Source organism: Triticum aestivum, chromosome 3A (assembly GCF_018294505.1).
Source record: "Triticum aestivum cultivar Chinese Spring chromosome 3A, IWGSC CS RefSeq v2.1, whole genome shotgun sequence".
Taxonomy (NCBI): Eukaryota; Viridiplantae; Streptophyta; class Magnoliopsida; order Poales; family Poaceae; genus Triticum; species Triticum aestivum.
The window spans coordinates 715,805,358-715,877,446 of NC_057800.1; the positions used below are offsets into that span (position 1 = coordinate 715,805,358).

Consider the following 72,089-nt stretch of genomic DNA (forward strand, 5'->3'; position numbering starts at 1 on the left):
AGAGCAAAGAGGCGGTCCGAGGGGCACCCGAGGTGGGCACAACCCACCAGGGCGCGCCTGGGCCTCCTGGTGCGCCTTGGTGGGTTGTCCCCTCCTCGGGACTCCTCCCAGGTGCAACCAGGGCCCAATATCTTCCATCATGACCCAAGGACTTAGTGTGAGGACTTAGTCGTGAGGCCAATGCCTTTATGTGGTAGCTTGAGCGGGGTTGAACGGGACAAGAGATGTGAGGTTTTACCCAGGTTGGCCCCTCATGGTGGAGGTAAAAGCCTACATCCTGCTTCATTGATATTGATCATGGTGATGCTCACGATTACAAGGGTGCTCTATCTCGAGAGCTATAGACTTGTTTCTCTAACCCTAACTTATGAAAACTTGTGGAACTTGTCCCTTTTGGGGAGCCTTGCCCCTCCTTATATTAGTTGAAGGGGTCGGCCTACATGTAGAGTCCTAGTAGGATTAGGATTAGTCTCTTTTCTATTACAAGACAGATAGCAATCCAGGTCTTATTCAAATTATTTAACTCGGCCTACTGGGCCACCTCTCATGATGGGCCACGGCCTACCTCCATGAGGATACCCGTGTCCTATATCCACGACAGTAGCCCCCGAGATTTCGGGTGACTCGAAGAGTCGGGCGGAAGGTCTTGATTTTGTTGATGCTTTTGTCTTCCTTGAACGCAGAGCTTTTTTCAGGTCGTTGACTTAATGGATGCCGAAGTGTGGATGAAGAGATTGTCGGGTCATGAAGCATCGACATTGATGTTGCCGGGTTGTCCTCCCAGGCTGGATTCTGTCTCCAAGCCGGGTCTTTCCGAATTTTTTTCCAACCCCAATAGCATGTATATCATCTGTAGCCCCTAAGCGCCGGGTTTCACAAATTCTGGCTTGTTAGCCCCCGAGGCTCGAGGCGACTCAAATAGTCGTCTTGAGGCTCTTTTTTCCTGAAATAAAAGACATGAATGCATTACATCGTTCGTGATATATAAAACAAAATTAAATAATAATTTCGATGACTTTACCAACTTGTGTTCAAGTTGTTAATCGTTCGACTCGACTAAGTAGGCTTTCGCGTGGACTTTTTTCATGGAATATGATATGTTTAAGGTCGAAAAAGTCCATGATAGGCATCAGAGTCGATTGACAATACCATACCCACTACTTGGTCGGTTACTAGTTGCATCTGAGTTAGTAAAGAACGAACGTAAAATTATTTCGCTGATATGTAGGGCACCCATGTTTGAACTATGCATCGTGGCAAACAGTCCTCTTTGGTAACCTTACAACTCAACTTTATGAGAAGAAACGATAGCCCCCGAGATTAACTCAAAGGTGACGGATATATTTAATTGACTGAAGAAAAAAATGAAATTTAAATATAAAAGTGACTTAGCTTGTTTTTATGATGTGGCATAAGCCAGCGGACCATTGGGGTCGACGAGGTAGTGGAAATGGCAGGCCGGTGAAGGCAACTCGACGGAGACGAAGCCAAAGTGGCCTAGACGGTGTGGCGATTCACGACAGAGGGGTGCCAACAAAGCGAGGTGAGCACGCCGGAGGCGATTCAGGGACAGTCAGAAAATTTCTAGCGTTCCCTTCTCCAGAGGTCAGATCCGTAGATGAGCAGCACCGCAAAAGCTTGTTCCCTTTTCGGTCTCATACAAATTTGTGGCTTTTGTTCCTTACATGATGGTTGCATCCGAACCGTTGGTTGCCATGAGTAACATTGCCTTTTTTGGAGGTTTGCCCCGTGCACGTACTAGTAGCACTTTGTAAAATAATACTACAATTATCTTCTGACTTCGGATAATGTGAGAGGTCGATTTGGAGAACTCACGGGGCTGTAGCCTCACGACTAAGTCCTCACACTAGGACATCTGCCTCACAACCCGAGGTGGGCACAACCCACAAGGGCGCGCCCTGGTGGGTTGTCCCCTCGCTGGGACTCCCACCAGGTGCAACCATGCAACCAGGGCCGAATATCTCCGTAAAGTTTTGTGGCATTTGGACTCCGTTTGATATTGATTTTCTGTGATGTAAAAAACATGGAAAAAACAGCGACTGGCACTTGGCACTATGTCAATAGGTTAGTACCAAAAAATGATATAAAATGATTATAAAGCATCCAAGATTGATAATAAAACAGCATGGAACAATCAAAAATTATAGATACGTTGGAGACGTATCAGCAGACCCAAGCTTAACTCCTACTCGTCCTCGAGTAGGTAAGTGATAAAAACAGATTTTTTTATGTGGAGTGTTGTTCATCATGTCATATCATATTCTTTTCTTTATAGAATGGACATTTGGACTTTTATGTGATTCAAAGCAATAGTCTAGTTTTGACATAATAATTTAGATACTCAAGCATATCAACAAGCAACCATGTCTTTCAAAATATCAACGCTAAAATAAGTTATCCCTAGCCATCATGCTCAACCATTGATCCATTCATAAAACACACTCAAATATTAGCTACACCCAATACTTAAGCATGATCATATTGCCTCCTAGTTGGTGCTTTTGTAAGATAAGATGGAGACTCCGAATAAAAATTGCATAAAGTAAAGAAAGGCCCTTCGCAGAGGGAAGTAGGGATTTGTAGAGGTGCCAGAGCTCAAAGCGCAAAATTTAGATGCATAGATATATCATAGGCGGTTCCCAAACAGAAAATAAAGTTTATTCCTTTTTCCACCATAACTTTCACTTTCCATGCCTAACCGTATCCATGGGTGCCCTCCATACCAACACTTTCCAAGGAATTTATTATTTGACAACATAAAATAAATTCATTTGTTTTTGCATTTCAGGACTGGGTATCCCTAATACCTTTGCCTTACTCTCATGCAATGACAAGTGAATAAACACTCATCTTGAGAATAACACATCTAGCATGGCAAATATTATCCACCACTCACCGCTCCGCGAGCGAAACAAACACACAAAAGAGAAGTTTATTTCGAAAATTAGAGATGGCACATGGAAATTTTCTTAGAACAGCAAAAGAATACCGCATATAGGTAGATATAGTGGACTCATGTGGCAAAACTGGTTTAAAGGATTTTGGATGCACAAGTAGTGATCATACTTAGTGCAAAATGAAGGCTAGCAAAAGATTGCGAAGCGACCAACCAAGAAACGAATAATCTCATAAGCAAGCATTAAGCATAATTAACACCGAATAGTGCACCATAAGTAGGATACAATTTCATTGCATGATTATTGACTTTCGTGCGTGCATAGGGAATCACAAACCTTAACACCAATATTCTTACTAAAGCATAATTACTCATCAATATGACTCACATATCACATCATCATATCTCATAACTATTACTAAGAATCAAGTTTATTTTGTCCAATGATCTTCATGACATTTTTTCTTTTCTTTATCCTTCTTGGATATCTATCACTTTGGAACTAATTTTCATGTGTTGATTTTCATAAGCTCAAACAAATATAAGTGAACATCATGAGCATAACAAATTTTATTTCTCTCAAAATAATTTAAGTGAAGCAAGAGAGAATTTCTTCAAAATTTTACTAACCCTGAAATAAATCTAAGTGAAGCAAGAGAGCATTTCTTCACAAATAATAAAGCACACCATGCTCAAAAAGATATAAGTGAAGCACTAGAGCAAGTCCATTGCTCATAAAAATTTAAATGAAGCATAGAGAGCAATTCTAACAAGTCAAGATATAATTTTGCCTCTCGCAGATAGGTGTGTCCAGCAAGGATTGATGACTTAAAACACAAAATAAAACAAGCACAGACACATATCATACAATACGCTCCAAGCAAAACACATATCATGTGACGAATAAAAATATAGTCTCGAGTAAAATGCCGATAGTTGTTGGAAGAAAGCGGGGATGCCACTCGGGGGCATCCCCAAGCTTAGTTGGTTGCTCATTCTTGGATAATAGCTAGGAATGTCGGGGCATCCCCAATCTTAGTCTCTTACATCCTTCCTTCATCCATCATAAGATAACCCAAAACTTGAAAACTTCAATCACACAAAACCCAACAAAGCCTTCGTGAGACCCATTAGTATAAGAATAATAAACTACTACTATAAGTGTTGTATCAAATCAATTCATATTTTGTTTTTGTATTATATCTACTATATTCCAAATTTTTTATGGCAAAAACTCATCAAAGAAAACCATAGAGCCATCAAAATAAGCACACAACACAAAGAAAACAGAATCTGTCAAAACAAAACAGTCTGTAGAAATCTGACTATTTCGAATACTTCTGTAACTCCAAACACTCTGAAAATTAGGACGACCTGAGAAATTCGTATGTTGATCTACTGCATGTGGAATGGGTATTTTATCGCTCTCTGGTAAAAAATGAAAATTAATTTCGTGAGCGTCAAAGTTTCTGTTTTTCAGCAAGATCAAACAACTATCACCCAAGATCCTAAAGGCTTTACTTGGCACAAACAGTAATTAAAACATAAAAACACAATCATAATAGTAGCATAATTGTGCTAACACTCAAAAACAGAAAGCAAAAAGCAAAAATAAATTTTATTCGTTGGGTTGCCTCCCAACAATTGCTATAGTTTTATGCCCTTAGCTAGGCATAAAGCAAGGATCTAAGTTTTGTCTTTCGAAGTTTTGGCAATTTTTGTAAGGGTTTTCTCAAACCCGGGAGGCTCTTTACGCTTCCCTAAATTTTCCGGAAAATAAATCATCTTTAGATCTAAAATATCCAATCGCTTGTTGCAAAGAGTAATCAATGTATTCATGCGATTGATACTACCATTGAGATGCTTGAGGGGTTCGTTATATTTTTGTAATTCAACCATGTGTTTATGCAAATCACCAAGTTTGTCCAGCATTTGAACTCCCTCGGGGTGAAAGTAAACCCCTTCTTTTGAGGTGGAATCCCCAAAATTCCTTCTAAAATTTCATAGGCAGCATTGGCATCAAGCTCAATAAAATTCCCTTTAGCGGCAAAATCTAGGAGTTGTCTGTGATGCAAAGCCAATCCTATGTAAAAATTACGAAGCAAAACCTTAGTGCCCCCCTTTAAATTGGAAATACGATATGATTCCATAAGCCCATACCAAGCATCTTTCAAATTTTCTCCTTGTCTTTGCTTGAAGTAAAGCACTTCAAAATCTGATGACAAAGGATGAGTAGGCACGCTATCCATTATGACTAGAAAGCAAGAACACAGATAGATCTAATGAGAAAACGGCGAACGGAAAAAGACAGGCGAATAAAATGGCAAATTTTTTTGAATATGGGGGAGAGGAAAACGAGAGGCAAATGGCAAATAATGTAAATTGAGAGGAGATGAGATTTGTGATTAGGAACCTGGTTATGATGAAGATCCTCCCCGGCAACGGTGCCATAAATTCCTTTTGATGTCACTTGAAGCTATGTTGGGTTTTTCCCCAAAGAGGAAGGGATGATGCAGCACATCGGCGGTAGGTATTTCCCTCAGATATGAAACCAAGGTTATCGAACCAGTAGGAGAACCAATCAACACAACGTAAACAGCCCCTGCACACAAATAACAACCACTCGCAACCCAACGCGTTAAAGGGGTTGACAATCCCTTTCGGGTAACGGCGCCAGAAACGACGTGAGGACGGGACAGAGTTGTAAATATTGATAGATCGAACGCCAAAGAAAATAAATTGCAGCAAGATATTTTTGGGTGTTTTGGTTTAATAGATCTGAAAATAAAAGCAAATAAAAGTAGATCATGAAGGCAAACAATATGAGAAAGAGACCCGAGAGCCGTAGGTTTCAGTAGTGGCTTCTCTCGAGAAAAATAGCGAAACGGTTGGTGAACAAATTACTGTTGGGCAATTGATAGAACCTCAAATAATTATGACGATATCCAGGCAATGATCATTACATAGGTATCACATCCAAGATTAGTAGACCGACTCTTGCCTGCATCTACTACTATTACTCCACACATCAACCGTTATCCATCATTCATCTAGTGGATCCCATCTCAGATTTCATGGCCTCAAGCCATTTTCAGAATATGGGCTCATCATCGCTTCCTCATAGTTCGTAGGTTCGTCATGGTCAAGTAACATGACCTCCAGAACAGGATTACCGTACCACTCTGGTGCGGATCTTACTCTGCTTGACCTACAAGGTTCGGTAGTAACTTGATCAGAAGTTTCATGATCATCATCATTAGCTTCTTCACTAATTGGTGTAGGAATCACTGGAACTGGTTTATGTGATGAACTACTTTCCAATAAGGGAGAAGGTACAATTACCTCATCAAGTTCTACTTTCCTCCCACTCACTTCTTTCGAGAGAAACTCCTTCTTAAGAAAGGATCCATTCTTAGCAACAAATATCTTGCCTTAGGATCTGTGATAGAAGGTGTACCCAACAGTCTCCTTTGGGTATCCTATGAATACACATTTCTCCGATTTGGGTTCGAGCTTATCAGGTTGAAGCTTTTTCACATAAGCATCGCAGCCCCAAACTTTAAGAAACGACAACCTAGGTTTCTTGCCAAACCACAGCTCGTATGGTGTCATCTCAACAGATTTAGATGGTGCCCTATTTAACGTGAATGCAGCCGTCTCTAAGGCATAACCCCAAAACGATAGCAGTAAATCAGTAAGAGACATCATAGATCACACCATATCTAATAAAGTGCAGTTACAACGTCCGAACACACTATTACGTTGTAGTGTTCCAGGTGGCGTGAGTTACGAAACTATTCCGCATTGTTCCAAATAAAGACCAAAGTCATTACTCAAATATTCACCTCCACGATCAGATCGTACAAACTTAATTTTCTTGTTATGATGATTTTCCACTTCACTCTAAAATTCTTTGAACTTTTCAAATGTTTCAGACTTATGTTTCATCAAGTAGATATACCCATATCTGCTCAAATTATCTATGAAGGTCAGAAAATAACGATACCAGCCGCGAGCCTCAACACTCATCGGACCGCATACATTAGTATGTACTATTTCCAATAAGTCTGTTGCTCGCTCCATTGTTCCAGAGAATGGAGTCTTAGTCATCTTGCCCATGAGGCATGGTTCGCAAGCATCAAGTGATTCATAATGAAGTGATTCCAAAAGTCCATCGGCATGGAGTTTCTTCATGCGTTTTACACCAATATGACCTAAACGGAAGTGCCACAAATAAGTTGCACTATCATTATTAAACTTGTATGTTTTGGCTTCAATACTATGAATATGTGTATCACTACTATCGAGATTCAACAAAAATAAACCACTCATAAAGGGTGCATGACCATAAAAGATATTACTCATATAAATAGAACAACCATTATTCTCTAATTTAAATGAATAACCGTCTCGCATCAAACAAGATCCAGATATAATGTTCATGCTTAACGCTAGCACCAAATAATAATTATTCAGGTCTAATACTAATCCCGAAGGTAGATGTAGAGGTAGCATGCTGACGGCGATCACATCAACTTTGGAACCATTTCCCACGCGCATCATCACCTCATCCTTAGCCAATCTTCATTTAATCCATAGCCCCTGTTTCGAGTTGCAAATATGAGCAACAGAACCATTATCAAATACCCAGGCACTACTACGAGCATTAGTAAGGTACACATCAATAACATGTATATCAAATATACCTTTCACTTTGCCATCCTTCTTATCCGCCAAATACTTGGGGCAGTTCCGCTTTCAGTGACCAGTCCCTTTGCAGTAGAAGCACTCAGTCTCAGGCTTAGGTCCAGACTTAGGCTTCTTCACTTGAGCATCAACTTGTTTGCTGTTCTTCTTGAAGTTCCCCTTCTTCCCTTTGCCCTTATCCTTGAAACTAGTGGTCTTGTTGACCATCAACACTTGATGCTCCTTCTTGATTTCTACCTCCGCAGCCTTTAGCATTGCGAAGAGCTCGGGAATTGTCTTATACATCCCTTGCATATTATAGTTCATCACGAAGCTTTTGTAGCTTAGTGGCAGTGATTGAAGAACTCTGTCAATGACACTATTGATGTCACTTGAAGCTATGTCAGTTTTTCCCCAAAGAGGAAGGGATGATGCAGCACAACAGCAGTAGGTATTTCCCTCAGATATGAAACCAAGGTTATCGAACCAGTAGGAGAACCAAGCAACACAGCGTAAACAGCCCCTGCACACAGATAACAAATCCTCGCAACCCGACATGTTAAAGGGGTTGTCAATCCCTTTTAGGTAACGGCGCCAAAAATGGCAAGTGGGCGGGATAAAGTTGTAAATATTGATAGATCGAACACCAAATAAAATAAATTGTAGCAAAATCTTTTTGTTTTTTTGTTTAATATATCTGAAAATAAAAGACAAAAGAAATAGATCGCAAAGGCAAAACTATGAGAAAGAAGACCCGAGGGCCGTAGGTTTCACTAGTGGCTTCTCTCGAGAAAAATAGCAAACGGTGGGTGAAAAAATTACTGTTGGGCAATTGATAGAACCTCAAATAATTATGACGATATCCAGGCAATGATCATTACATAGGCATCACGTCCAAGATTAGTAGACCGACTCCAGCCTGCATCTACTACTATTACTCCACACATCGACCGCTATCCAACATTCTTCTAGTGTATTAAGTTTATGGAAAAACAGAGTAATGCAATAAGAACGATGACATGATGTAGATGAGATCCGTTTATCTATGGCGGTAGATATAGATCCCATCTTTTTATCCTTAGTAGCAATGATACATAAGTGTCGGTTCCCTTTCAGTCACTGGGATCAAGCACCGTAAGATCGAACCCACTACCGTGCACCTCTTCCCATTGCAAGATAAGTAGATCAAGTTGGCCAGACAAAACCCAAATATCGAAGAATAAATATGAAGCTATAAGAGATCATGCATAAAATAGATCAAAGAAACTCAAATACTTTCATGGATATAAAAAGATAGATCTGATCATAAACTCAAAGTTCATCGATCCCAACAAACACACCGCAAAAGAGCTACATCATATGGAACTCCAAGAGACCATTGTATTGAGAATCAAGAGAGAGAGAGATGAAGCCATCTAGCTAATAACTACGGACCTGAAGGTCTACAAAGAACTACTCACGCATCATCGGAGAGGCACCAATGGAGGTGGTGAACCCAATCCAAGACGGTGTCTAGATTGGATCTGGTGGTTCTAGACTCTGCGGCGGCTGGATGAATATTTCATCGACTCCCCTAGTGTTTTGGGAATATTGGGGTATTTATAGAGCAAAGAGGCGGTCCCGGGGGGCACCCGAGGTGGGGACAACCCACCACGGCGAGCATGGGCCTCCTGGCGTGCCCTGGTGGGTTGTCCCCTCCTCGGGACTCCCCCCAGGTGCAACCAGGGCCGAACATCTTCCTTCTGGTCCATAAAAAATCTCCGTAAAGTTTTGTGGCATTTGGACTCCGTTTGATATTGATTTTCTGCGATGTAAAAACATGGAAAAAAACAACAACTGGCACTTGGCACTATGTCAATAGGTTACTACCAAAAAATGATATAAGATGACTATAAAATGATTATAAATCATCCAAGATTGATAATAAAACAACATGGAACAATCAAAAATTATAGATACGTTGGAGATGTATCAACTATCATCAGGAAGATTAACTCTCAATTGAGTCAAGTGGTTGTGGTACCCAGACATTCTGAGTATATGTTCACTGACAGAACTATTCTCCTCCATCTTGCAGCTGTGGAACTTATTGGAGACTTCATATCTCTCAATCCGGGCATTTGCTTGAAATATTAATTTCAACTCATGGAACATCTCATGTGCTCCATGGCGTTCAAAACGTCGTTGAAGTCCCGATTCTAAGCCGTAAAGCATGGCACACTGAACTATAGATTAGTCATCAGCTTTGCTCTGCTAGACCTTCATAACATCTGGAGTTGCTCCTGCAACAGGTTTTGCACCTAGCGGTGCTTCCAGGACGTAATTCTTCTATGCGGCAATGAGGATAATCCTCAAGTTATGGACCCAGTCCGTGTAATTGCTACCATCATCTTTCAACTTAGCTTTCTCTAGGAACGCATTAAAATTCAAAGGAACGGTAGCACGGGCCATTGATCTACAACAACATAGACATGCAAAATACCATTAGGTACTAAGTTTATGATAAATTAAAGTTCAATTAATCATATTACTTAAGAACTCCCACTTAGATAGACATCTCTCTAGTCATCTAAATGATCACGTGATCCATATCAACTAAACCATGTCTGATCATCACGTGAGATGGAGTAGTTTTCAATGTTAAACATCACTATGTTGATCATATCTACTATATGATTCACGTTCGACCTTTCGGTCTCAGTGTTCCGAGGCCATATCTGCATATGCTAGGCTCGTCAAGTTTAACCCGAGTATTCTGCGTGTGCAAAATTGGCTTGCACCCGTCGTATATGAACGTAGAGCTTATCACACCCGATCATCACGTGGTGTCTTGGCACGACGAACTATAGCAACGGTGCATACTCAGGTAGAACACTTATACCTTGAAATTTAGTGAGAGATCATCTTATAATGCTACAGCCGTACTAAGAAAAATAAGATGCGTAGAGGATAAACATCACATGCAATCAAAATAAGTGATATGATATGGCCATCATCATCTTGTGCCTTTGATCTCCATCTCCAAAGCACCGTCATGATCACCATCGTCACTGGCTTGACACCTTGATCTCCATCGTAGCATCGTTGTCGTCTCGCCAACTATTGCTTCTACGACTATCGCTACCGCTTAGTGATAAAGTAAAGCAATTACATGGCGATTGCATTTCATACAATAAAGCGACAAGCATATGGCTCCTGCCAGTTGCCGATAACTGTTACAAAACATGATCATCATATACAACAATTTATATATCATCACGTCTTGACCATATCACATCACAACATGCCCTACAAAAACAATTTAAACGTCCTCTACTTTGTTGTTGCAAGTTTTACGTGGCTGCTACGGGCTTCTAGCAAGAACCGTTCTTACCTACGCATCAAAACCACAACGATTTTTCATCAAGTGGGTTGTTTCAACCTTCAACAAGGACCGGGCATAGTCAAACCCGATTCAACTAAAGTTGGAGAAATAGACACCCGCTAGCCACATGTTTGCAAAGCACGTCGGTAGAACCAGTCTCATGAACGCGGTCATGTAATGTCGGTCCGGGCCGCTTCATCCAACAATACCGCCGAATCAAAGACATTGCTGGTAAGCAGTATGACTATTATCGCCCACAACTCTTTATGTTCTACTCGTGCATATAACATCTATGCATAGAGCTGGCTCAGATGCCACTGTTGGGGAACGAAGTATTTCAAAATTTTCCTAGGATCACGCAAGATCTATCTAGGACATGCATAGCAATGAGAGGGGAGAGTGTGTCCATGTACCCTCGTAGACCGAAAGCGGAAGCGTTTAGTAACACGGTTGATGTAGTCGAACGTCTTCGCGATCCAACAGATCCAAGCACCGAACGTACGACACCTCCGCATTCAGCACACGTTCAGCTCGCTGACGTCCCTCGAGCTCTTGATCCAGTTGAGGCCGAGGGAGAGTTCCTTCAGCACGACGGCGTGGCAACGGTGATGATGAAGTTATCGGCGCAGGGCTTCGCCTAAGCACTACGTACGATGATATGACCGAGGTGTGTAACTGTGGAGGGGGGGGTACCGCACATGGCTAAGAGAAGACTTGGTGTCCTTTGGGGTGCCCCCTCCCATGTATATAAAGGGGGGGAGGTGGCCGGCCCAAGGGGGCGCGCTATGTGTGGGGAGTCCTACTTGGTCTCCCTAGTCCAAGTAGGATTCCCCTCTCCTTTTTCCTTTTTCGGAATAGTAAAGAGGGAAAGAGAGGAGGAGTAGGAGAAGGAAAGGAGGGGAGCGCTGCTCGGAGAAGCGAGCCCATGTATGGCCCATTAACTTCACGGGGGTGGGGGGGTTCCGGTAACCCCCGATACTCGAAAACTCATCCGATATGACCCGAACCATTCCAGTGTTCGAATGCAACCTTCCAATATATGAATATTTACCTCTCGACCATTTCGAGACTCCTCGTTATATCTATGATCTCATCCAGGACTCCGAACAAACTTCGGTTCATTAAATCACATAACTCATAATACAAATCGTCATCGAACGTTAAGCATTGTTGAGGAAATCATTAACTGGTAACTGCTCGGTTGGCTGGCAAATAGGGGATTAATAGGCTAATCGGCAAGTTAATCAGCCATTTAATCAATTAATCGGAAAATTTATTAGTTTATCGGCTACTCGGTGACCCTATGAGTAGGGATTAATTGGCAAGTTAACTGGTTAATCGGATGAATTCTTGAACAGGGACGTTAAGTGAACAGACCCTACGGGTTCGAAAACTATGTAGACATGACCGAGACACATCTCCGATCAATAACCAATAGCGAACCTGGATGCTCATATTGGCTCCTACATATTCTATGAAGATGTTTATCGGTCATAACCGCATAACAACATACGTTGTTCCCTTTGTCATTGGTATGTTACTTGCCCGAGATTCGATCGTCGGTATCATCAATTCATCATACCTAGTTCAATATCATTACTGGCAAGTCTTTTTACTCGTTTAGTAATGCATCATCCCGTGTCTAGCTCATTAGACACATTGCTTGCAAGTCTCATAGTGATGTGCATTACCAAGAGGGCCCAGAGATACCTCTCTAATACATGGAGTGACAAATCCTAATTTTGATTTATGCCAACTCAACAAACACCATCGGAGACACCTGTAGAGCATCTTTATAATCACCCAGTTACGTTGTGACATTTGATAGCACACAAGGTGTTCCTCCGGTATTCGGGAGTTGCATAATCTCATAGTCATAGGAACATGTATAAGTCATGAAGAAAGCAATAGCAATAAAATTAAACGATCATTATGCTAAGCTAACTGATGGGTCTTTTCCATCACATCATTCTCTAATGATGTGATCATGTTCATCAAATGACAACACATGTCTATGGCTAGGAAACTTAACCATCTTTGATTAACGAGCTAGTCAAGTAGAGGCATACTAGGGACACTCTGTTTGCCTATGTATCCACACATGTACTAAGTTTCCAGTTAATACAATTCTAGCATGAATAATAAAAATTTATCATGATATAAGTAAATATAAATAACAACTTTATTATTGCCTCTAGGGCATATTTCCTTCACCTCTAATCCTAATTCTTCTTCTATAAATACCCAAATATTGCCCGTAGGCCAGAGGAAACACCAAAAATACTTTTCTGCCGCCGCAAGTTTCTGTCTTCGTGAGATCTCATATGGGGACTTTTCCGATACTCCACCGTAGGGGGATTCGATCACGGAGGGCTTTTACATCAACCTTGCCGCCCTTCCGATGATGTGTGAGTAGTTTGACACAGGTCTACGGGTCCATAGCTAGTAGCTAGATGGCTTCTTCTCTCTCTTTGATCTTTAATACAATGTTCTCCTCTGTGTTCTTTGAGATCTATTTGATGTAATCTTCTTTTGCGGTGCATTTGTTGAAATCCGATGAATTGTGGGTTTATGATCAGATTATCTATGAATATTATTTGAGTCTTCTCGAAACTCTTTTATGCATGATTTATAAAGCTCTATATTTCTATCCAATCTATTGATTTAGTTTGGCCAACTAGATTGATTTTTCTTGCAATGGGAGAGGTGCTTTGTAATGGGTTCAATCTTGCGGTGCTCAATCCCAATGACAGAAAGGGACATGACATGTATTTGTATTGTTGCCATTAAAGATAAAAAGGTGGGGTTGGTTCATATTCATTGGATCTATCCATACATCATGTCATCCTGCTTAAGGCGTTACTCCGTTCTTGTTAACTTAATACACTAGATGCATGCTGGATAGCGGTCGATGTATGGAGTAATAGTAGTAGATGCAGGTAGGATTCGGCCTACTATGCATGCCTATATACATGATCATTGCCTTGGATGTCGTCATAACTATGAGCTTTGCTATCAGTTGCTCAATAGTAATTTGTTTACCCACCGTATGCTTTCTTTCAAGAAAGAAGCCTCTAGTGAAAACTATGGTCCCCGGGTCTATCTTTATCATATTATTTTCAGATCTACAAAATCAAAAACCCAAAAATATCTTGCTTCAATTTATTTAGTTTTATCTTATTTTCCACTTTTACTTATCTTCTATTCTATCACTATCAGATCTCATCCTTGGAAGTAACCCTGAAGGGATTGGTAACCCCTTTATCACAGTGGGTGCAAGTACTCCCTCCGTCCCAAAATTCTTGTCTTAGATTTGTCTACATATGGATGTATCTATTCCCATTTTAGTGTTAGATACATCCATATCTAGATAAATCTAAGACAAGAATTTTGGGACGGAGGGAGTATTTGTTTGTTTGTGCAGGTACAACTATTGGATACTTGTGTGTTCCTATTACTGGATTGATACCTTCGTTCTTAACAGAGTGAAACACTTATCTCTACTTTGTTGCATCACCCTTTCTTGTTCAAGGGGAAACCAACGCAATCTCTAGAAGTAGCGCGCAATAGGTTTCCAATGTCGGCTCCCCAGAGGTATATGCTTCAGCGCAAAGGACGGCTCGCTTCCCCACCGCTCATCGGAGTGGAACCGCCGCCTGATGCTTCAGTTGGAGGGGAAGGGTCCCTACGTTGCACGGAACAAAGTCGGTTCTTGGGTAAGGGGATGATCATGGTCGGCGAGAGGGCAAGCCACCGACTGTGTACGTCGACGGTGCCTCGACGGTGGCCTTCCTGGGACCCAAGCGGTGGTGGCTTCCCGTGTTCTACTTCTCCTTGATGATGGCGGTGTACGAGGACGCGATGGCCACCGACTTGTCGACCTCCACGCACCCTGCTTCTGTCTCTGCCTACATGGCACAGTCGCAGGCACGGGATGCGCGGTCACAGACACGGGAGGCACAGGACAACGCGGGGTCGTCGACGGCATCGACGATATCCATGCCACCGTGGAGCAACTCGCCACTCCTCCTCGAGCTGGCCTGGAGCGACGAGTTGCTGAACGACGCGTCGGCTTGGGGTGGCAATTGGCTCTACCGGGCTAGGCAAAGGAGATGGAGTAGCGAGCTTTCTTGCTTGTATCCGGGTGGCTCGGCGGGCCACCCAACCGGATTTTTTGCCCGAAAACTGCTCTTCCTGCTCGTCCAATGCCATCGAAAGAGTGAAGAAAATGATGGAAAGAGGAGATGGGGAGCGGCGGACGGGAGGAGCTTGCCCGGCGTTGCATTTAATGATGGCCCGCTTGTGAACGATGTGTGGTCGGAGTAGGTTCCTCGGCTTTCACGCGGGTTTAATAGAGGCGCTTGAATGCGGCGAGGAGGCGTGTTGAGCCGGGCGGCGCCTCAGCCCTGAGAGGCGTGTTCAGCCGGACGCACCGCTTCAATGGTGGAGGCAGTGAGATGTCACTGATGAAGCTATGTACCTAGGATAGGGGCATGGACCTGTCCTAAGTACCCTACCCAAGGACATCCCTAGAAGAAGTCACCTTTCAATCGACTTGGAGGTATCCCACTCGACAGATTCAAGACACTCGACCACGAAGCAATCACTCGACCAAATTCCAACTACTCGACTGCCAGGAGATCTAAAGTCACCCTGCACGCAAACGATCGGTCATTAAGTAGCTTTTATGGTCATCATAGCACTTTATTAGGGGCGTTACCAGTAACCCCCAGTCTTAATGTACTTCAAACCTTGCATTACTAAGGGCTGGAGGGGCCTGGCGAACTCTATATAAGCCACCCCCCTCCTCAGTATCAAGGGTGGGCACCCCTGTTATTCATACACACATAATTCAGTTGACCGTCTCCGGGCACCGAGACGTAGGGCTGTTACTTCCTCCGAGAAGGGCCTAAACTCGTAATCCTCGTGTGCTTACAACTCCTCCATAGCTAAGATCTAGCCTCTCCATACATAGCCCCCTACATCACTGTCAGAGTTAGAACCACGACAGTTGGCGCCCACCGTGGGGCTAGGAGTCTTAGCACCTAGTTTGAGAAGTTGCGATTTTTTCCGATCTCCTTGATCATGGTTTCAGGCGGAGCTTTGGTGGAGGGCCGCGAGATCCATCTCGGCGCGCTCACGTTCATCGCCGACGACTCCACTTGGCTTCAGGAGGCTCCACTCGATGTTGACGCGCTCCCCGTCCGCGGGGCGACACACTTTCGCGCATGCGTCCGTGGTGTCCTCCTGCGGCAGCCGTCGACCCAGTATCGGTTGGCTCCCGTGGCATATCCCCGCCCTGTTTCTCGCCGGCGCAAGCGCTCCGGTCGGTCGAGGCTTCAGAGGTGGGTGAGGCATGCGGTGGCCCGCCAGTCAGCCACCCCACAAGTCGCGGCTATCGAGCCCGACGAATCCCTCTACGGCCTGTTCGACCTGTCGACTGGCTCTGCAGAGACCGCATCCGAATGCGACAGCAGTGACCCAGCTGCAGAGGTTCTGGTGTTCGATGGGCCACACAGTCCTCCCGGTTTCCCCCGTGCTGACGGAGGCGCGGATGGGGGCGACCCGTCGCGTCCTCACGAAGAGTATCTCCCCGAGCCTCTCACGTTGTTGCAGCGGGAGGAGCTTCGCCGCCGGAACATGGATGCACACCACACTCCGATCGTTGGAGAAACCCCCGAGGCCCGAGCCTTGGAGGACGCGCGCTTGGCTAACTTGGCCGAGCGCACTTGACTGGAGAATCTCCAGCGAATACTCGACGAGTGAGCGCGTCAACGGGCTCCAGAATCCAGTCGACGTCAACTCTTTCCGCCCCCGCGGGTATATCGTACTCCGATTCAGAATTTGGCGGCTACAGCCCGTATAGCAGAGTCGATTCAGCCCTCCCAGTCAGAGGCTGGCAGAGGCTTGTTGCAAATCAGAGCGTTGCTCCGGGCAGCGGGAGACCAGAATTCCGCTGTTTCTCAGTCGCGGAACAGGATCCATAGTGGATCCGTTGCAGCGGATACAGTCCAGTCGGCTCACAGCCCAAGATCGCCTCCGAGGCGTGAGGGACGTGGAGACCGGCATGATCAGTACAGAAGGAATGAGCAGTATGATCACCGATTCGATCGTGATGATCGACGTCGAGTGCCAACCCCTCCCCCGGGCAGTGGACCATATGTGCCTCGATAGCAGGTTGACAGACGCCCTCACAATGTTGGGCAGAGAATTCCAGTCGACCCCAGGGAACCAGGCTTTGATGCGAGATCCATTCTCGTTCAAGGTTTGGTCGACAGGAATAGAGCTCACCGAGAAGGCCACGACAGAGATGCACCTACCAGTAGCAGAGTACATGTTTCAGGGCCGGAGTGTTTCAGTCGAGCCATCAGAGCCGCTGTAATTCATCCCAACTTCAGGTTGGCGACTGGAGTTAGTAAGTTCACCGGTGAGTCCAAGCCCGATACTTGGCTCGAAGATTACCGAGTGGCTGTCCAGATTGGCGGTGGGAACGATGAGGTAGCTATGAAGCACCTGCCTCTCATGTTAGAAGGCTCGGCCAGAGCGTGGCTGAATCAGTTAGCACCCAGCAGCATTTACACTTGGGAGGATCTCTCCCGAGTGTTTGTCACCACATTTGAAGGAACATGCAAGCGACCTGCAGGCCTTACGGAATTGCGGTATTGCGTGCAGAAACCGAATGAAACTCTGAGGGATTACATCCAGAGGTGGATCACATTGCATCACACAGTTGAAAATGTACCGGATCATCAAGCAGTTTGTGCCTTTAAAGAAGGCGTTAAGTACAGAGAATTGAATCTGAAGTTCGGTCGAACTGGAGAGATGTCTCTGAATCGGATGATGGAGATTTCCACCAAATACGCTAATGGTGAAGATGAGGATCGACTCCGGAGTGGCAAGCATAAAGCAATCGCCCAGGAAACCGGAGGAAATTCCAGTCAGAAATAGAAGCGGAAAGCTGAGCCAGCCGCTCCTGGGGAGGCCCTGGCCATAACCCAGGGAAAATTTAAGGGAAAACCCAAAGGACCTTGGAACCCCAAGAAAGTTAAAGACCAAGATGGAAATGATGTTTTGGATCTACCGTGTCACATCCACACCAAGAAAGATGAAGAGGGTAAACTCATTTACCCAAAGCATACCACTCGACAGTGTCGGCTTCTGATCCAGCAGTTTCAGGGCAAGCAGTCCAAAGATAAGGAAAAGCAGTCGGACAAAGTTGAGGACAAGGAAGATAGTGACGATGGGTACCCCTAGGTCAATTCCACCCTGATGATTTTTGCTGATGTTGAGAGCAAAAGTCGACTGAAGGTTATTAACCGGGAGGTAAATATGGTTGCTCCGGCAACACCCAATTATCTGAAGTGGTCCCAAACTGCCATCACATTCGACCAGTCTGATCACCCTACGCACATTGCCACCCCTGGGAGGCAAGCTCTGGTGGTCGACCCAGTTGTCGAAGGCACTCGACTGACCAAAGTCCTGATGGATGGAGGCAGCGGTTTGAACATACTGTATGCAGAAACATTGAAAGGGATGGGCATTCCAATGTCCAGGCTCAGCACCAGTAACATGAGTTTCCATGGAGTCATTCCTGGGAAGAAAGCCGAGTCACTCGGCCAAATTCCTCTTGATGTGGTTTTCGGTGATTCCAAGAATTACCGCAAGGAAAAGTTGACATTCGAAGTTGTGGATTTCCAAAGTGCTTATCATGCTATTTTGGGTTGGCCATCTTATGCACGCTTCATGGCTCGACCATGTTATGTGTATCTCAAATTGAAGATGCCTGGTCCCAAAGGTGTGATCACTGTTACAGGCAATCGGAAGAAAGCAGAAGAGTGTTTTCAGAAAGGCTCAAAGATTGCTGATGCTCAGATGGCGGTGGTCGAGCTGCAAGAGTATCAGAAGACTGCAGATCCGAGTGAGTTGCTACGAGCTAAGAAGCCTGCTTCAGAATCATCTTTTCAGTCGTCCGGTGAAACGAAGGCAGTTCACATTCACCCGACCGATCCAAACGCTGCTCCGACTCACATCTCAACGACGGTCGACTCCAAATAGGAAGAAGCGCTCATCCAGTTCCTCCGTGAGAACTGGGACATCTTCGCATGGAAGCCTGCTGACATGCCTGGAGTTCCCAGGGGGCTGGCTGAGCACCGTCTACGAGTCGACCCAAAATTTAAACCTGTGAAAGAACATCTTCGACGGTTCGCCGTCCAGAAGAGGAAGGCCATTGGTGAGGAGGTGGCTCGGCTCTTAGCAGCGGAGTTCATTCGAGAAATTTACCACTCTGAGTGGCTCGCCAATGTTGTCATGGTCCCCAAGAAGGACAAGTCACTTCGCACGTGCATTGATTTCAAGCATATCAATCGGGCCTACCCGAAAGATCATTTTCCTCTCCCCCGCATCGACCAGATAGTCGACTCGACTGCGGGATGTGAGCATTTGTCTTTCCTAGACGCCTATTCCAGGTACCATCAGATCTGTCTGTACGGGCCCGACGAGATCAAAACAGCTTTCATCACTCCATTCGGGTGCTTCTGTTATGTCACTCCATTCGGATGATCAGAAGTGTTTGCTCACTCAAATCAGTCGGAATGTGGAGGCATACATGGATGATATTGTGGTCAAGTCACAGAAGGGTTCCGACCTGCTGACTGACCTTGCTGAAACCTTAGCCAACCTCAGGAGGTATGATATCAAGCTCAATCCATCAAAGTGCACGTTCGGAGTTCCAGGTGGGAAGTTACTCGGTTTTCTCGTTTCCGAACGGGGAATCGACGCCAATCCTGAAAAAATTGGTACTATACTCCGGATGAAACGTCCTGTGCGTGTGCATGACGTCCAGAAGCTTACAGGATGCTTGGCCGCTTTAAGTCGATTCATCTCTCGCCTTGGTGAAAAGGCATTGCCTCTTTACCGACTGATGAAGAAGTCTGACAAGTTCGAGTGGACTCCAGAAGCTGATGCAGCGTTTACAGAGCTGAAAGCTCTGCTCTCCACCCAGCCGGTGCTTGCTGCCCCAATCAGCAAGGAGCCTTTGCTGATTTACATTGCAGCCACAGGACAAGTTGTTGGTACAGTACTTACGGTCGAGCGGGAAGAAGAAGGAAAGGCCTTCAAAGTTTAGCGCCCAGTATATTATGTTTCTGAAGTTTTGACTCCTTCAAAGCAAAGATATCCTCATTACCAGAAGCTTGTATATGGGATTTATATGACCACGAAGAAGGTTGCACATTACTTCTCTGATCATTCCATTACAGTCGTCAGCGACGCTCCACTATCAGAGATTTTGCACAACAGAGATGCAACTGGTCGAGTGGCCAAATGGGCGATTGAACTTTTTCCCCTAGATATCAAGTTTGAGGCAAAGAAAGCTATCAAGTCCCAAGCAATTGCAGATTTCGTCGCCGAGTGGATCGAACAGCAACTTCCGACTCAAGTTCACTCAAAGCACTGGACCATGTTCTTCGATGGATCTAAGATGCTGAATGGTTCCGGTGTTGGGGTAGTATTGGTTTCCCCCTGAGGAGATAAGCTCATATATGTTATCCAGATTCACTTTGATTCCTCCAATAACGAAGCAGAATATGAAGCACTTTTGTATGGGTTGCGCATGGCCATTTCACTCGGCGTCCGTCGCCTCATGGTCTATGGCAACTCAGATTTGGTGGTTAATCAGGTGATGAAAGAATGGGACGTCAGAAGTCCAGCTATGACTGGTTATTGCAATGCAGTGAGAAAGTTAGAGAAGAAATTTGAGGGGTTAGAGCTTCATCACATCCCCCGACTGAAAAATCAAGCGGCTGATGATTTGGCAAAGATAGGCTCCAAGAGAGAAGCCATCCCCAGCAATGTGTTTTTGGAACACATCCACTCACCATCGGTCCAAGAAGATCCTTTTACAGATGAAGCCCCGCAGCCAAAGAGTGCCACAGATCCGACTGAAGTTGAAATTCCGGCAGTGGTCGACCTAATCATGGAAGTTTTGGCAATCACCCCTGACTGGACGATACCGTACATCGCGTATATCCTGAGAAAGGAACTCCCCGAGGACGAAGAAGAGGCTCGACAGATCGTCCGTCGATCCAAGGCCTTTACAGTCATAAAGGGACAGTTGTATAGAGAAAGCGTGATTGGAGTCGGTCAGAAGTGTATAACACCAGAAGAAGGTCAGATAATCCTTGATGATATCCACTCGGGGACCTGTGGTCATCATGCGTCCTCTCGGACCATTGTGGCTAAAGCATATCGAGCGGGATTTTACTGGCCAAGAGCGAATGAAATGGCAAAAGAGATAGTCGACAAGTGTGAAGGGTGCCAGTTCTACTCCAACATGTCGCACAAGCCTGCATGAGCCCTGAAGACCATTCCACTCATCTGGCCCTTCGCTATTTGGGGACTGGACATGGTTGGCCCATTGAGAACAGGCAGGAGCGGTTTCACACATGTGCTTGTGGCAGTCGACAAGTTTACCAAATGGATTGAAGCTAAGCCTATCAAGAATCTTGATGCTTGCACTGCTATCAGTTTCGTCAGAGAGTTAACATTCAGATAACAAACGAGGCAAAAGTCAATCGACTGATCCAAAAAGAACAAATAAAGAAAGCAAGATCACAGTCGGAAACGCAAGGTCAGACCTTGTCCACTTCGTATGTTTGGTCGAGTGGACGAATCCTCCTGGCTCCTCGGGGTTGTCTTTGTTCCCTGTGATACTCGACAGCCACCCTTCCAACATCTCGTCAGTGACCTCCTCTGGGTGAATCCGAGTGGTGTCTTCGAGACCCGAGTACAGCCACATCGGTTGGTCACGAGCCTGAAGCGGTTGGATGCGCCTCCGAAGGAAGACTTCCAACAAGTCCATGCCAGTCACACCCTCGCGGACAAGCTGAACCACTCGACCGACCAGCACCTTGACTTGCGCCTTTTCCTCCGGCGTCACTTTCAGAGAGGCAGGTTTTTGTGCTCGATTCAGAGAAAAAGGGGGAAGCCCAGTCGACTGACCTGGGGTCACTTGGTCTTTACAGTAAAACCAAGTCGACTGCCACCCACGGACTGACTCGGGAAAAGTGATAGACGGAAAGGAACTTTTTCCCCTCATCTGGATCGCCAGGCCCCCGCACAGCTGGATCACCTGCGTCTGTTCGTCACTCGACTTGGCCTTCTTGACCGACTGAGAGCGGCAAGTGAAGATGTGCTTGAAGAGTCCCCAATGGGGGCGGCAACCCAAGAAGTTTTCACACAAGGAAACGAAAGCAGCAAGATACACAATAGAATTGGGAGTAAAGTGATGGAGCTGCGCTCCGAAGAAGTTCAAGAAGCTCCGGAAAAAAGGATGAGGAGGCAGAGAGAATCCACGATCGATATGGGTGGCGAGGAGGACGCACTCACCATCAAGAGGCTGGGGTTCGACTTCTTTCCTCGGGAGGCGCGCAGATTCGTGGCGAATGAATCCCCCCTCGACCAGATCATCGAGATCATCCTGCCGAATCACTGACGGCATCCAGTCGCCCTGGATCCAATCCTTGGGCAGAGCGGTCCTCGAGGAAGATCGGCCCCGAGCGGACTTCTTCCCCTTCCCCTACACCGCTGCCTTCTTCGCGCGCTCCAGAGCCGATGTCTTCTCCTTCACCATCGTCGCCGGCGAAGCTCGAACAGACCTACGGCACCAAGGTGGGAGCGGAGGTGGCGGAGGATCTTGTGAAGGAAGGGGGAAAAGTGAAGGCGCACTGTTCGGGGGTCCCGAGCCGGTAGCTTATAAGAGGTCGCTTCCGAGTGGCTGACTGGTAGGCCCAGGCAATCCCGTCAAATCCCGCAACAGGCGCGCGCGCGGTACGTGGCGAAAAAGGTGGCGCAGGGATCGAGGAGCTTCTGTCCTATCCCATCCGATTACTGCGGCCGCCCCCGTCCCGCGTGCTTCCCGAAATTCAAATCCCGCAAAATCCGCGGGCCGCAGAACAACTCGCCAAACAGAAGATCCCTTTCACACCGTCACTCGGAACTTCACAAGTAAAGAAATTCACTCGACAAGAGGCCAAGAATGGATCAAGGCGACTGAAAGAAGTTGACGACGTCATCCGTGACAATTGATCCAAAACAAGACGTTCATATAACATGAAGAACCAGTCGGAAAGATCCCCAACTCCTTCTCCACTCAAACCTCGATCCATTCGGGGGCTAATGATGAAGCTATGTACCTAGGATAGGGGCATGGACCTGTCCTAAGTACCCTACCCAAGGACATCCCTAGAAGAAGTCACCTTTCAATCGACTTGGAGGTATCCCACTCGACAGATTCAAGACACTCGACCATGAAGCAATCACTCGACCAAATTCCAACCACTCGACTGCCAGGAGATCTAAAGTCACCCTGCACGCAAACGGTCGGTCATTAAGTAGCTTTTATGGTCATCATAGCACTTTATTAGGGGCGTTACCAGTAACCCCCAGTCTTAATGTACTTTAAACCTTGCATTACTGAGGGCTGGAGGGGCCAGGCGAACTCTATATAAGCCACCCCCCTCCTCAGTATCAAGGGTGGGCACCCCTGTTATTCATACACACATAATTCAGTCGACCGCCTCCGGGCACCGAGACGTAGAGTTGTTACTTCCTCCGAGAAGGGCCTGAACTCGTAATCCTCGTGTGCTTACAACTCCTCCATAGTTAAGATCTAGCCTCTCCATACATACCCCCCTACATCACTGTCAGAGTTAGAACCACGACAGTCACGTCTGCTCTGGGCCGCTTTCAATGTGGAGTGGCGCGCTCTACAACGGTATGAATGCGGGCAGCTGACGCCAAGCAGGAATGCGCGCGGGCGAGGATAGAGAGGTTTGGTGGGCCAGGGAGGTCAGAAGCGGACGTGACAGCGGTCCGGACTCCCACAACCCCATCCGTTTGTCTCCGACTTATGAAAAAAATGCGTTCGGATCCTATACAAGACCACGTTGGATGATTTTTATAGTCCGGACGTTTACGGAAGGTTTGCGGTCGGTGTTGGAGATCCCCTTAGGGCCTCTTTGATTCGTGGGATTGTAAAAACACAGGAATAGGAAAAACGTAGGATTGAAATGACATGCCCATTGGATTCCTATAGGATTTGAGTTTGTTTGATTGTATCACAGGAAAAACTAGTCATACCCGCGCGGCGGCACGCAGCGCCTCATCGATACCTTACATATGTATATGTTTTTTTAACTCAAGTGATAAAAAATAAGGGCTTAATGTGTGTAAGCTTGTTGTTAGAACTCGGTAGCCACAAAAAAGCAAGCTATGCAGATGAACAATTTTGGAATTGCTACAAATAAAAAGCATACATTGCAATTTCTTTTCACCAAAGACTAAACACGGGACCTAAAACTTTTAGAAAGGTCTCCCCCACGCTATCAAAATGTCCATCAATAGTTGGGCCTACAAAAAAAGAGAGGCAAAAAGGTCGCTCGGCAGCAAATAAGATATCAAATAAGCAACCTATGATGAATGAAAACCATGGAAATAAATAATGGACACGAGTTGCTCACTGAATATGTTCTGCTATGCCATGTGTGTTGCCTAATCTACTACCCCTATAAAAAGAAGAAAGGGCGGAGAACCAAACAATCAGATCCATCCATCAATAAGATCTAATGGCTCTTAATGCTTCGATGTTTGACGCAACAAAACACGCATCCAGTGTTTAACGCTTCAAGCCATCCATCGATAAAACTGCCCCGCCGTTCAGAAAAAACAAACAACGCACGCCCCCATGTCCTCTCGCACGACCTCGACCTCTCGCCCCTGCTCCTCCTCCCCTGCCGTTCGCCCTCTGCCCGTTCCTTGCTGCTCCTCCCGAGCCTCCCGCCGCTCCTCCATTCCTCCGGAGCCGCCCGCCATGCCCTTCGCCACGGGATCCCCTTCGTCGCGGGAGCCGCCGTCGAGCCCGTCCGTCGCGTCCGACCTGCCGTCGAGCCACGGGAAGCAGCCGTAGGTCGCCCGGAGCCTGCCCCCACCGCGGGTCGCCGGGAGCCTCCCCAGTCGCCGCCCGCCTCTCCTAATCAAGGCCTCCGCCGTCAATCCTCCCCTCCGCCGCTGCCAATCCCCCACTCGGCCTCCTCTGCTTGGGTCGAGGGCCGCCCCCGGTTCCTCGCGCCCTCCCTCGGTGGCGTCGCCCCCGGCTCCGTGCCGGCCGTCGTGCCCCAACGCGGCCTCCATCCACGGCGCCCCAGTCGGCCACCGCGTCCCATGGATCCTCTGAGCGACACCGCCGACGCCGATCCCAACTACCTGCCCCTGAATCTGCGCATTGAGGCACGTTGTTGCTGGACACCGCTGCCTACGCCGACGCCATCTGCCCCACCAATCCTTTCCCATGAGGTACCTTATTTACTCTTCATCTACAAAATTCAGTGCACCCAAGATCGATGCGTCTTCTACCATTGTGTATCTATATGTTGTTTCTAATGCTAATGACCAGATCAATACATGATGCATTTTTGCTGATTTTTCAGTACATACATCAACTGATGCACAGAGACACATATAGGCCACATTGCCCTTTCCAAAAATTTCAATACATAAGAGTACAGATTGCATGACAACACTTGGCTGATAGATAGATGACCAAATAAACAATTCATCAACTAAGTACTACTCTTTGGTGACATTGCCAGGGCTACTCTGTTTTTCGTGCATTCAAAAGCACCCACCAGCAGTATCTATTTCGGCTGCCCATTCGCCTCATCAAACCAAAGTTTTAATTATGTAAACAAGGCGCCATTTCCATGCACACCATAGCTGCTAACTTTTTTTCTGATTAACCAATGCTATTAAATGAATCGTCAAATAAAGAAATTGCCAATGCAGAGGGAAATACACAGTAATCTCGGCTAATAGATATTGATTGAGTTTTGACATCATCAACTACTCCATTGATCATATCAAGCAGAGATATGCTCATATCTACATATTTTTGATAGACTGAATGGTCGCTGACGGGCGTCGTGCCTCTCCACAGTCAATCTTCCAGGGTTGCGACTATGAGCACGACAGTCTCATCAATTGCTTGGCAGCCCCCCGTCTACGCACCTCTTTAGCGGTGGAGCAACGAAGTCGGCTCGACAAGAGGTAGCCACAACAACAGTTTAAGTTGGGGAGATAGCAAGTACCAACAACTGTGCCACGAAACGTCCTTCCTCCTTCCTCTACCCATACTCAATTCATTCAGTTCTAGGTGGGTTTCAAGAAAGTATTTGTATGGGGAATGCAAGAGATGCAAGCTTTAAATAAGAACAAAGGGCACAAATCATTCTCCAGATCAGTGAGGCCTCCTGTGATATCCCTAGCATGCATGTTCTTTCATTCACTCGCTTCAGTTTCACATACATAGGGTGCACCTGTGTTAGTCATGTACGCCACCTCTGTATGATCAACCAATGATAGTCTCTGTTATGGTGCAGCTTTTGAATTCTGATCATGTTTAATTTTCTTCGTTCAAGCTTATGCAATGTGCTATGTTGTTTTCTTTTTTCAGGTATATACCGAAGAGTGAAGAAAACCCTCCTTTAGTTTGTTTCAGTGTTGGAATCATCTACCAACCAGGCATATGGTTAGAATTTGTACTATGGGATAAGGTTGACAAGACTGTTCATAAACATAGATTATACTGACGAATTAGTATTCCTATTAGTATCAGCATTTCCTCGCTTTATAAGAATCATTTAATATTAGTTTTACAAGTAATTTATATAGTGCATTTATAGAGGAATCAAACAAGCATAGGAGCCAGAAAATAAGAATGTCATAGTTCTTCATTTGGAAGTAGATCCGAGCATCACATGACTTATTTTTAATTTTCTTTATGATTGATAAAGAACATTGGTTTGTTTCATATTCACAGACGACATACATGCTGGTTAGCAATTCACGCTTAGTTTGCAATGTGGCCCGTGATTATTTTGGAACAGTTCACTGTCCCTGATCTAATTTTTCATTGTTTTACTTTGACAAAAAATTCTGAGTTATCAATCATCGTATGCCTTTCTGCTCGGCCTGACAATTGCAGTGAAGGTATTCCTGAAGAAATATAATAGTGGCAACTACTACCTAAAGTCCTTTTCATTGCAAAAGTGAGTACTCCCATTATTCTAGGAGAAATTAGCTCAAATATGATAATGTGCCGATATTTAAGAGAAATTAGCTTCTAGGTACTAACAAATAAGTTCATGAACGTTCAACTAGAGACTGAAACTATTCCAACTTAATTAGCACGTAGGTCAAACCTGGCTTGTCTTATGTGGGAAGGTTTCCTTACCTTGTTAGATTGTTGGCAGTGCTATCTCATGTACGAGTACTGAATGGCCTTGCAAAACAAGGTGCCCTGCCTAGAATCTAGAGAGATAGTCAAACTCTGAATTTCCCTCTTGCTGCTATCTTTTTATTTTCGTCCATTGCTAATCATATCAAACTTGTGAGAGCTGGAAAACATGCTTTCTTCAGAGTTAACTGTCGTTTTGATATTACTTCAGAAGGATAATGCATGCTTTCTTCCACCGAGGCATGAGTAATCAAACGCTATTAACATGGACATTACAATTGTAAACTTTTTATGTACTATCTTAATTTTTAAACACTCCTTTCAGATAGCTTTCCCTGTTGGCGGTCCATTATATTTACATTGTATAAGTAAGCTGCCAAAAGGGAATGATAAAAGGAAACGACATGCATGTCACGTTTGACACGTTTCTAAAATTGTTTCATTTGTTTATGCGCATATAGCATGGTAACAAGTATGAACTACTAGCAGGTGGCTACTCCATACAATTGGCCTATGACCTCTAGATGGTCATCAGCGGTGTTGCAAGTTCGCTAAAAAATTGAGTATTAGTCAGTACAATTTATATTAGGATGATATCAGGGTAGAACCTCTTTTCCTGTTTTTCATGCATGCAGATAGAGAAGATCATGATACGATGCACATGATTTTGAGTATTTTGAAGAATATTTTCTCAGTCTAACACGTACATTTTATTCACACAGTTGTTTTGTGTTTGAATTGGCTCGTGAGCTTTTGTTATATATATGTGCTGACCACATGAAGTTCCAAAAAACATTCTGACACAAGGGAAATATTGGGCGCTTTCACTAAAGCCTTCTTGCAAAATGGGTATGTTTGGGACTAAACAAAGATTCAAGCTAAGTCAGTTATTGTGTTCTTTTAGATGGGTTCATATAGCTTTTAAAAACTATTCCTGTAAAGATATGTCACACATTTTTGTGAGTATAATTCTTCACACATTGTATCTAATGCCATTGATGGATCATTTAGAGTAGATATTTTGTTTTGTGATGTCGTTTTCAACAGGGGCGTACCTACGGTTATGCTAAGGGGGTGCATAGGACACCGAGTCAAAAACATTTTTCTCTGTAGATTGTATCTACATATAGTGTGCGACACCCCTGACATTATTGAAAATTATATGTGATTACATAGTGTGACATCAGGTTGTTTTTGGTCTAGGTCCACCCCTGGTTTTCAATTGTTAACTCTTTCTCTTAAAAGACATGAAAGGGGCAGCAGGATTATGTAAAATTAAGATATATAAAAGACAAGGAAATTCATTATTTATCATATAGAAATTTTAATTTTAGAGTTTTTAATATGTTTAACTAAGTATATATTAATTCAGACGTGCAAAATTGGGTCATCACACGCAAGCAGAACCTGAATATAGGATAAGCGGTGCGTTTTGCAAAACTGCGGCTATCTATTTTTTAGCATAAGAAATGTTTAAAGAGAACAATACTTGCGTAAGTATATGGGCAGGAGTGCTCCAGTGTCCCACTATATTAAGAACTTTTGCCCCTCCAATAGAAGATCTATTGGTGATATATATTTTCTATTGAGACAAATCTTCTACTGTTCTTTTGTTTAATGCATACAAAGCACCCTGCAGCATCTCTGCTTGGAAAATAAATGCTCTGCTTGGTACACTCATGACATTAGACCTTTCAGCTCAAGTTAGGGATTTGCATCTGATGGTTCTGTATAGTATATATTTTTAGGGTGCTTCCTATTTGGATATGATGTGCTTTAGTTGGATTGACTAAAAAGATTGAAGGATCCTATAAATATATTAGTTTTAATTTGTTTATTTAGTTGCAGTTGCAAAAAAGATGGAACATTCCCATAAATATGATAGATCTCCTTTGCATTCGCACAAAAATGTAGCCAAATGACATCTCAACTATATATGTTTCAACCATATTATGTCAAGTTCTCATTCTTTTGATAGTTTCTGGGAGAACGGGGCAGAGGAGTGGAGGCCTGGGACGCAGCACGGGGCAGAGAAGCGATGGCACGGCAGTACAGATTTCTAGGGGCTAATTGGTGGGATAATTAACCATGCGCTTAATGTATATTCGGAGGGGATTTTAACACCTTCCAAAACTATTAACATTTCTTAACATTTTGTCATGTTGGACGAAGCAGTACAGATTTCTAGGGGCTAATTGGTGGGATAATTAACCGTGCGCTTAATGTATGTTCGGAGGGGATTTTAACACCTTTCGAAACTATTAACATTTCTTAACATTTTGTCATGTTTAACAGGCAGACTTGCTTGCGTTTTCGAGTTGGTTAGCACTCCAAATGTGATTTTAACATCTTGCTACTGTACGATGGTCGTGAAGTTATATTCAAAAGTTTGACTCTCTTCGTTAGATCTTTCATACACCTTTTCACTTTACATCTGTAAAACTAGCATAGAATGGGTACAGAATGGTTTGATGGAGAATGATATGTCATAAGAATAACAAAGCAGTATCATTTTTATCTAGAAGTGTTGCTTCTTGCAGGTATGAAGTCAAGGGATCAAATCTAAACTCCTCCAAAAATTGAGGGACGAAAAATATACTTTTCTCTTAATATTATGGTTGTACTGCAATTTGCAAGGTTTCTTGTGTCTTTGTACGAATAGATCGAATCTAATTGAAGTGACTTTGATTAATTTCCTTTTCAAAGTTATTGTTGGGCCAGCTATTGACCTCTATAAAACATTTATCTTCACTTCTCTTTTGCTCCCAGGAAATCTGGTGCAAGCCCCACTACAGTTTTATATAAAGATATTGGAGGCAGCATCAGAAAAGACAAGTCTGCAGTAAATTTCTCCCTGATACAGTAATAGTGTTATCTATAGTCTTTGGAAAAAAATCAACATTTACTGTTATATGAAACCTATGTTTTCTTAGCATTTTCTAGTTATCAATTGACTTATCATCCTATCTTTTTGTAAACCATGGAATTTTTGAAGTTCAAAAAAGTGTGTACATCAACTATTTCACTTCACAGTGATAAATGGATGGAGTGCTTGTGACACAGAAAACCTCTTTTGTGGATCTAACAACAAAAATATGTTTCCAGTATTTCTTTGGATATGGAAAAAAAATTGGGTTGTCACCTAGAAAATAAATTGGCACAAGCTTACTGACATAGGGTTGCAGGTCAGCATGCGCTAAAAATATTCAAATTCAAAAGAATCTTTCTGAGATAGTTTGTGGTTCCTATTTTTTCTGGTCATACCTTTTTGAAAATAACTTTTAGTCATGCTTGCTTTTATACTGCTTGAAAATTCAATTTTACTATTAGAAGATGATGATAAATCAGATTCATACTGGAGTTCACTTTTCTTGAACAGGAAACAGAAGGATCAGGTTGTACGTGATAGAATATATGCCTATAAAATGAAAAGGATAATAGATTCCTAAGTACTAGAAATGTCATACCATTCCAGGAAGTTACTTCTTGATGTCAATCCAGAAAATAGAAGGATCAGTAGAATGTTCTCGATGATCATTTTAGCTGTCCTTTTAGGTAGCAACACCAAATTGCAGGGCTTCATCTTAGTACTGATCAATAGGAGCATGTTCGAACTATTGCATAGGTAAAAATAATTTCTTCATGATTTCTCTTATGCTCCCAGGGAATCTTGTCCAAACTCCACGTCGCTGTCACCGAACAAAGTTGGAGGTGCAACTGAAAGAGACCAGCCAGATTCTTCTTCCGGGTATTAAAAAGAAAACCTGGCTAGAGATTTCATGCCATGTCATTCCATTTATGTTTGCTTGTGTGCTTATCATATCTGATTACATGATTGGCATTTATTTCATAATTAGCATATACTTCGACACATGATATGTTTTGCTTTATTTATGGACAACAAGATACATTTACTTATTGTGATCACATAAGTGAACAAACATAGCCAACGGTTAAAGTTTATATCTACTATGTATATATTTTTTCATTCACACATGTCTCACTGTCTTTTAAGCACTTAGAGAGAACTGGAGATTGCTCTCATTAAATGTGAACAAGATTGATGTTCTTTTTTTCCAAAATAGTAAATACTGTGTTCTCTTGATTGTTTTTTGATTTTTCAGCTTACCTGAATCTAAGAAGTCCGACCATCAATTAATGAGAGATTTTTGCTTCTATCATTCGTGGAACCATAGAAATGAAATACAGACCGCGCCTCAACCAATACTTCACAATCTTTTTGCCCAAAGCAAATAGTATCATTATTTATAGATTCTAAATTAAAATATTTTCACTTGTGTGCTCAAGTAAAATTTTACTGCTTAAAGGAAAATAAACCATTTTATCACTCCTACAGTTCACAGGGAGAGAGAACAAGAAAGAAAACCTTCCACCACAATCTTGTCTTCCTACTTTTACTTACCAAGAAGAATCAACAATAAGGGAATCTTTTAAGAAAATGGATAAAAGATCATTTTCAGTTAGTAATGTACAACTCCCAACTTGTCTCTTTTACTTCTTTTTCTGTGCATGCGCACCCTGTTGAATGGTGCTGTACTTGTACATACTGGAATTGCAGGCAAAACAATGTGATGGATGGTCTACAAGATTCTCTGGATGAATTCATCTCCAGGGTAAAAGAAGCCAGGCAATGTGCATGACGTTTGATTGGAAATAATGTTGCCTTGAAAATGTACGAGTGCTTTCTTCGCATCTGACATTGCAGAATCAAACATTGATGCATACCTTTGTAAATTTCTTGGGGAGAAAGGTATAATTTGCAAGTTGCAACACTGATCCCAAAATACATGGTGTTCACACATATCTATTTTATGTAGTTTGTGATAAATCAACATGTTCAGTCTTTGAAAGTACCATCAATGACCTCTATTTATATGGAGACAAGTTATGAAAAAAATGACATAAAACAACTTTGAACCTCTCTTGCTAGATGTAAGGGCATGAAAACATGGTTTCGGGCCTATATGGTGAATGTTACCTTGGCTGTTTTTTGTGTGTGTGTCATCTTATACTACCATCAACAACTATAAATATACGGTGGTACGAGACATGTAGACAAGGTGTATATGATTGGGAGTGGATCTATCTTCGAAAAGAGCATTAGCAGAGACGTGCGTTGCACGTGCAAGCTTACTAGTATGAGATTAAAAATCGGCAAGATTACGTGATGTCACTCAATATGTTAGTACTAACATTGATCTATAAACACATGAATGCAAACACAAATGCAGCCATTCCTCGAACTGGACATCACCCAGCAACGGTTTCAACAACAGTTTCCAATACATAAGGTAGGCTACGTATTCATATCAAACTGACACAAAACAATGAAGGAATATGCAAGCAGATCTAAGCCTGATAACCTGCAATACAAAATAGCACACACAAAGTAGTAGAAGGTTGAGTGCACACAACGGCTCCGCGTGATCTGCAACTAACCAGAAACAACACAACCTATTAACAAAGAATAGAGAAGGTACATATCAATCATGTACAGGCAACCCAATCCAAACCAAGCAAGGCAAGAACCCACGCATACTCACCAACATCGCAATTAACAGGACGTTTCCCAGTCGGATCTCTTTGTGCCGTCGACGCAAATCAGCAGCAGATGAAGTCTGACCTCGAACCCCTACACGGAACATCCAGGCAAATACCTTAATTACTTTGATGTGAATGCATAAAAGAATTAACACAAAACAGACCAAATAGAGACTGGACTAACCAGTAGATGCAGAGCCAACGACACGATGAACAGCAGGACGGCCCTCACATAGTAAATCATCATCGGACAGACGATCACCCACACGAGGTCCCGACATGGACGCACCATCGCATCACCGATCATTACGCCCAATAACTATCCCACGGATCCCATGAGGACGACCCGGATGATGGAGATGATGCAGATCGATACAGCTAATAACTGCACCGCGAATTCTAGAAGGACGACCCGGACGGCAGAGGCCACTTCAGCAAGGCCTACCACGATCCATCTATGTGAATGGAGACCACGACGTGCAAGGCTGGGAGAAACAACACGGTCGAACACCTATTTATAGAGTAACCAGAGTACCAACGACACGAACTAAACAGCGACATCTAGAGGATACGGCAACAGCGGCACCGCTCGAGAATTGTGGAAACTGCACACGTGCCAACCTAGGAATATCAATCTGAACAAATTGACAACGTGGCTGCACAGTAAAATAACACATACACAACCAAACCGACACGCACACACGCATCACAGCATCAGGAGACGTCCACATAATCAACCGGCGACACGTACGGAAGACAGATTGAACCACCCCCACGAACCACGTGCATGCAGCCAAGAATACAGCGGTGTTCAACCGACAGGGCCCACGTTTGACCAGGAATTAAATCGCAGAAAACGCAGCGTGCACCCCAGAAGCTTACCCATCCAGGTCCCAACGAAATAGCACGTGTCATCACCCTATTTACCAGTTCAAACTGCCAAAAAAGTCAAACAATCCAGAAAATTTAAACGGGTCTAGATTTAGTATATGTAGTATAAAGGATTTCTTCCAAGAGATTGGAGTGGATGCTATAATTCCTATGAAATGTAGTTCAAATGAATTCATAGGAAAAATTCTATGGGGTTCAATCCTGCAAATCAAACGATCAACGCAGGAAAAATTCCGAAGGATTCTTATCCTTCAAAAATTCTATGAAAATCCTTTGAATCAAAGAGGCCCTTAGCCCTTCTTCGTCCAGTGGCAAGGTCTCGAGCAGCAATATTGTACAGTATGATTGAGTGGAAAGATTGAAAAAAAAGATCGATAGTGCCACGAAACGACCCAATCGTTATATCACTTCACAACTAAAATGTGTGCATCAATCTGAACCAAAACAGGAGGGCGTACTATGAGTATGAGCACTGAGCAGACACGGCACATGCATGCGCGTAGCAAGTTTAATCCCAACAAACACGAGCCTGATTGGGTGTGTAGACTAGTGTGAAGCACTAGCATCTAATACTAGAATTAAGAAGTGATAGTCGGTGCACCCGCAAAAAAAAAAGTGATAGTCGGTGCACGGGACAGGAGGGAAGTGAACAAACAAGATCCTGAAGAATCTCACGCCATGCCGCTTTGGCGCATGCTGCCAAGCACAAGCACAAATCAGAGCCTCCCTCCCAGGACAAGCACGGTTGACGCCTTGACGGGGACACGACACGAGTAGGTGGTGCCGTGGTGGCCGGTGAAGGAATTTGCGATGCGTCCAACGAGACAGCCAGTGGGCGACGCCCAGAAGCACGCTACGGGACAGCGGCCGCGACCAAGCAATCTTTTGGTTTTTTGGCTCCTCTCTCTGTCCGCGTAACGTATGGGTTCATTTCATATACTCTCCCTCCCTCACTTTTGTTTGTTTGTTTGTTTCGTGTGGCCAAAAGGAGCTCTTGCGTTGTACTCTTGCCACCCCTCTTTCGTGTCCTCTGCCTCGCCGGACAAGTGCAGGTGGGAGAGGCCAGCGACAGTCCAAAATTATTTGGTTTGGACGCTTTTGGACTCTCCATCACCCGTGCCAGTGCACCTGCTACAAACTTCAGAAAGGAAATCAATTCGTTATGGCATCGAACGTACACACGAGCACCATATCTAGCAGGACCTTTCTGTGAAATGCGGCATGCGCTGGATCTCGCGTATCCGGCTACGGTAATCCAAAGCTGCTACCGTGTTTACTCTGGACTTGTTGATCAACTTGCGTGCTATCTTCGACAGCATTCGGTCGGCGCTTGTATTCGATGGATCTCGGCGCTTGTCTTCGGTGAATCCTGTCTTCGTTCGCCTGTGTTTGTGTGTCTACAAGTTGGATCTTCTGATCTACACTTTTCTTTATCGACGGCGGTTAATGTTCTGGTGCGCTGGTCCTATGAGGCTTTACCATGACGACCTCCCGACTATCAACTACGACAAGGTTTGCCTGGTTCCGATAAGGGAGGGGCGAAAATGGCGGCGTGCCTTCGGCTCGCTCCAGTGCTTGTAGTTTTCTTAGGTGGTCTATGGACCTGGATGTATTTTTTTTACTTCTCGTGTTCTTTGTACTACCTTGATAGTTGATGAATAGATAGAAAGTTTTCTCGAAGGAAGAAAAACTTGCTTGCTCTGTTCCCTCTTTTGGTCACTAGCATTACGGCAATGAAACAACAGAAATATCTATGTTGCTCTCGTGTATCTCATTAGGGCATCTCCAACACCGACCGTCAAGCCTCCGCATCCGTTCATACCCTGCTGTCCGGACCGCGGAAGTCATTTAGCGCGGTCCGGCCGTATTTTTTCCCTCAAACCGGACACAAACAAGGGGGGTGCTTTGTAGGAATCCGAACCGCTCCCATGCCCGCTTTTGATAATAATCTTAGATGAGAGACCAAAAGGCAATTTATTGCCTAAGGTTAGCCATGGAGAAGTTGACAGTGATCTTCATCTTGGAGACCCAAGCATCCTCAAGGAGGGCCTCCCTCAACCCTCACCTTTGAGCTTTTCTTGGTGGATGCTTTGTAAATAAGCGGTAGAGATCCAGAACAGATTTGTTATCTAGACTAGTTTCTTTCTTTGAAAAGAAGGTTAAACCCCAGGCTCACGCATCATTGTGATGCACACGGTCATATTTTTATTCATTATTGAGCAAAGTACAAAACAAGACTATCACGACCGAACTATTACAAGAAATGAAAAACATGTACAACTAAGCTAACTTCTTTTGGAGCAACACCTTCAGGAAGGGGTAAACGTCACCATGTCCGACCGCTGAGGGCCTAGACAAGGATTTTCATCCTGGTTGTAGAGACCAGCCAATGAAGCCCATCACAACAACGGGCAGGCAACATCTTCAACAAAGTAACAATACAAATTCGTCGTTGCTGATCCCAACCAATAAAGGTCAGCATAAGTGTTTTCACCCCAGACATGAAATACTGTTATCTAGACAAGTATCAAGTATCTAGTCTGAAACTAAGAACTGAATGCAGTATTAACATTGTAGGTGCACACTGGAGGGAAGTGGAAAAAAGGAGATCCACAAGAATCGCACACTATATCACCATGACGCATGCTGCTAAATAGTAAAAGAAAACCGACCACAAGCACGGGTGTCTTCTGCAGTTTTTTTTAGTGTAAATAAGTTTTTTTTTGAGACACTAGTGTAAATAAGTTGTCTTCCCACTAGTAGAAAAAGGCCTATTGTCCCGGTTCGTAAGGGTCTTTTGTCCCGGTTCCTGAACTGGGACTAAAGGGTCGGTACAGATGGGCCTCCACGTGGCCTGTGCGCGGAGCCCAGGCAGGAGGGCCTTTGGTCCCGGTTGGTGGCACCAACTGGGACCAATAGGTATCCACGCGTCAGCATTTCTGTGGCTGGGGTTTTTGTTTTGTTTTTTGAAAAGGGGGTTGGGGGTTTTGGGGGGTTAATTTAGATGTTTCATATATTGTGTTAGCTAGCTATAATTAATAGAGAGAAGTGTCTTCTCTTATGTCTGTGCTTGATCGACGCTACGTACTATACATACGTATAGAGATGACTAGACATGCTAGCTAGCTAGTAAGCAAACGAAGGAAACAGAAGATCGTCGTGAACGTATATGCATACAGAGGGAAGTGATATCGACCACCTCTCCTTCTCCGAGAGATTGGTCGAACAACAAGTTCTCGTATATCTATCCGACACTAGAGGCTACATGTATACAATAATTATCTCTTACAAATATAATCTCCTAACATACGGACTCATGATCCACATAGTATTCTCCGTCTTCAGCGATCACGTGGTCAAGAAAGAATGCCGCAAATTCCTCTTGAATTGCTCGTATGCGAGCTGGTGCTAGGAGTTCATCTCGCTTCCGAAACATCTAATTTGAAGAAGGGGGTCAATACATATATATATAAATGAATGAAACTCAACACAAATTATGGTAATAAAATAAAATTGTGAATGTTGTTATTTACGCACTTCATATTGTTCGTCAGAGTAGCCCCGCTCACAGGTCGTGTGGCGGATGGACTCGCAAACGTAGTATCCACAGAAATCATTCCCTTGTTCCTGCCACAACCACTTTACAAGAAATAGAGGTCAATCAAACTGATAAGCAAGAATGCCAAATGGTATTGATGAAACTAGCGCTTGAATCAATAGGAGATGCGCGGAACATGCTACTATAGTACTTACTTTCGGGTGTCTAAATTGTAGCTTCTTCGGGAGTCCCGGAGCTTTTTTGGTGAATTTTTTCCAAACCCTGCCAGAGAAAGAAAACAATTACTTGATATATCAGGAAATGAACAAAGTTGCTGATATGGTGGATAATGATCGATTTAACTTACTTCTCGAGCATTTGAGTCATGTCCGCATAGTCCTGCGGATCTTTTCGTCTTGAGTTTAAGACGGTTACTAGTCCCTGCTCAAGCTTAATCTCTATAAGAATATAGTGAAAACTGCACACGCATGCATAACTCATCAATTACATTACTATAACCTTGACTAATATATAAGGGAAACCAAATATGCACAAGACAGTAACACTCACTTGAAGTTGTCAGGAAAGAGTATTATATCTTTGTTTTCATTTATTACCAACGATCGTAGCAAGTTGGCCTCGGTATCTGCGGCATAAAATTTAACCTGAGTTGCATTTATGATATTTGTGTTAATGAACCCAATATCACAGATTTGTCTTTTCTTCAATTCGACGATCTTCAATTTACATAATATAGTGAGGATAATTATAAATACATGCAATGAAAGAGCTGAGCTATATAGAGAGACTTAATGACAGAAGTAGTACTACTTACAGACAGTAGCCTGTGACCATTGCTTTATCGAGGGTCAATTGATTGAAAAACTGAAAGAACTCCTCAAATGGAACAGGCAACAGATCAATTCCAACGAGGTCATGCTCCTTTTTAACTCTCACATACAAAGTACTCCTCCCCCCAGACTCTCTGCAGATTTTCAAGTACCAATCATGCAATCTTCGCATCATCATTGATAGAGATCTTTCATCTTTGACGAGAGGCTTCCCGTACTCGTATCTTTGTATCTACACCTCCATGAAATCATAATATACATCATCGGGCAGATAATCTCCAAGATTGCTATAACCAGGCACCATCCTCGGATCATTAGCGATGATGTCGCTAGGCACCTTGAGCGGGGGGCACGATTGCTTCGCTTGTTCGCCGAGCTGGGCAATTTGTTTCCCAGCTCGTCGTTCTTTCAGCCTTTGATCACTGATAGTACTTCCCGACCGCTCCGCTTCAGCAAATTCCTTTCCAATAATGCGCTCATAGTTTCCTTTCGGCAGAGACTTGGGTGGTTTTGTCAGGGCAGCTAGAGTGCGCTTCGCTTTCACCGGATCTACCTTCTCCTCCGGAGGTGGATGTTTCTTTGCTTTCACCCCTTCAAAGAAGTTCCTCACTCCTTCTCGCGCGATCTCGGCGTTCTCCTCCGGGGTCCTCTCGTATGGTAACTTCTCTGGAGTCTTCAGAGAAGGACCGAATCTGTATGTCCTCCCGCCTCTGGCTGTACTGCTAGACGCCGGCAGAGCAGACGGAGCGGTTGTCTTCTTTACTTGCTTACGAGGCGGAGGAGAAGGACTACGACGCGCTGGAGCAGCCGGAGCGGCGGCAGGTCTCTTCCGCCCTTGCTGACGAGGCGGAGAAGGAGGAGGCTGGCTGCTCGGACGCGCCGGCGTAGGTGGAGAAGGAGGCGGAGTGCTGCCACGCGCCGGAGAAGGAGCCGGCCGAGTGCCCTGATCGTCACTCGCCGGAGGAGGAGGCGGTGGAGGAGGCGGAGTGCCCTGACTCACCGAAGGAGGAGGAGGAGGAGCAGGAGGCGGAGGCGTCCAGTTCGGAAGGTTGATGAGCTCCTTCCGCCATAGGCATGGAGTCTTCAGAGCAGAACCCAGCCGAGTCTCCCCTTCACCGGTAGGGTGGTCAAGCTGGAGGTCCTCAAATCCCTCCGTTATTTCATCCACCATCACCCTAGCATATCCTTCTGGAATCGGCCGGCAGTGAAAAGTTGCGCCGGGTTCAGTAGGAAAAACAGAGCCAACAGCCGCCTTGACCTTCATATTAATCCATTGCGTCATAAGGTGGCAATTTTGAGACTCCGTGATAGCATCCACGGGATAGCTGGCAGGAGCCGTCAAGACATGCTCCGGCTGAAGCAGCTTGGTGGAAGCCACGCTACTTCTCCGCTGAGATGGCGGGGTAGCTTCGGGGGAAGCTTCGGCAGTTCGTTTGCTGCGATTTGCTTGTCGTTTCTCTATCGCTTGTACCCTAGCGTGCAGCGCCTGCAGTTGGGTCTGCTCCACTTTCTTCCTCCTCTCGTGGCATTTGTAACCGCCTGCGTCCGGAAACCCAGCCTTCCATGGAATGGAGCCTGGCGTGCCTCGTGTCCATCCAGGGTGTTCAGGATTTCCGAGGGCCATTGTGAGCTCGCCGTTCTCTCTGTCTGGAACGAACGTCCCTTGCTGCGCTGCTTCGATATAGTGCTTAAGCCTCTTGACTAGTATTTCCATTTGCTCGTCCGTCCAAATGCACTTCCCTGATACAGGGTCCAAGGTTCCGCCAGCCCCGAAGAACCAAGTCCGGCAACGGTCTGGCCAGTTAATTGTCTCTGGTTCGATCCCTTTATCAACCAGATCATTCTCAATCTTGGCCCATTTAGGCCGGGCTGCGAGGTAGCCACCTGACCCCGTGCGATGGTGATGCTTCTTCTTCGCAACATTTTGCTTGTTTGTCGCCGACATCTTTTTACTCTTTTCCAATGTCTTATGGGCCACAAATGCGGGCCAGTGATCTCTGTTCTTCCCATATCTGCCCTTGAATTCTGGTGTCTCTTTATTTTCGACAAACTTATTCATCTCTTTCTTCCACCTCCTGAATAGTTCTGCCATCCTCTTAAGAGCAAAAGACTTGATTAATTGCTCTTTAACCGGCTTCTCCGGATCATCCTCTGGCGGTAGGGTGAAATTTGACTTCAGCTCAGTCCAAAGATCATTTTTCTGCATATCATTGACATAAGACACCTCAGGGTCTTCTGTAGCCGGCTTTAACCATTGCTGGATGCTGATCGGGATCTTGTCCCTAACCAAAACCCCGCACTGAGCAACAAATGCGCTCTTTGTCCGCAGGGGTTCAATCGGTTGGCCGTCGGGCGCGATTGCTATGATCTCAAACTTTTCATCCGAGCTCAACTTTCTCTTCGGGCCTCGTCTCTTTACCGAAGTTGTGCTCGATCCGAAGGGCTAGAAAAAATAACAAAGACTTAATTAATATGTGTACATACCAAAACAATGAATGCATCAATTAGCAAGTCAGCAGAAGCTTAACTAATATATATACCTGGCCGGACTCGGTTCGGTCACCGGAGACGTCATCACGGTCTCCTTTTTGCACCGGCATTGTGTCACCGGAGCCGTCCTCACGGTCTCCTTCTTTCACCGGCATTAGGCCACCGGAGCCATCATAATCATAGCCAGCTGCTTCCAGACCATCGGTGTCATTGAGAAACAACGAGCAGACGACATCACTTCCTCGTGTGATTATGTCCCCCAACAACTCTTCTTGTACTTCGTCTCGGGCGGTGTCCATAGTTTCTACAAATATTTACAACATGGCAATTATTGTTCAAACATGACAGATGGATATATTAGTGGCAAACGTAGAACTAATATTAATTAGTGGCCTCGATGCTGCTTCTCTAGGGTTTGGAGTGGCCTCGACCCTGCTTCTCTAGGGTTTGGAGTGGCCTCGACAACGCTTCAAGGATAGAAAAAGAAGAGGAAGAAGAAAAAAAGAGGAGAAGAAATAATAGAGGAGTAAGACTCCTCTATTCTTTCTTCTCCTCTTTTTTTTCTTCTTCTTCCTCTTTTTTTTATCGGGAACGAGGGTCGTCGAGGGTCGCCGAGCGGTAGAGGAAACCCTTAATAGCAAGTATCGTGGGTGTGAGATACATGTGGCCGTCGGTGTCGGACACTACATCCACGTCCCACAAGTGACGCGGGTCGACGCCCGCGTCACTTGTGGGACGTGGATGTACTATCCGACACCGACGGCCACATGTATCTCACACCGACGATACTTGATATTTAGGGTATATCGACCCCCGCCCCCTCATGTTGAAGTTATCGGGAGGTGGTATATATATCGACCCCCTCGTGTTGAAGTTATCGGGAGGGGGTATATCGACCCCCCTCGTGTTGAAGTTATCGGGAGGGGGTATATCGACCCCCCCCCTCGTGTTGAAGTTATCAGGAGGGGTATATCGACAACGACAGACCCGATAAAACATAAGAATACAAAGAAGAAATAAAAAAAAGGAGAAGAAGAAAGGAATAGAGGAGAAGATCGAAGAAAAAAAAGAAGAAAAAAAAGAGGAGAAGAAGAAAGGAATAGAGGAGAAGAAGAAAGGTTCTCCTCTTCCTTTTCTTCCTCTCCTCTTTTTCTCCTTTTTCCTCTTCTTATTTTCCTTTTTCCTCTCCTAAATATATAAAACTTTTTTAAAAATGAAACTAACCTAAAATGTACTAAATCAGAGAACATATATAGATAATCCTTTTCTAAATATTTAAATATAACTTTTGTATATATGAACATATATACACAAAGAACATACAAACATATATACATTTTTATTAAAAAGAAAAATACAAAATACAAACATATAGAACTAAATAAAACAGGGGGGCGGACCAACGGAGGGGCAGGGCGACGGTGACGGGCGGGGCGGGGCGACAGCGACGGGCGGGGCAGGGGCGATGGCGACGGGCGGGGCAGGGGTGACGGCGACAGGCGGGGTAGGGGCGACGGCGACGGGGGGGGGGGGGGCAGGGCGACAACGACGGGCGGGCCGGGGGCGACTGCAGGGGCGGCGGGCGAGGGCACGGGCGACGACGACGACGGTCGGGGGCGACTGCAGGGGCGGTGGACGACATCGGGGCAGCCTGGCGGCGTCGATGAGCTCGGCATCGTCGAGGGCAAATGGTCGATGAGAAATCAAAATTTCACAAGTCCTGATTATATACCAAGAGCATTGGTCCCGGTTCGTGGCACCAACCGGGACCAATGCCACCTTTAGTCCCGGTTGGTGCCACCAACCAAAACAAAAGGCCTCTTTTCAGCAGCCCAAAGGGCGGGAAGCGGCGGCCTTTGGTACCGGTTGGTGGCACCAACCGGGACTAAAGGGGGGCATTGGTCACGGGAACCGTGACCAATGCCCCCTTTAGTCCCGGTTGGTGCCACCAACCGGGACCAAAGGCCTACGCCTGCCAAAGCCGCGGTGCGGTGGGATGTTTAGTCCCACCTTGCTAGCTGAGGAGCGGCCGCACCTGTTTATAAGCGCTGCCCCGCCCTCTCCATCGAACTCCTCAGAACTGCAGGCCTTTAGGCCTAATCTCATACCGCTATGCCCGTGGGCCTGCTGGGCCTTCTGCGGGCCTGAATCCTGGCCCATGGATGGGCTTCTAGTCGTATTCAGGCCGTGGTGGCCCAGTAGGTGGCATTTTTTTACTATTTAGTTTTTCATTTCTACTTAGAACTAAATACTTATAGTTTTTTAGTGATTTTTTTTCTTTTAGGTCACAAAAATTATAAACTTTCTGTTAGTGCCATTAGTTTTAAAATTTGAATAGTTTAAATTTGAATTTTTTAAAATTTGTGTGAATCACTAGTTTATGAATAATTTTACTATAAAAATTGATTTTTGAGTCATTATTTCTCCACCTCCAATCCTAGAGGGCATACAACCTTCTTTGTTGCGTATGCACTGTCGGGCAATTCATTATCCTTTGGAAGCTTCTTCTTCAATATTTTCAGTAGCTTCTCAAATCCTTTGTCAGCCACAGCATTCTCTGCCTTCCACTGCAGCAATTCCAGTATGATACCGAGCTTTTTGTTGCCATCTTCACAATTGGGGTACAACCCTTTTTTGTGATCCTCTAACATGTGATCGAACTTCAACTTCTCCTTTTGACTTTCGCATTGCGTCCTTGCATCGACAATGACCCGGCGGAGATCATCATCATCGGGCACATTGTCTGGTTCCTCTTAATCTTCAGCAGCTTCATCCGTTGCAGCATCATTGGGCACATCGTCTGGTTCCTCTTGATCTTCACCAGCTCCCCCCGTTGTAGCATCACCGTATTCAGGGGACACATAGTTGCCATCGTACTCTTCTTCTTCGCCGTCTTCCATCATAACCCCTATTTCTCCGTGCCTCGTACAAACATTATAGTGTGGCATGAAACCCTTGTAAAGCAGGTGGGAGTGAAGGATTTTCCGGTTAGAGTAAGACCTCGTATTCCCACATTCAGTGCATGGACAACACATAAAACCATTCTGCTTGTTTGCCTTAGCCGCATCGAGAAACTCATGCACGCCCTTAATGTACTCGGAAGTGTGTCTGTCACCGTACATCCATTGCCGGTTCATCTGCGTGCATTATATATAATTAAGTGTCCAAATTAATAGAAGTTCATCATCACATTAAAACTAAAGTAAATGCATAGTTCTCATCTAACAACATATAGCTCTCCAGAGCATCTAATTAATTAAACCATACATTGAAACTATGTAAAACATTTCAATGCGAAAACAAATGCGATCATAATCGCAACCAAGGTAACAATTGATCTAACGGCATAATGATACCAAGCCTCGGTATGAATGACATATTTTCTAATCTTTCTAATTTTCAAGCGCATTGCATCCATCTTGATCGTGTGATCATCGACGACATCCGCAACATGCAACTCCAATATCATCTTCTCCTCCTCAATTTTTTTTATTTTTTTCCTTCAACAAATTGTTTTCTTCTTCAACTAAATTTAACCTCTCGACAATAGGGTCGGTTGGAATTTTCAATTCACATACATCCTACATAAATAAAATCTATGTCACGTTGGTCGGCATAATTTTCATAAACAATAAATGAACCAATAGTTATAAAGATAATATATATACCACATCCGAATCATAGACAGGACGAAGGCCGACGGGGGCGGATACCAAAACCATCGCACTATATAAGATGCAATAATAAAAGTAAGAAAATAATACAAGTATCTATGTAAACATACAAGTAAGAATATTTTTCCTTTTAGAAAGAAGATAAGAATAAGAGGCTCACCACGGTGGTGCCGGCGATGAGCTCGGCGCGGGTGATCGGCGGCGGTGAAGACGGGAACGGGGCGTGACGGATCGCTAAACCTAGACAAATATTGAGGAAAATGGAGTTTAGAGGTCGAGCTTGGAGAGGAGAAAGATTAAGTAGTGTGGCTCGGATAAAAAAACAGAACAGTGTGCTCTGCTCTTACGCGAGAGGGTATATATAGGCACCTTATAGATCCCAATTGGTGGCATGAACCGGGAGTAAAAGGGAGCAAATCCTAAACGACACCCGCTGCGGCCGTTTCTTCAAGTTTCGCAAGCGGGCGCACACCCCTCCGCCTCGCTGGGCCGGCCTGTTCTACTTTAGTTTTTTTGTGTTAAAACGCAAAAACTAAGCGATAGCATGATTCAAACCATGGCGCTAGGTTTATCGTACGCTAATGTCAACCAACTCGCCACCTCTACCACATGTGTTCGGTAACTGCTTTTTCCTTCATTTGTTCTCTTCGTATTCTTCTTCTTTTTTATTTTTTCTCGAAAGAGCTTTTGCTTGGTTCTTTTTTATTTTCACTAAATGCGTGAATATTTTTACAAATTCATGAACTATTTTTCAAAAGTGATGAACATTTTATTTTATTTTGTATTAAAAAATGCATGAACGTATTTTATAATATTTGATGAACTTTTTTCAAATTTAGTGAACTTTTTTCAAATTTGATGAACTTTTTTTCAAACTTGATGCACTTTTTTCGAAGTTGATGAACTATTTTTCAAATTTGATGAACTTTTTTCAAAGTCGATGAACTTTTTTCAAATTTGATGAATTTTTTTCAAAATCGATGAACTTTTTTGTAACTCAATGAACTTTTTCATTTTTGATGAACTTTTTTAAAATTTGATGAACTTTTTTCAAACTTGATGCACTTTTTTCGAAGTTGATGAACTATTTTTCAAATTTGATGAACTTTTTTCAAAGTCGATGAACTTTTTTGTAACTCGATGAACTTTTTTCGAAGTTGATGAACTGTTTTTCAAATTTGATGAACTTTTTCAAAATCGATGAACTTTTTGTAACTCGATGAACTTTTTCATTTTTTATGAACTTTTTTCATGATTTCTTTTTCAAATTCAACCACCGATATTTTTTCCCAAAAAAGTTCATGAACATTTTTAAAAAATGATGAACTCCTTTTCAAATTCATGAACTGTTTCCCAAATTAGTGTACATTTTAATTTTTAATGACTTTTTGTATTTGTGAACTTTTTTGAATACATTAACTTTTTCGTATTTGTGCTTTTTATTTTAATACGCGAACGTTTTTTTGAATATGTGATCTTTAAATTTTTTGTTTACATTGAAAAACACATTTTCCAAAAATGTTTTGAAATAATTCAAGAATCAAAGCGCTACAGTAAATGATATCCCTTTTTTGTGAGAAAGCAGTAAACGATATAACTCTGCTCTTAAATAGTTTGTCATGTAATTAATGACCAGTACCTAGTTGGCGTGGTGGCTAGCCGTGCTCGGACGTTGTAGTCGCGGCACAAGTTCAATCCACCAGATCGCTACTTATTGTGTTATTTTTTTTGCTTTGCCTGGTTCAAGCCACCAACCGGGACCAATGATAGTGGGCCAGGCGCGAGGCCCATTGGTCCCTGTTCATCCCACCAACCGGGACCAATGGCCAACGTGGTCCGGCCGGCATCATGGGCTCACGAACTGGGTCCAATGTCCTCATTGGTCTCGGTTCTGGACTAAACGGGACTAATGGACTGACCCGGCCTGTACCATTGCCCCCTTTTCTACTAGTGTCCGCAGTTGCCATGGCGCCCTGCGCATATCGGCCAGGAGATGTCCATACAAGGCCTCAAAAGTCCAGCCCACACCACGCTCGCCCCTGCTTTTCTTCCCTCCCTCCCCTTGTCACGAAGCGTGTGGATGGATGCAGTGGCGAACGCAGGAATAATTTCTAGGTGTGGCGGAGTGTATGAACAAAAAAACCATGTATAATTCAACTATGGAAGTGCTCACTAGAATACTCAATAAATATTACTTGGTGTTCAACAAATAAAACCGAAATCAAAACTTAACTATTGGCACTCTAAATACCTCAGCTGATGAAGATTACATGGATGATTGAGTGCCAAAAAAACCATTTATATTACCTAGACCGGCATAAAAATGACCTATAAAACATAAACACCAGAGATAAATCATGAATTAGTAACTAGTAGGATATAATGATAGAAACAACATTATGCAAGTGAAGATAGTTAGAAAGAATACATACCCATAATGAAGATTTACTCTCATTAAATAGAACGTGGCAATGGCATTCTTCTACCTTCACGTTGAAATTCTTTCTTAATTTCAGCAAGATCAAGTCCTTTAAATATCTCTCTCTCGATGTAGCACACCATTAAGTCATCAAGCCAACCATCGGACATCTTGCTGCGCAAATCAGTCTTGATGATCTTCATTGCTGAGAAGGCCCTTTCAACCGATGCCGTTGCCACCGGTAGAAGCAACCCCAACTCAATAAGGCGATAAACCAGAGGGAACATAATATTTCTTTCAAGTTCAAACATTTTCTTGGCTAGGCTTGCAAGATCATAACAAACTCTAAAGTCATCATGTCTTTTCATGTGGTTGATGAACAACTGGAGCTCGGTTTTCATACGCTTACGGTCATCACTGGAGAAATCTGCATCATAGATGTCTGTAAGCTTAGACACTTTGTCCAAATCAAACTTGGAAAATGAGTCTCTTGGGTCAAGACAAGCAAATCCACATAGCAGTTCTGAAGCCATGTCATTAAAGCGATGATCCAGCTCTGTGGTGATAGCATCTATCGCTGCATAGAAGGTATCAACACGAAAAAAATGTTCTTGAGTAACATTATTTCTCCCTCCTTTTCTTGATCGGCCGAATCTCGGTACAACTTCATCCATATTTGGAACCGGAATATCATTAACATTACAAAAGATCTTGACATCTTCAAAGAGTGGTTCCCAACCATGGTTCCTCAAGTTGGCCAAGGAAGACCTCACATCTGTAACCAAAGACATGGCTTGAACAATATTCTGATCCTTCCGTTGGAGGAGAAGTGACAACTGATTTGTAATGCGAAGGATTTGCAACATCAACTTCATGATGAACACAAAGCTAAAAGACTCCATTATCTGCACCAAACCTCCTGCCCTAGATGGATTACGCTCATCCTCATGCACAATAGCTAACACTTGTATAACTGCATCCCACATCGATTCTATACGAACTAGTGTTTTATAATGAGAGCCCCATCTTGTATCTCCTGGTCTAGCCAATGATGTTTCTTGGTTTTTCCCTCTTCCTGAGAAAATTTCTCCACTCTCTAACTTAGCCAACAGATTTATGCGTTGCTTATCAAGCAATATATCCTTCCTCTTGCAAGACGAACCAGCGGCGTTCACAATCAAGGCCACATATTCAAAGAAATCCTCAATGGAAGAACAGCATCTTGAGACAGCAACAACTACTAGCTGCAATCGGTGGGCGAAACAATGCATATAGAAAGCATATGGGTTTTCATCTCGGACAAGTTTTTGAACACTATTGAATTCTCCCCTCATATTAGATGCTCCATCATACCCTTGCCCTCGTAAATTTGCAATAAGCAGCCCATTCTTACCAAGAACCTCAACCAATGCTTTCTTTAGTGCTTCTGCTGTTGTCTCCTTGACATGCTTGATACCCAAAAATCTTTCAATAACTTCTCCCTTGCTCATATACCTGTAAGGCATAGAAGAAATAATACAATTAGTTAATTAGAAAAAAGGTGATTACCAGGCAAAAGACGGAACACATAATAAAGTAACCAATGGGTTACCTCACAACCAAGGCCATTTGTTCTTTTACTGATATATCACGAGATTCATCAATAAGAACCGAAAAAAGATTATCCCCCATCTCTTGTTTTATTGCTCTTCGGACCCCATCTGCACAACTTTTGGCAAGTGCTTTTTGAATTTTTGAAGAAATCATTTGTGCATTTCCTGGGCATAGCTCATCAAACGCAATTCTCACTTCCTCCTTTCTTGCTTTGTACCAATCAAGCATCTCTAGAAAATTACCTTTATTTAAGGAAAGGGCAGATTCATTGTGTCCACGAAATGGTTCACCTTGCAATGCAAGAAAACTTACAATCCCCAAAGATGTTTCCAAACGGGTCTCGTACTTGATTAATGATTCTTTGTTATAGACTGTAACCTTACGCTTCAGACTTGAGCTTTGATTTTTAAAATCTTCATATGCTGTCCTTGATTGATTGTGGATACTCCTGGGGCCACCAACATGAAGAGGAAATGCCTTGTATGCATTCTTCCAAGTACTGTAGCCATCTTTGGTGAAGGTAGTATGACCAAATTTTTCATCCACCGGATCTTGTCTGAAAAGAAAACAATAAAAGCAATAGACTGCATTCTTTTCCACGCTATATTCCAACCAAGGATTTTTTTCATACCATGCTTCACAAAAGGCCCTGTCAAAATGATCACGTTCGTACGTATGACCGACCGGTCGAGTTGGACCCTTTGCCACATAAGCCAATCTAACTTCATCTCTAATGTTGGGATGAAAATTATTAATTGGAATACGAAGCCCGGGATCAGGCTGGATGTGGTCAGGATGCAACTCCTCAATGAACTTGCCCTCTCCCCCGTCTCTAGCTATTGGTTCATTCTCAATATAATTTTCGCCTTCATTCTCTTCCTCTTGAACAGATGCTGAAACTTCAATCCGCACATTCTCTTGATGCGCAGGCTCTTCTTGTCGTTCAGCGACTACTTCCAAAGTTGGAGCTGGGCTCGAGGTGCTAGTGCCACTGGCTTTGGCAAAAATACTCTTTAAATCTGTATAAGAGAACACAAGAGAAACTAATTGGATGTTGGAGCAATACCAGTAGAATAATTAAATAAATGTTCAAGCAAGTAACCTGAGTACATACATGACACAATTGAAATGATGCGATCAAGGGGAAGAACCGAAGAAGTACAACTAAATTATACCTTTCATTACATACTTAATCCTCTTCTTCGGCGGTGTCATCTGCAAACCCTGCGGACTCGACGAGTCGCGGCCGCCGCCTTGCTGATCTCGGAGCCTGTCGCCGTCTTGCCTGTCGCCGCCTTCGTGCCCACGGTGTCCGGTGATTGATTGCCGGTTGCCCGCTGCCATGCGTCCGTGCGGCCGTGCCCTAGCCTCTAAAGCGCCGCCGCGCCGCCTCCGTCTTGCGAGAAAGTAGCAACGAACGACTCGTATTCTCGTCTCGTAGAGTCGTAGTCTGCCTAGCAGTCGTGCGTCTGTGTCCTTCAGCCCATGGGCACGGCCCGTCATTCAATCGGCAGTAACCAAGCCCAATAGGAGGCACGCGCACGCCCTACTACCTGAAAAATACGCCAGGCTAATACACTAGTATAGTAGTATATATACGTATTTGCACGGCAGCTTAGGTATGGCGTTCGCCAAACCACGCCATATAGCTAGGTTCGCCCCTGGATGGATGGCGTTTTGTTGGGTTCGGAAACAGACCACCGCCGAGGTGGTGTCCGCACGCGGGAACGCTCCAAAGAGTAGGCTTGGTGACGGAGACACGAGCAGGTGGGGATTAAAGTCGAGCGTGTCTGCATGCGATGCGTCCAAGCGAGACACCGGGAACCCGACGCCCAGAAGCGTGCTCCGGGACAACGGCCGCGACCAAGCATGCACTTGTTTTTCCTGCCTCCGGTCTTTATCAACTGACAAGCCCATATTTATTTGGGTTTGGACGTGCCTCGTTGCAAGTTGGGGTTCCCTCTACTCCCTCAGCTGTGTGCAATGCACTTGTTGCAAACTGCCAAAATGAGATCAATTCTTTCTTTTTGACCGTACACACGGGCGTCGTATATTTAGATGGCATAGTCCAACCGTTAATGTGGCCGGCACGGCACGCTTATCTGTTGGGTTCCTGTCACGGGTGGCCGCCGCCATCCCAATTAGCACGACTATCGTCTCAGAGTTTTGCGCAAAAATCTTTTGTCGGCGTTCTGGAAACAGGGGTCACCAGATTTGCCTGCCTGTGGCTTGCAGCGTGGCTCAAGTGGGGGTCCAGCACGGCTCATCTTCATCAGCACAAGACTCAAGACCCTCACGAGGGGCCAAGCCTCGCGAGGCGGACGACACGGCACATCCTCAGGCGAAGCCTCATCAGGTTGGCTCGTGAGGAGGCGGAGACATCGATGCGAGGTACCTCGTGAGGTGCCCATGACGTGAGCCATGACGACTCAAGGTACCAGGCGGGTGCCAGCGCGCGCAGCGTCCTCCTTTCCTCTTCGGTGCAAAGGGGACAAGCGCAGCCGCGGAGTACCGAGGCATCAGACAAAGGTCGTCAGTTCGGTGCAACGAGACCAAGACCAGGAGGACTACGAGACGGAGGTCACCATGGAGCCCAGCACGGGGTCACGACCAGAGCCTTTGGCAGGCGAAGACTGCTTTTGTCAGGATAGATGTACTAGTTGTCCCCCTTCAAAATTAGCCCGCCATTGTTGGATCCCTTCTCGCTCAATATTTGGGGAGAGGACCAGGGCCTCTATAGATAGGACTAGTCACCCACATAGCAAGGGGAGGAAAAAAGGAGAGGACAAAGGGACAGACGGGATAGAGAGAAGCGAGAGAGAGAGAGAAAGGTGGAGGAATTCCCCCTAGCAGTTCATCACCCAGCCAAGAACAGACCCTCGCGAGGCTGTTCTTCCTTTGTATTGTTCATCCTTACCAGCCCCAAAAGGCAATCCACCAACCACACACTGGAGTAGGGTATTACACCACAATGGTGGCCCGAACCAGTATAAATCTTGTGTCTCTTGCATGTTTCTTTCAGTAGGTTAGTTCCTTGTGAGACGGAGAAGTTGAGGGCGTAATCTCCACGCGCACCCCAGTGTTCGAACCTTAAGGGTCTGCCGGAACCCGAAATCCGACATTTGGCACGCCAGGTAGGGGTGCGCCGGAATTTGTCTTCCACCACTTTGCTCTCCTCCGACCGCCGCAACCATGTCTGACGCTCGTCGGGCCCGCGCCGAGCGCCGGGCCGCCATCGCTTCTCGCGTCGCCCAGACCGCCCCCGTCGGTGGGCGTCCTCGTCGTTCCCCGTCGCCCGCCGCCAACGCCGCCACCGGCCCAGCGGGGGGCGAGCAGCAAGCATCGTCTCAGCACCCGTCCGTGCGGCAGGACGGCCGCACCGCTTCGCCATCGCTCGCGCCAGCCGGCTCTTCGTCCCGCGCGCTCCGCGCACCCTTGGAGGCTCGAGCTGCGCTCATCGCGGCAAACGAGCTCCTGCGCTACCGCTCTATCGACGACGTCTACGAGGAGTGGCTCGACCACGTCGCCGAGCTCGTCCGCGCCGCAGGGGGCTCTCCTACGCCGTCCGCTCCGCTGCGCCGCACTCCGCCCCGCGTGGGCAACGAAGCTCCGGGGGCGAGCCAGCAGCCTCCTCCCCAAGAAGACCCCATGGCTCCAAGGTGCATGGCCCCTGGGCGGAACCCGCTCCGCCAGGTGCCAGCGCAGCAAGAACGAAGCTGCCAAGAAATCCCTCGCCCGCAAGGGGCTGCCCGGGCGTTCCCTGCTCCCGCTCCAGCACGCCAAGACCCCGCTCTGCTCCTAGCTGCAGCGCGTGGGGATCCTCAAGACCGAGCTCTTCACCAACCAAGGCCTTTCGTGGCCACCGTGGGCTGCCTTGCCTACACCCCCGAGCTGCACAGCGTCGCGTGGCCCGGCAAGTTCAAGCCAGACCTGTCTCCGCGCTACGACGGCACGACTGATCCCGCAGAGTTCCTTCAGCTCTATGAGCTGGGCATCGAGGCTGCCGGAGGGGACGAGAAGGTCATGGCGAACTGGTTCCCCATGGCGCTGAAGGAAGGAGCTCGCACCTGGCTCCTGAATCTGGCTCCAGGAACGATCTCCTCCTGGGACCAGATACGCACCCGCTTTGTCGCCAACTTTCAAGGTACTCGCGACCGGCCGCCCGCCGTGAGCGACATGCGCCGCATCAAGCAACAACCTGGAGAGACCCTGCAGAAGTACATCTAGCGCTTCAACAGCGCGCGCCTCAAGATCCCCAAGGTGTCCGAGGAGGCCATCATCTCGGCCTTCTCCGATGGCGTGCGCGACGTCAAGATGAAGGAGGAGCTGGCGATGCATGAAAACCTATGCACCTCCCTGGAGCTGTTCAACTTGGCGAACAGATGCGCCAGGGCTGAGGAGGGGTGCCTCTCCCTCCTCGAGCTGCCTACTGCAGACCCGGAGGAGAAGAAGCCCAAGGCCAAGGACGTGAAGCGCAAGGGGGCTGCCGTGCTCGCAGCCGAACCAGACACCAAGCGCGGCAGAGATCTGCCCGACTCCTCCAGGGGCAGCCGGTACTGCGTGTACCACGACCTCCAGTCCCACAACACCAACGAATGTCAAGAACTCCGCGCCGTGCGAGAAGGAAGGATCGACCGTCGCCCTGACCGTGCTGACCGGGGCTACGACCGAGGAGGAGGAAGAAACCCAGGGCGCTGGGAAGACCGCGGCCCGCGCCAGGGGTGGCGCGACCAACCTCACGAGGACCGCTGGCGAGACCTGCCTCGCGAGGGGGACTGGAGGGATCAGCCTCGTGAGGATCGCCCTCATGGCGACGCAGGCCTGCCTCCTCTGTCGCCTCCACCAAGAAGGAACGAAGACCGCCATCAGGACGAGGGGGCTGGGGGCTTCCAGGAGCCACGCGCAATCGCTTGCATCCTGGGCGGAGCTCAAGCCCCAGCCTCCCAACGCATCTTCAAGCAGTTCGCCCGTGAGGTGAATGCAGTTCTCCCCAAGCTCGAAGCAACGCGCCCCCTCAGGTGGTCGGCGTGCGCCATCACGTTCAGCTCAGCAGATCAGCTCAAGTGCTCGGCCACGGCCGGAGTCCTCCCGATGCTCTGCTCCCCAGTCATCAGCAACATGTTGGTCACCAAGACCCTCATCGACGGAGGGGCACGGCTCAGCGTCCTGTCCGTGGAGACCTTCAACAACCTCCAAGTGCCCTACGACCAGCTTCAGCCGACCAAGCCTTTTTCCGGGGTCACCGACGGTTCCATAGTCCCGATCGGGCAGGTCCGACTCCCTGTCACCTTCGGGGCCCGCAGCAACTACCGCACCGAGCTCATCGACTTCGACGTCGCCGACATCCGCCTGTCGTACAACGCCATCCTCGGGTACCCAGCGCTGGCCAAGTTCATGGCCGTGGCTCACCACGGCTACAACGTCCTCAAGATGCCCGGGAGTGGCAGCGTCATCACGGTGCCCTGTGAAGAGAGAGATGCAGTGTGTTCCCTGGAGCGAGCCTTTCAGGCCGCGTCACTTGAAGACCCAGAACGCGGAAGTAGGAGGCTTCCCGAGACCGCTCCCAAGAAGAAGAAGATGTCGCCAGGCTCAGCCCCTCAGGAGGCAGGCCCCTCAGGGCCCGTGTCTGCTCAGGAGGACCCTCCTTCCATCGCATAGGAAAGCGCGCCCGGCGCCCTCCTCAGGCAGGGCTCGGGGGCTCTCACCTGGAGGGCCACCGACCTAGTCAGGGTCACGAGGGAGGCGTTTGGGCATCATGTGGAGGCGTGCTTCGAAGCGCGCTTCCCTCGGGAAGGAGCCAGGTGAGGAAGACCAGACCAGCAAGAGTTCGTCAGCGGGGCCATTCACGAGCTGCGGGAGGCAAGGATCATGAGAGGTTGTCGTCATCCACGAGTCGCGGCCCCACATCCAGGCGAGGATGGTGGGCTGCGCGTCTGCGTCGACATACCAGGGCTCAATCAGATCGCCACAACGGAGCGCCTCTGGCCCTCACAAGTGGGGCGCTGCGGAGGACCACCCCACAGCCGTGTTCGCATGCCTCACGGCCTGCCAAGCGTGGCTGCGGCGTGCCAGCGCCTCACAAGGGGCATCGTGGAGGCTCAGGAAGGCAGGCGTTCCGCAGCACTGGCGGAGATGAAGGCAGCTCGCGAGGAGCCACCGGTGCCTCCGGAGCCTCCCGGGGTCCCGGGGCCTGAGGGCTCGTGAAGGTCAGCTTCCGCAACCCACCGAGTCTACTGCACTAACGCCACTGCGCCGACGACATCCCCAGGTGACATCTTCCAAGTTCCATTCTCAGCTGGGAGCGCCCTCCCAGGGTTGCATCACCCAGGCCGCGTGGGTCCGTCCCTGCGGCATGTATCTGCCTTTACCTTTCGGTCATTAGTCCGCCATGTTGGGGGCGCCCCTCAGGCTGCATCATCCCCAAGCCGCTGGGGCTAGGCCCAGCGGCGTGTATATTTATCGCGTTTATTTCCGACCATGCATTCGCCTATCACATTTGATTGCTTGACGCCCGTTCGCGGCAACCCTTCTTCTCCATGTCGACTACTTGCACGTTAAAGGGGGGTGCCTGAGCATCGCGACTCAGGGCTCTTACTGGCTCTCCAGCCCTCACCCTCTGGCCTTGTCCACGACATCGCGACCTGTCATACCAGCGACGGCTGAGATAAGCTCGAGGGCCGGGACCCGAGGACGTAGAGTACCGGCATCTAACCAAACCTTGCAGGGACACATTCCAAGATACGGCCCAGTGCCGGGCGCAACCCGCTCAGAGGTAGGGCCTCGTGAGTCCCGCGCTGGCTCACGGGTGCCCAGATACACCTCGCCTACTTCGACCAGCAAGCTCTTGAGTGACTAACGATCGACTAATGGCTGCCATGGCAGCACCATCTCCTTTCTGTGATGACTCTGCAGGATCCTTGGAGGGAACGGCGCTAGCCCAGGCCCTCACGAGGTTCCCTTCGCCATCGCCCGCGCAAACCGCTTGCACCTTAAAGGGGGGGGTGCCTGAGCATCGCGACTCAGGGCTCTTACTGGCTCTCCAGCCCTCACCCTCTGGCCTTGACCACGGCATCGCGACCTGGCATACCAGCGACGGTAGAGACAAGCTCGAGGGCCGGGACCCGGGGACGTAGAGCAGAAGGGGAGCAGAGGCGAGGGAGAAGGGGGCTCGCGAGGACCTTGCCGGGCGATCCCGCTCCTGCCTACGCGCGGACCTGATGGCGCATCAGGAACGATCCCCGACTCTCAAGATAAGTCACCATCCAAAACACCGGCTACCGTGACACTACCCCCGCACTTAAAGCAATTCCGTACTAGCGATGTTGCTTCCCTTTCTCACTAAGCGACGACTGCTTGGGCGCCAAAGGGGACCTCCTGAGCATCACGACTCAGGGGCTCTTACCGGACCCCGGGTCGCTCACCTCCTGGCCTTGACCAGGGCATCGCGACCTGGCATACCAGCGACGGCTGACGCCGCCTTGGGACTGGGTCCTGTCGACGCAGAGCACTAAGCCCTCGTGAGGTGCGAAAGGGAGGACAGAACTAAAACGAAATTAGCAACTCGCACAGGTCTATGGCAAAAGGTCATATATATATATATTGACAAACGGGACTGCAGACACCTTACAAGCCCCCACGGGGCGCATTTTCGATTCCTCGCGGGGAACGGGTCCTAAGGAATGCTAACTACACGAGCCCCTGCAGAAGATGCCATCATCAACAGTGGACCGTTGGGCGCCGGCGCCAACCCCCTCCAGATCAGGGTCGGCAACGGCCTGACGAGTCCGCCCTGCTCCGGGAGCGGCGCCGACTCGGGGGCTCGTAGCTGTCGTCGCTCGTCTCCGAGGTCGCGAAGCCTTCGCTGGAGTCGCTGGACCCTCCGGCGCCTCCACCGTGGGGGCGGTCGACGGGCCTGGCCCTCACCAGGGCTAGGTCCTGGCCACCTCTCCCGCAGCAGCACTCCAGCCGGTGCCCGTGCGCATCGAAGGCCTTGAAGAACATCACCGCCGCGCCGTCGTACTCCAGGTGGACCGCGAAGACGCCCCTTTTCCTGCAGACACGGGCGATCTCTCTCCAGCCGCGGGACATGAAGACCTCGCCCGGGGCGGCAACCACGATCTCCGCCTCGGTCGCGAGGGCGCTGCAGTCGGCGTGCTGCAGCCAGAGCTCCAGGGGCCCTCCTGGAGGAACGATGGAGGCGGAGAAGGGAGGAATACGGATCCAGGATTGAAGAGGAATGGCGACGCGGAGCACGCCCTCCGGGGAGGAGCCCTCGGCGTGGACTCCGGGAGGAACCACCCACGCCTTCATGACCCGACGGTGCCGACGACGGTGCTAGCTGCGGGGATCAGCATCAACACCTCCGGGGCCCTCGACGTGGGCATACAGGGGGAGCGGGAACCCTGGCGGAGCCCGCTCGCCCCAGGGCCTCGCCACCGCCTGACGATCCTCCTCGTCCCGGCTGCAAAGGGCGAGTCGCTTCTTCGGCGGGAGAAGGTCTGGCCCCTCTCGAGGAGCCTTTCCCTTCTCCGCTGCAGAGAACCGGCGGATGGGAGCCATCACACCAAGACGGAGCAAGAGCATAGGCGAAGGAGAGAGCAAGAAGAGATGAACTAGAAGGGCACGTGCGGTGCCATACTTATAGCCGGCGAAGGCCAACCGCCGGCCCTCATGATCACAGGTAATCATTACGCGATCTGCATGCAGGGTCTTGTCCAACTCGCGCGATCACCAAGGCATCATGGGAAGTGGAGACGCCACGTCCAATCAACCGCCACGCGGCGCCCAAGGCCTGAGGCTGTTAGGCCCGCAGCGCTTCGCCCTTGCCCTTTCGCCTCTCGGCACGGCCAAGTCCGTGCACGCCTTGGGCCCGGGGGCTACTGTCGGCGTTCTGGGAACGGGGGTCCCCAGACTTGCCTGCCTGCGGCCTGCGGCGTGGCTCAAGTGGGGGCCAGCACGACCCATCTTCATCAGCACAAGACTTAAGACCCTCGCAAGCGGACGACACGGCACATCCTCAGGCGAAGCCTCGTCAAGTTGGCTCGTGAGGAGGCGGAGACATCGAGGCGGGGTACCTCGTGAGGTGCCCATGACGTGAGCCATGACGACAAAAGGTACCAGGCGGGTGCCAGCGCGCGTAGCGTCCTCCTTTCCTCTTCGGTGCAAAGGGGACAAGCGCAGCCGCGGGGTACCGAGGCATCAGGCAAAGGTTGCCACTTCGGTGCAACGAGACCAAGGCCAGGAGGACTACGAGACGGAGGTCACCATGGAGCCCAGCACGGCGTCACCACCAGAGCCTTTGGCAGGCGAAGACTGCTTTTGTCAGGATAGATGTACTAGTTGTCCCCCTTCAAAATTAGCCCGCCATTGTTGGATCCCTTCCCGCTCAATATTTGGGGAGAGGACCAGGGCCTCTATATATAGGACTAGCCACCCACATAGCGAGGGGAGGAAAAAAGGAGAGGACAAAGGGACAGACGGGATAGAGAGAAGCGAGAGAGAGAGAGAGAGAGAGAGAGAGAGAGAGAGAGAGAGAAAGGTGGAGGAACTCCCCCTAGCAGTTCATCACCCAGCCAAGAACAGACCCTCGCGAGGCTGTTCTTCCTTGTATTGTTCATCCTTACCAGCCCAAGAGGCAATCCACCAACCACACACTGGAGTAGGGTATTACACCACAATGGTGGCCCGAACCAGTATAAATCTTGTGTCTCTTGCATGTTTCTTTCAGTAGGTTAGTTCCTTGTGAGACGGAGAGGTTGAGGGCGTAATCTCCGTGCGCACCCCAGTGTTCGAACCTTAAGGGTCTGCCGGAACCCGAAATCCGACACCTTTTATAAGTTTCCAACCACTACTATAATCTTCATCCTGGTTAATTGGTCCTCTTAGTAGTCGGTGCTAATTTTTGACTAAATATTTAACTGATAACATATTTGTGCATGTCAACAAAAAATATATCTTTGGATTCTTATTTGAACCTAGTTTCAATGACATGCAACATTTTGTTTGTTAAATTTAGAGAAAAGTATACTTTTCGTCCCTCAATTTTTGGCGGTGTCTAGATTTGGTTCCTCAACTCCAAAACCGGACAACTTGCACCCTTAACTTTTCAGACCGGACAAGATTCATCCCTGATCACGGTTTTGACCGGTTTTGACTGTTCCGACTCAAATTTGCCTACCTTTTCTAAGTCCACGTACTGTTTTCAAATTCGGTTACTTTTTCAAATACGTGAACCTTTTTAAAATTTGTGCACTTTTTTTAAATTGGCGTAACTTTTTCCAAGTTCGTGTATTTTTTCAAATATGCATATTTTTTAAAGTTCATTTAGTTTTTTTAAGTTTTAATTTTAAAAAACTGATGCACCTTTCGAGTACATTTTTCTGAAAGAGTTCATGAATTTGAAAATTTTATGCGAACTTGAAAAAAGTACGCGGATATGGACTTCTTTTGGGCAAAAATATGTGGATTTCAAAAATTATTTCAACTTGAAACAAGTACGTGAATTTCATACAAAGTTCATGGATTATAAAAGCAACACGGATTTGAAAAAAATGCGGACTTTGAAAAGCATGTGGATTTGACATAAGTATGCGAATTTCAGAAACAATTCATGGCTTTGAAAAATACTTGGATTTGATAAAATTACACAAACTTGGGGAAAATACGGGGATTTGAAAAATGTACGTAAATGTTAAAAAAATCATGGATTTGAAAAAAGTACGCGAATTTCAGAATAGTTTGCTGATTTGAAAAAAAATATGTTTATTTTTAAAAAAATACGTGACCTTGAAAAAACTACGCGGAGTTGAAAAGTGTATGTGAATTTCAAAAAGTTCACGGATATAAAAAAATTACAGGAATATGAGTGAGCACTGGTCAAAACCGGGATGAGTCAACACCAAAAACCGGTCAAAACCGAGTCCAGGGACGAACCTTGTCCGGTTTCGGTAGTTGGGGGTGCAAGTTGTCCAATTTTGAAGTTGAGGGACCAAATCTAGACTTCACCAAGAGTTGAGGGACGAAAATTATACTTTTTTCTTAAATTTATGGTCAAAATTTGGCATAAAATTCAATGGGGACCAATAAACCAGGATGGAGGTAGTAGGCACAGCACATGTGTACATACCCTAATGTTTTCTTCAAGGGAATTCTATACAAATGTCAAACCGTGGAATTTGGGACACGGTAGCTGCAAACTTAACCATCTGGCTTGTCCCTTTCTGAAGGAGAAATATACATGGCTGGCTTTGGTTTCGACTAGTTATGCTTCCAAAATTCAGGTCGTTGTAATCAGACACCTCACTCGAGCAAGACTTCCCCGGAGAATTGTCTGAAAGCCGGCTAGGATCTTGTGCTGACCGATGGAAGAGCATGGGAAGATTCAATGTATCGTGTCGTTCGGGACATGTAGAAATAGGAGGGAGACGAATCCGATGAGAGCTACAACAAGCATATGGTATAAACTTGACCACTCACTTGGTCATGGAAGACCCGTTAGCCAAAATTAAGTTGTACTTCGGCCTGCCTTTTGATTCAGCCCCATTTCACAACCAATCTCCAGTGTCGGTGTCCGTCGGGCCGCGCCGCACGCCACAAACTTGACACACGCACAAATATATGATACATTTGCTGTCGCCTGTCGGTGTCGGTGTAGTGGTGCAGCGAACACCGGTTAACCAGCTCCACCTACAGCGGAAATTTCTGCCTATTCCCTAGGAGATCCTGCACCAGACACGATTATTTTTTGAGTTGGTCCATCCAAGATCTCACACGTGTTCGTCAGATAAATTCAAACAGGTGCAGGCGTGCGGCTATGTATCAACACGTACGCAGTGTTGCATGGCTTCTTTTTTCTATTCCATGATGCATGGCTTTGGTGTGGGTGTGGCTGGTCTACTTTAAACCGCACCGCCCTACACGGCCCGGCCGATGCAGGTACTACCCCGGGAGTATCGATCACTGCAGGCGTTGAACAATTAAGTAGGCACAATCGGCCGTCCACGCCCGCTGGTCAAACCGTAGAAATTTAACAGCCTGCATGCATATGCAACAACGCATCCGAATGCTCCCAAAAATCTCGCAGACAAACAGGCAGGCCAAGACACCGTTCTTGGCGTTCTCACCGTCCGCGAGAGAGAAAATGCAATGACGAGTCGCAGACGCATGGCGCTCTTGCCCCTGAGTTGACTTGCCCGCCCGATTTTAGGCACGAAAATTCAGCGGGAGATTTTCAAAGCATCCCGTGCTCTTCTTGACACGAAAATTTCCGTGTCCTAAGTAGAGGCCAGAGACAAGATGACACCTGCTTTACGTAGTAATCCAAAAGGAACCGGTCTATCACACACAGTTTGGATTTAGCCCTTCAACGAGCCAAATGCAGCATGCCCTCGTCAGTCAGTCTCCCGTGGTGATATGATTGACGGGAGAGAACGACCGGAAGATGGAGAATGACACAAAAACGACCCGACCGATGGGTAGATCACTTGATCAGACTTGCTAAAATATACTAGTATGCATTAATCTGAACTAAAACGGGAAGGCACACTCTGAATCTGATAGAACTTATGCATGCATGCAGAAAACAAAACTGTGAATCTTACGTAGAGTGCACGGGAGGGAGAGAGAGAGAGAGAGTTTGAAAGAAGTGCTACTCATACTGAGAATCGCACGCCATGCCGCTTTGACGCATGCTGCCAAACACAAACACAAAAGAAAAGAGATGATCCCATTCCACCACGCCACGCCATAGATAGCTCCAACTGGGACGAGGACAAGCACCATGCTTGTCCTTCGCATTTGGCGCTGGCGCTTGCGCATATAGCAGCCAGGAGAGATCGGGCAGAGAAACAGACGTACGTGGCCTCAAAAGTCCAGCCCGTGACACGCTCTCCCCCCTGCTTTTCTTCCCCTCCCATCCCCCTAGTGGAGGCAAAGACAAGCAGCAAATCACTTCAAATCCGTTGTTTTGCCAGTGGTTTTTGGTTGGGATAGAGTGCGTCCAAATCGGATAGGCTCGCGGGTCGCTAGCTTCCGGATGGCGTTTTGTTGGGTTCGGAAAGAAACCGACCTGCTCGCAGTCGTAGGTGGCAACCATCGAGCGAGACCAAAAGCGTCGGTCTCGTGACGGGGACACGAGCAGGTGGTGCCGGTGACGGAATTCAAAAGACCCTACGATGCGTCCAAATGAGAGCCGACGCCCAAAAGCATGCTTCCGAGACAAGGCCAGGAACGGCGTGGTGGCCGCTGTCCGTTTGCTTCCACTCCACTTTCTACCATGCCACGGCCCGTGCATTTTCCTGCTCCCTCCCTGACTCTGCGCCTTGTTTCTTTGTACGCTTCTCTCGTCCTCTTGCTTAGCCGGACAAGTTGGAGTGGGGAGGCCGGCGATGAGTCCAAATTTATTAGGTTTGGACGCTCTTGGAGCTGTTTGGTTGCAAGTTAACAGCCCGTCACGTCTGCTATCCATCACCTCTGTCTCTGTGCAGTGCACTTACTGCAAACTGCCAAAAGGAAAATCAATCAATTCGCTATTTGGCCGCACACACCAGCACTGTACCTAGCAGGACCCTAGCTACCCTAGGAGGAGTTGCTACGAGATGCATGTGGTATGCACTGCGAAAAAGAATTTGCGTATCCGGCTGTGATCCAACTACTACTGTGTTTTTCCTTGGTTTCTTGATCAACTTGCATGCCATCTCGCCTCCTCTTTTCGTCAGTTAGCAATACATGCGCAATGAAACAACAGAAAGGGCTACGTCGCTCTGGTGAATCACATGTAACTACTGATAATGCTTTAATCGGCTAGTCCAACCGTTCATGCATCTCGTACGACACCCATATCTGTTGGTTTCCTATCACGGGTCGCCACCACAATCATAGTGCACTTGTGCTCCAAATTAGCATGACTTTTATACCACTCCTCATGCATTTTCCTAACAGCCTGTTTGGTAAACACTTGGGCAAGGGCATGGGAGTTTGCACAAGGGTGTTTATGAAGGGATTAGGAATGGGAAGTAGATTTTTACTCCCATTTCCTTGTTTGGCATATGATGGGAATTGTCGTGGGATAAAACTCTCCTCACAAATTAATAGGGTACCCCTGGGAAGAAATCGGTGGGAATTGGCTTCCCCAACTCCCAGTCCCCTTCCCACTTAAACTCCCATTCCTTCTAATCAAACAGTGGATTTTTAATCTCCTTACCCCTCAACTCCCATTCCCCATCTCTAATTCCCCTGAACCAAACACGCTGTAAGCAAATAGTTACTGAAAATGCCGAGCTTTTCGAACTGGAACACGGTAGTTGTAAACTGAACATTGTTTTATACATACAAATGTTTCTCAAGGAAAAATCCAGGGTCGGTTTTGGTTTCAACGAAACGTTCGGTACGTAGACCCAGCCTGCCTACCACTACACAAGGAACAAGTTCCGCTTCAGAAAATCCTGATCGTTGTAATCAGACACCTCACTGGAGCTAGACTTTAGCCAACACATGCATATATTGTCTAAGGTGTTGTTTAAGCTTTCACCACCACTGACTCAGATCCTGATTCAATACAAAATCGTCCCACTGCCGACTATTGATCCCCTTGATGCATAGTTTAACCGGTAAGTTAGGGCAGTATGTAACGCATACAGTACCGTCATTGTATTTGTATGCCCACGGAAGGATCACTGAACATCTGCAAATTGCTCCTTGATCACGTGCTCACCAACAATCTCCCATGTCGCTGCTCGTCCGGTCGCATCGCGCACAACAAACTTGACACACACATAAACGGACTAGCATCTCTTTGCTCTCGCCCGTCGGTGCGCTGGCGCCGCGACACACAAACGGTTAATCAGTTCCATCTACCACATATATTTCCGCTTGGTTCGTAGCCGTTCGTGCCACCAAACACGATAAGCCTTTTAAGTGGGTCTATCGTAGATCATGGACGTGTTCGATCGGTAAATTTAAGCAGTTGCAGCTCTGATCAGGATGCATGGCTGGGCATGTTAGCTTTGGTGTTGTTGGTTGCAGGGTGTCGCGTTTTCTCACTGGAGATCCCACAGAAAAGGATGGCGCATCACAAGCAGACCTTCATAAGAGGTTGATCATGTGCAGTTATGTGCACGTGTGTATAGCATTCGAAATATCCAGGTTGATCAGTGGGCCATTGGCTCATGACCCACACGACGTCGACTCGTGGTAGCGAACTTTGGCTTGTGCGATTGCGGCCATTGTGTGGATATCGTAGGCAAAATCGTAAAGAATTGGTTGGTGGATGTTATCTGTGCTTGCGTGAAACTAATATTTGTTCTGCTCATAAAAAACATCAGATTTGTTCTATAAAATGTATTTCTTGATCTCCTTTTTGTTTCCTTCGAACCGGACATGGCGATTGATAGATCAGTAATTAGCTTCCGTCTGAATGCAGAGCCATTTGTTAACCAGTTGAACACGCATACAAACATATACTACTTCGTTTTTTTGGGGGCGTTAAAAGTGACCGGTCACACGCGTCATGATCACAACAAGGCCGGATGGGCAGATGGTACGATCACGACACGGCCATGGGGTATATATATCGTGTTGGTGAAGTTAAGGAAGTTCGTGACACTCCACGTTTAGAGTACTTGGGGATAAAAAACTGCTTTCTGACGAGAAAACAAGACCACATGATCGATCTTCGATCACATGGACGTGCTATCTCGTGCAACGCGCCGATCTTATTAAACTGCAGTGCCACCTTTCACGGCTTCACGGCCTAATCAATGCAAGTGATAGTACCAATGATGAGTGGATCACGGCAGCTAGCACCGGTGAACAAAGCCACAACCGGCCACGCCCGCTGGTCAGGTCAAACCGGAGAAAAACAGACCGCATGCATATGCAACAATCCAGTCCGAATCCTCCAAAACATGGCCACACAAACAAACCCAGTGTTCTCCACGTTGTCGTCAGGGCGGACGAAACGAAACGAGAGTGGAGGCGTGACGAGGCGCCAACGTAGGCACTACGCCATGCATGAAGCTCGTAGTAGGTGGATTTACGTAGCTGCCGGCTTCGAAGGTTTTTTGTTTTGTTTTACAAGGGCATACGGCGTACCCCAAATTGAGCACATTATTCGTTTACGGACGTGGATACGAGAGACGGCCACCCTACCCGCACAATCCTCATCATCTTCCATACCGGAGAATTAGGCAATTTCGTGATTAATTTCAGAAAACAAATCATGCGTAGAACTATTACCCGCATGCAACCGACTATAACATACTAGATGAATAAGTTAGCATGTACGGCAACATCTTACATGTAGCAGGAACCATAATTAAAAAACATGAATAGATCATGACGCATGTACTATTTGTTGTAGCCGCGGCTTGCTGCAGGAGTGATGTTGTTGATGATTATGTTGGTGAAGACCGATCGAAACAGATGATGTTGGATATTTCAGCACGCGACGCCGCTCGACTTGAATAAAATTATAAAAGACGACCCATGGTAACGAACTTGAGTAGTCGCTTGTTCGCAAAAAAATCAATTTGTCCTCTCCATGTGAAGGATCACAAGGATGAAGTGTTTCAGATGCATCCATACACAACTTAACTTCTACCTAGAGCTTTAAGATGCATCCATTCACAACTTAACAATGGAATATCCCTTGAATTTTAAGTTTTATGTGAACAAGTTTCACTCAAAGTCATAACCACCACCAGGATGCCAGTAGCCTACCCGTGGGTGGTGCTTATGCGTCATACTCTCAGGTCCCTGCGATTTTATCATTCGAGGCTCATATATGTGTTCTTTCACGAAAGCTCTATATGACGTCATACTTACTACATATAGCCAATAAAAACACATTAAGGCATGGTGCCAACCTGCCTTATAGTTCTAAGAGTTTTGCATCTTCACATTCCGTTGACTCTTGTGCAGCGTTTTTTTTCTCCGGTTCCTGCTAGCACTCCCGCAGCGTTTTTTTTTCTCCGGTCCCTGCTAGCACTCCCGCAAAAACAAAAGTGATGGCTAATGGGATCAAACTCAAGACCACCGGTGTCAACGCTGTTGTAACAACCATCGCACTAGGTAGTGCTTGTTGTGAAGTAAACTGTATCAGAGTACATGACCTTTCATAAACGGTAGTAGCAAAGTTTTTTCTATTTTCTCCATAAGCTTCTTAAATAGCATGGTAACTCACGTACATGCACCATGGTAATATACCTTCCATGTTTTTGGCCCTAGAATAAAAGTTGTTGAAATCATACTTCGGTAACTTCTGTGAAAATACGCACACCAAAGCCGATAAATCGCGTACATGCACCATGGTACCTTTTTTAACCAAAAAATTATAAATTAATGTAGCCCGGTAACTTGTGTGTAAAATGCATGATAATATAGACGCAACAAAGGTGATAGGTCACGTACAAATACTACGGTAACCTTTTGACCCGGAGAAATTTTATTGAAAAACAAGCCTGATAAGTTCTATGTAAATAGGTTGGTAATATACACACAAGCGAGCAGATAACTCATGTAAAAACCCCGTGATAACTCTTTTTTTACCCCGATATAAAATTTGTTGAAAACCATACCCCTGCTAACTTCTGTGCAAATAGCGCGGTAATATACGCACAATAGAGTTGATAATTTTGACTAGGGAAATTTTTCCTTCGAAAACTCCGATAACTTTTGTGTAAATAACATGATAATTTGTGCACCGCGACCTTGATAATTTTAGATAGGAACATGGTGGTAATATTTTTGACATGAGGGGTGCTTGAAACACACCCTTGCTAATTTCTGTCTAAATAGCATGATATTTTATGCACTGCTGATATGATAATTTAGGAACAAACACCATGAGAATTTTTATCTGGGAAAAAAATGTTAGAAGACACATCCGCGATAACTTCTGTATAAATAGCTTGGTAATATTAGGACAATGACCTGATAATTTAGGTACAAACATGCTCATAACTTTAATTTGAGAAAAAATAGTTGTTCAAAACGTAATACAGACCTGATAGCATGGTAATATAAACACAACAGCGTCTATGAATGAGTTACCAGGTTCGTGGCATATATACTACCATGTTTTTTATAGAGAATTTATTCAGATGTGTTACAACAACTCTTTTTTCATGTGGTCAAAAAAGTTACCATCGTGTTTATGCGTGAGTTATCAGATTCGTGACATATAAATTATCATACTCTTTTTCAAAGATAAATTATTGGGATGTGTTACAACAATATTTTTTTCTTCGGGGCGAAAGTTACCATGATGTTTGTGAGTGAGTTATCAAGTTCGTGGTGTATAATTAGCAAGCTCTTTTACATTTAAGTTATCAGAGTGTATTACAACAACTTTTTTACCTAGGGTCAAAAAATTACCATTTGTGCTTGAGTTATCATGTCTGTGATGCACGAATTACAATGCAGAAAAGAAAAAATGATAAAAAGAAATAAAGCAAATATGGCTTGTTTTTCTGGTCGCGTCTGTAACAGTACAAATTTTTATCGACGTTTCTAGTAATCACAACTTGAAGCTGGATCAGGTGGATATGACAAGCTATAATGGACCAAGAGGTTGTGAGATGGACTCCTACCTCTTACAATTTTTTACTGCATTTATTTACCACGCCAGAAAATAAAAAGGAAGCGGGAAAAGTGATGGGATTGAGCAGAGAAGTCCGATCGCGGCGGGACGGGAGAAACGGGTCGCGATCGTGCGTGCCTATCGCTAAAATCCTGCCGTATGGAGGTTAGTCGTGTCCTTATGAAAAACTACTAATACACGCTTTTATGAAAACACGATTACGGATACTCACCGCAACTGATATTCGCCGAGTCGACGAACGAAAGCAGTGGCGGAAGCGAGCTGAGTCGGCAAGTTGAAACCACCATCAACCATGCGTGCCAAGTGGCCGAGGGAAGCGGACGCCGCCGTCCATGCGTGCCAAGTCGCCGAGGGAAGCGGCCGCCGCCGAGCGCACACGCCGAGTTGTCGACTGGAAGCCGCCGTCGCCGTCTTCGCGCTGACCTCTTACAATTTTTTACTGCATTTATTTACCACGCCAGAAAATAAAAAGGAAGCGGGAAAAGTGATGGAATCGAGCAGAGAAGTCCGATCGCGGCGGGACAGGAGAAGTGGATCGCGATCGTGCATGCCCGTCGCTAAAATCCTGCCGTATGGAGGTTAGTCGTGTCCTTATGAAAAACTATTAATGCGCGTTTTTATGAAAACACGATTATGGATACTCATCGCAATTGATATTCGCCGAGTCGACGAACGAAAGCAGCAGCGGAAGCGAGCTGAGTCGGCAAGTTGAAACCGCCATCGACCATGCATGCCAAGTGGCTGAGGGAAGCGGCCGCCACCGACCATGCGTGCCAAGTCGCCGAGGGAAGCGGCCGCCGCCGAGCGCACACACCGAGTTGTCGACTGGAAGCCGCCGTTGCCGTCTTCGCGCTAACCTCTTACAATTTTTTACTGCATTTATTTACCACGCCAGAAAATAAAAAGGAAGCGGGAGAAGTGATGGGATCGAGCAGAGAAGTCCGATCGCGGCGGGACGGGAGAAGTGGATCGCGATCGTGCATGCCTGTCGCTAAAATCCTGCCGTATGGAGGTTAGTCGTGTCCTTATGAAAAACTATTAATGTGCGTTTTTATGAAAACACGATTATGGATACTCATCGCAATTGATATTCGCCGAGTCGACGAACGAAAGCAGCAGCGGAAGCGAGCTGAGTCGGCAAGTTGAAACCGCCATCGACCATGCATGCCAAGTGGCCGAGGGAAGCGTCCGCCACCGACCATGCGTGCCAAGTCGCCGAGGGAAGCGGCCGCCGCCGAGCTCACACGCCGAGTTGTCGACTGGAAGCCGCCGTTGCCGTCTTCGCGCTAACCTCTTACAATTTTTTACTGCATTTATTTACCACGCCAGAAAATAAAAAGGAAGCGGGAGAAGTGATGGGATCGAGCAGAGAAGTCCGATCGCGGCGGGACGGGAGAAGTGGATCGCGATCGTGCGTGCAAATCCTGCCGTATGGAGGTTAGTCGTGTCCTTATGAAAAACTACTAATACACGTTTTTATGAAAACACGATTACGGATACTCATCGCAACTGATATTCGCCGAGTCGACGAACGAAAGCAGCAGCGGAAGCGAGCTGAGTCGGCAAGTTGAAACCGCCATCGACCATGTGTGCCAAGTGGCCGAGGGAAGCGGCCGCCGCCGTCCATGCGTGCCAAGTCGCGGAGGGAAGCGGCCGCCGCCGAGCGCACACGCCGAGTTGTCGACTGGAAGCCGCCGTTGCCGTCTTCGCGCTAACCTCTTACAATTTTTTACTGCATTTATTTACCACGCCAGAAAATAAAAAGGAAGTGGGAAAAGTGATGGGATCGAGCAGAGAAGTCCGATCACGACGGGACGGGAGAAGTGGATCGCGATCGTGCGTGCCTGTCGCTAAAATCCTGCCGTATGTAGGTTAGTCGTGTCCTTATGAAAAACTACTAATACACGTTTTTATGAAAACACGATTACGGATACTCATCGCAACTGATATTCGCCGAGTCGACGAACTAAAGCAGCAGCGGAAGCGAGCTGAGTCGGCAAGTTGAAACCGCCATCGACCATGCGTGCCGAGTAGCCAAGGGAAGCGGCCGCCGCCGTCCATGCATGCCAAGTCGCCGAGGGAAGCGGCCGCCGCCGAGCGCACACGCCGAGTTGTCGACTGGAAGCCGCCGTCGCCGTCTTCGCGCTGACCTCTTACAATTTTTTACTGCATTTATTTACCACGCCAGAAAATAAAAAGGAAGCGGGAAAAGTGATGGGATCGAGCAGAGAAGTCCGATCCCGGCGGGATGGGAGAAGTGGATCGCGATCGTGCGTGTCTGTCGCTAAAATCCTGCCGTATGGAGGTTAGTCATGTCCTTATGAAAAACTACTAATACACGTTTTTATGAAAACACGATTACGGATACTCATCGCAACTGATATTCGGCGAGTCGACGAACAAAAGCAGCAGCGGAAGTGAGCTGAGTCGGCAAGTTGAAACCGCCATCGACCATGTGTGCCAAGTGGCCGAGGGAAGCGGCCGCCGCCGTCCATGCGTGCCAAGTCGCCGAGGGAAGCGGCCGCCGCCGAGCGCACACGCCGAGTTGTCGACTGGAAGCCGCCGTCGCCGTCTTCGCGCTGACCTCTTATAATTTTTTACTGCATTTATTTACGACGCCAGAAAATAAAAAGGAAGCGGGAAAAGTGATGGGATCGAGCAGAGAAGTCCGATCGCGACGGGACGGGAGAAGTGGATCGCGATCGTGCGTGCCTGTCGCTAAAATCCTGCTGTATGGAGGTTAGTCGTGTCCTTATGAAAAACTACTAATACACGTTTTTATGAAAACACGATTACGGATACTCATCGCAACTGATATTCGCAGAGTCGACGAACGAAAGCAGCAGCGGAAGCGAGCTGAGTCGGCAAGTTGAAACCGCCATCGACCATGCGTGCCAAGTGGCCGAGGGAAGCGGCCGCCGCCGTCCATGCGTGCCAAGTCGCCGAGGGGAGCGGCCGCCGCCGAGCGCACACGCCGAGTTGCCGACTGGAAGCCGCCGTCGCCGTCTTCGCGCTGACCTCTTACAATTTTTTACTGCATTTATTTACCACGGCAGAAAATAAAACGGAAGCGGGAAAAGTGATGGGATCGAGCAGAGAAGTCCGATCGCGGCAGGACGGGAGAAGTGGATCGCGATCGTGCGTGCCTGTCGCTAAAATCCTGCCGTATGGAGGTTAGTCATGTCCTTATGAAAAACTACTAATACACGTTTTTATGAAAACACGATTACGGATACTCATCGCAACTGATATTCGCCGAGTCGACGAACAAAAGTAGCAGCGGAAGCGAGCTGAGTCGGCAAGTTGAAACCGCCATCGACCATGTGTGCCAAGTGGCCGAGGGAAGCGGCCGCCGCCGTCCATGCGTGCCAAGTCGCCGAGGGAAGCGGCCGCCGCCGAGTGCACACGCCGAGTTGTCGACTGGAAGCCGCCGTTGCCATCTTCGCGCTAACATCTTACAATTTTTTACTGCATTTATTTACCACGCCGGAAAATAAAAAGGAAGTGGGAAAAGTGATGGGATCGAGAAGAGAAGTCCAATCGCGACGGGCCGGGAGAAGTGGATCGCGATCGTGCGTGCCTGTCGCTAAAATCCTGCCGTATGGAGGTTAGTCCTGTCCTTATGAAAAACTACTAATACACGTTTTTATGAAAACACGATTATGGATACTCATCGCAACTGATATTCACCGAGTCGACGAACGAAAGCAGCAGCGGAAGCGAGCCGAGTCGGCAAGTTGAAACCGCCATCGACCATGCGTGCCAAGTGGCCGAGGGAAGCGGCCGCCGCCGTCCATGCATGCCAAGTCGCCGAGGGAAGCGGCCGCCGCCGAGCGCACACGCCGAGTTGTCGACTGGAAGCCGCCGTCGCCGTCTTCGCACTGACCTCTTACAATTTTTTACTGCATTTATTTACCACGCCAGAAAATAAAAAGGAAGCGGGAAAAGTGATGGGATCGAGCAGAGAAGTCCGATCCCGGCGGGACGGGAGAAGTGGATCGCGATCGTGCGTGCCTGTCGCTAAAATCCTGCCGTATGGAGGTTAGTCATGTCCTTATGAAAAACTACTAATACACGTTTTTATGAAAACACGATTACGGATACTCATCGCAACTGATATTCGCCGAGTCGACGAACAAAAGCAGCAGCGGAAGCGAGCTGAGTCGGCAAGTTGAAACCGCCATCGACCATGTGTGCCAAGTGGCCGAGGGAAGCGGCCGCCGCCGTCCATGCGTGCTAAGTCGCCAAGGGAAGCGGCCGCCGCCGAGCGCACACGCCGAGTTGTCGACTGGAAGTCGCCGTCGCCGTCTTCGCGCTGACCTCTTACAATTTTTTACTGCATTTATTTACCACGCCAGAAAATAAAAAGGAAGCGGGAAAAATGATGGGATCGAGCAGAGAAGTCCGATCGCGACGGGACAGGAGAAGTGGATCGCGATCGTGCGTGCCTGTCGCTAAAATCCTGCCGTATGGAGGTTAGCCGTGTCCTTATGAAAAACTACTAATACACGTTTTTATGAAAACACGATTACGGATACTCATCGCAACTGATATTCGCTGAGTCGATGAACGAAAGCAGCAGCGGAAGCGAGCTGAGTCGGCAAGTTGAAACCGCCATCGACCATGTGTGCCAAGTGGCCGAGGGAAGCGGCCGCCGCCGTCCATGCGTGCCAAGTCGCCGAGGGAAGCGGCTGCCGCCGAGCGCACACGCCGAGTTGTCGACTGGAAGCCGCCGTCGCCGTCTTCGCGCTGACCTCTGACAATTTTTTACTGCATTTATTTACCACGCCAGAAAATAAAAAGGAAGCGGGAAAAGTGATGGGATCGAGCAGAGAAGTCCGATCGCGGCGGGACGGGAGAAGTGGATCGCGATCGTGCGTTCCTGTCGCTAAAATCCTGCCGTATGGAGGTTAGTCGTGTCTTTATGAAAAACTACCAATACACGTTTTTATGAAAACAAGATTCGCCAAGTCGACGAACGAAAGCAGCAGCGGAAGCGAGCTGAGTCGGCAAGTTGAAACCGCCATTGACCATCTGTGCCAAGTGGCCGAGGGAAGCGGCCGCCGCCGTCCATGCGTGCCAAGTCGCCGAGGGAAGCGGCCGCCGCCGAGCGCACACGCCGAGTTGTCGACTGGAAGCCGCCGTCGCCGTCTTCGCGCTGACCTCTTACAATTTTTTACTACATTTATTTACCACGCCAGAAAATAAAAAGGAAGCG

General features: G+C 46.8%; 1 long non-coding RNA gene across 2 annotated transcripts; it reads right to left on the reverse strand.

Moving 5' to 3' along the window:
- Window positions 1–32,446: 32,446 nt before the first annotated feature.
- Window positions 32,447–33,288, reverse strand: LOC123059384 (uncharacterized). 2 transcript variants are annotated; one of them, XR_006427433.1, is made up of 3 exons: window positions 33,002–33,288; window positions 32,820–32,908; window positions 32,447–32,704 (listed from the first exon to the last, which is right to left on the reverse strand). It is a non-coding gene; the product is annotated as an uncharacterized lncRNA (long non-coding RNA). The 2 variants fall into 2 exon arrangements; XR_006427432.1 differs by having other exon boundaries at window positions 32,447–32,710.
- Between the last annotated feature and the right edge of the window lie 38,801 nt (window positions 33,289–72,089).